The following is a 72,089-nucleotide window of genomic DNA, read 5'->3' as shown; positions in this document are numbered from 1 at the left end:
CCGCCAGGCCTCAGTAATTCAGGGGAGCGTGAGGGACGTGCGCGCGTATCTCAAGCTTTGTGGTAGGGCTAGCGCGCGTTCCGCAGACCGGCGCGGCTCCCATCCCCTCACAGGAGCCAGAACCCACGCGCTCTGGGGCGCGCTGGCGGCTTAGGGACCAGGAGCTGGTTTCTCCACCGCACTCTCTCTGCCTCAGCGCCGGGGAGGCTGTCTGGGACCGGGGACTTAAGCCCCTCTCCCTAGCCGCCCCGATTACCACAATTTCCCCCCGCGATCCTTTGCTCTTTTGGAGTGCTTTCAACCAGTCTCCGAGTTACTGCTGGTCCCCAGACGCAGGGCGCTCTCGCTCGGATTGGGGTATTACTTTCCCACCGGTCGCCAGTGGTGGCTCCCTCCCCCTTTTGTTTATCTTCTGATATCAGTCCGCAGTTCCCATCCCGCTTTACCTGCTCACTGGCGTCTTCTGCCCCTGTAGAGATCCAGACGTGTATAATTCTGATCTCAGGCTGATTTCATGGGTGATCAGAGTTCTTTGGTAGGTAATCAGCTCACTTTGGGGTACTGGCTGAAAAGACGCCTCTTCCTACTACCCCGCCATCTTGTCCCCTCAGTAAAGTTGTTTTTAAGAAACATAAATTCCTTTCAAGGAGCTCTTTTAAGTCTTTGTCTTTATAAATGCTGGCAAAAATTCATTTATATCTTATGTCAAGCAGAGAGAGTCAATTAACGTGTGGTTTTGCTTATTTGTGGAGCATAAGGAATAACACAAAGGATATGAGGAGATGGAGAGGAGAAGGGAGTTGGGGGAAATTGGAGGGGGAGATAACCATGAGAGACTATGGACTCTTGAGAAACAATCTGAGGGTTTTGGAAAGAAGAGAGGTGGGAAGTTGGCTAAGCCTGGTGATGGGTATTAAGGAGGGCAGGTATTGCATGGAGCACTGGGTGTGATACATAAACAATAAATTCTGGAACACTGAAAAAAATTGGAAAAATGTTTTTTTTTTAATTTCTCTTATTTCTGCCAACATTTCTGAAGGCCAAGACCTAAAAGTGCTCCTTGAAAGGAACTTATGTTTCTTAAAAACAACATTATTACAGAATGCTTCACATGGTATAAGCTGAACATACTGAATGTACACAACCTAATGCTTTGGGGGATAAGTATACACTCATAGAACAATGACCACTTTCAAAGGCATATACAAAGTTTCAGTATTATAAGATAAATAGGGTCGAGATTTCAATTATAAACAATTGTGATTACAGCTGGTAGTACTGTATTGTATGCTGAAATTCTGTTATGAGGATAGATCTTATGTTCAATGTTCTTATACAACAACAGCAACAGTAAAATAATACTAATTAATAACAATGATGAAGGAGGCAGGAGGAAACATTAGGAGGGGAATGGTATGTTTATTTATCAATCCTTTATCCATAAAGGCCCATGTTCTCTTGCATGTCTTCCTATCTTTCTCTTAGATGCTGGCTCCACACAGACAAAGGATTCATATGGACCTTCCTTGGCTCCATCTGCACCATCTTCTCTGTGAGTAATGGATGACATCAGAATAGCCCACTTGCCCAACTGAGGGTCATTAAAAAATCAGGTGTATCAGAAGGGTGACAGACTCAGTAAGCAATCATTCCAGTTGGCCCAGGATGGATGAGGGGCTCCCAGGAGGTGGGAATTCCCACTGTAAAACCAGGAATCAGGTGTTTCCTGAGATGTAGCCTTCCACTGCTAAAATTTTGAATTCTCATGCAAACTGAATTTAAGTCACTGAAGTTATAGGACAAACATGGGCCTGATTTAGGAGGTGTTTGTTCTGCTTTTCTAGGACTCTTATGAAACACAAAAGCTTCTTCCCTGCCACATTAGCAGCTGGGTGAGCTAGGATTTTCCAAATGTAGAGTGTAGTTAAAATGCCTGTGGGTTTTCTTCAGATTAATTTGGTTTTCTTTCTGATGACATTCTGGATTGTGAAAAAGAACCTCTCCTCACTCAACAGCGACATATCCACCCTCCAGAACACAAGGTGAGGATGGGTCACAGGGGCACACCATGCCCCAGACAGAACATTGTCCTCATGCCTCCAGGGCTCTGGTGTCCCTTCATAGGACTCCTGAGGGGACAGGAAGAGAGAAGGGCAGCAACCCTCCTTGGAAGCCAGCTCAGATTCTGTGGTTTGTTGCTGACACCCATACCAAAAACATTCCATCTGTGCACAACCTCAACAAACTACTTCAGCTACAGAGAGAATTGACTTTGTTCTGATAAGTAGAGACTTCTATCAGGAATCTATGGAAAAAGATCCTGTGAACATTCATATCATCATAACACACTCAAGAAATAACATAACAGTTATTTTCAAGAAATAACGTAACAGCACACCCTACCATGCCCACACCTTCATGCAAGCTCTGCCCTCTGTTTTCCTCTTCTCTTGAACCTGGTGGACTCAGCTTCATCATCCTCATATCACATCCTCTAAGAGTTTGAAGATGTCCTCTGGTTTCCTCAACTTTACACAGGGTCAATGGCCTCTATTCCGTGCAAAGCATACCCTGGCTCAGTTCATGGAGAGGATGAGGACAGGAACAGCCCTGGATGGAAAGAAGTACCTCACTTTGCAAATGTTATAAGTGATCATTTGTTCTTGTCTTTCCACCAGAATTTAAGGTCTGTAAGAACAGAGGTCTTTTTCTTTGTTCTTTTGAATGCCCTAACACCAGCCTAGAGCCAGGTGCATAGAACATTCTCAGTAAAATCAGCTGAACGAAATTAGGGATCTTCATGAATCATCATGATCTTCTTGAGACTCACATTCTTGAGTGTCAACATTATCCCCAGTCCTAGTCAAATGTCATCCTGGACCCAAATAGTATTTCTCTTTAGGGAATCATTGACAACAAAGGTCAAAGTTGATTCCAGCTCAGTCAGAAGCATCATGGAGTGAACATGAAACCAGCCCTGGTTGTGTTGCACTGGATGCATCCTGACCTCCTTCCTCCTCCTACCCAGGATGCTAACATTTAAAGCCACAGATCAGCTGCTCATCTTGGGCTGCACATGGTGTCTGGGCATCCTGCAGGTTGGTCCAGCTGCCCATGTCATGGCTTACCTCTTCACTATCATTAACAGCCTGCAGGGCATCTACATCTTCCTGGTGTACTGCATCCTCAGTCAGTAGGTACTACTTTCCAGTTCCTACCCAGGACCCTTCCTATGCTCACTCCCTTCAGTGAGCTGACCCAGGCATTTTCTGACTCTACAGGTCCAGGAACAATACAATAAATGGTTCAAAGGGATCAGAAAAACAAAAGCTGTCTACGGCCATACCACCCTGAACGTGCCCGATGTCGTCTGATCTCAGAAGCTAAGCAGGGTCGGGCCTGGTTAGTACTTGGATGGGAGAAAAACAAAAGCTGAGTCTGAGAAGTACATGCTCTCAAGTGGGACCATGTCTGATGTCTCCAAACACAGTGTGGTAAGATTATGCAGTGTTACCAAAACACTTCACTAACAAGTCCTCTTAAGAAGCTCACGTCTGCCTCACTGGACAACCTGGGTATATAGCAGGCAATGCTCTTGGATGGTTCACTCTTAGTTTACCCTTGGACATACATGAGGTCACTTATCTGTCTTCAAATGATGTCTTCCTATACTTACACTTGCTAAGGTTCTATGCTCACATTGACCCTTGCGAAAGACTGCCCTCTTTCCCCAAAATTGTAGAGCATCCACTTTGTGTGACATGTTGCATATGGTTTCTAATTGTACTTGGTTAGGAGATACAAAAGACAGATACTTATAAGCAGAGAAGGAGGCTTGGTCAGCTAAATAATTAGGAATTAATGATCTGGGGCAGTAATGCACAAACTGCACAGTCACCGCCCATTCTTTATTCCAGGTCACTCTGGAAAGAAAGTTAGACTCAGGGTTTATGTCAATTATGCGAGGTCTTCAGCCTCCCTCACTTTTCCCCTAATTCAGTGCCTCCCCACCCTCCCTGGAAAATCATCTGCCCATCTCTGCACCACTTGCTTGTCCTCCTTCTAAAACTGTTCCTTCCCAAATGCTCTACTCATCAAAATCTCATCCTTCAAACTCTCCTCTTCTCAGCAGATGTTCTTACTGACTTCTTCATATAGAAAACATGAGTCAGCAGTAAGAAACAAGATCAATTTTGAACTCTCAAAAACACCAGCCATTTGGCATTTTGTTCATTGTCTCCTCATTCCACCTTGTCACCACAGATAGACAAAATATGCTTCCTACCTTTTATGGCTAATCCCTCCACCTGCACTTCTCCTGACGTCTCAGTAAGTTGACATTACTGATCGCACACTTTCTCGCTAATATATTTGGTCTCATGTCCTCAATACCATCCTTTCCACTGGCATTGCAACATGTTAAATCTCTGAGTCTGAAGTATTAATGTTATATGTTTGGTCCTCCCTCTTCTTCCTCCAGATGTTCAAACCTAGATTTTACCTCCATCATTCTACCAAAAAAGCTATCTCTTAGGCCTCCAATGTTCTCCACTTTTAAATATCTTTTGGTCCTCTTAAGTTTCTTGGTAGGAGTTGGTAATCTTGGGAGGACTGGATGCTGTTTGCCTCCTCTATTTTGAAATACTCCTCTTGTGTGTCTGATTTCTATGACTCAACATTCCCTGGAAAACTTGCTAACTTTCTACCTGAGCTTTCTTCATCTTCTATATATTTCAACTATGCTACCAGACTTCATTCTAAAAACACTTCTTTTCTCATAGATTTTATGATGTATGTACATTAATGTTTAAGAAAATTAGTGAGTACATTTCAAAGTGTACATCATGCCTGTGTATTGGAGAAGGCAGTCATGGGATATGGGGGAGATTCTTCCTATCTTGCTGTATATATACACTATAACACTATTTAAAAAGAGAATATTCACATATTTTTGATTGAAAAATAAAAAGAAAATTCTTAGTTGCTGCAAAGCACAAGAAAGAAATTCACATGATGTGGATAACTATCTACTTATCATGTTAAATTGTTCACATCTAGAAGGGCCTTCTCCAGATTATGGGGGCAATGCACTTTTCTTGGTATGTTTATATTTTCCATCGATTCCATTTACTATAGCACCAAGAACGATAAGATACCTGGGAAGAAACCTAACCAAAGAGGTAAAGGATCTGTACTCGGGGAACTATGGAACACTCATGAAAGAAATTGAAGAAGACACAAATAGATGGAAGACCATTCCATGCTCTTGGATCGGAAGAATAAACATTGTTAAACTGTCTATACTGTCTAAAGAAATCTTTTTCCCTAGAAACCATCAATCCTCCACAAGACATAGACTTTCTTTGGATCTAGGTAAAGAAGAGGCATGAACAACATCCAGTCACCCGCAATATAGCAATATGATCTCACTTCACTATGTGGAAGTCCCTGGCTGTTTCCTGGAGCAGACAGTATACAGTACTGTTCCCAACATGCAAATACTCCCCAAAAACAAGTCCTTCCCTGCAAAAATAACCCTACAAAACAAAGTCCCAAGCAGAAATCCCAGACTGATCTTCTAGCACACTCTTAGGATGTTTTAGCAGCTGGGAAATTCAGTTTGTATTGGGCTGAATTCAAATATTCAGCTGTTCGCTCAGCTATTTGCTGCTTATTACACTGTAGACAAACTATTTTATATCATATGTCTTAACTTCCTCATTTCAAAGCCCTCTCACTATTCTCCCTGACTCTTTCCAGCACAGCTTCCAATTCCTCCCACGTAGCTCCTCCATGACCCTCTTCTCACTATCAGGCCCTCACATTCTTTCATCAGGACCCTTCAACCATTCTGGCTCATCCCTCTGACCCACAAAAGTCTCCCCAATTCTCTGACTCTCTCCAATTCCTTTCCAGCCCATTCTTCCAATTTCTCATATATCCCACATGCAGAATTCCTACTTCCCAGCTTCATATACTTCCTAACACCCAAGCCTTAGATTACTGACCATGTTCCTGGACCTGGCCGCCCAATACTGAAATTTATTTATTTATTTATTTATTTCAGTATAACAGTATTCATTGTTTTTGCATCACACCCAGTGCTCCATGCAATCCATGCCCTCTCCAATACCCACCACCTGGTTCCCCCAACCTCCCACCCCCACCCCTTCAAAACCCTCAGATTATTTTTCAGAGTCCATAGTCTCTCATGGTTACCTCCCCTTCCAATTTCCCTCAACTCCCTTCTCCTCTCCATCTCCCCTTGTCCTCCATGCCATTTGTTATGCTCCACAAATAAGTGAAACCATATGGTAATTGACTCTCTCTGCTTGACTTATCTCACTCAGCATAATCTCTTCTGAAATTTCAGTTTCACTTACTGCAGATCAATGGTCTTGGATCTCCAGGTACAGGAAGCAAGGGGTTCTGGTACCCAGTCTCCTATAGTCACAAACTTCCAGTTCCCTGATTCTAAGGTTTCCAACTTCCAGGAATCAACCACAAAGGGCTGAGACCCAGCTAAGGAATTTCTTCTTCATCCAAGGGAATGCATGCCATCTTCTCTGCTCTTAAAAGCCTCAAAGCCCAAAGAGCCCAAAGGGCATGATGACCTAAGTGTATTTGTTGAAGCACTGGAAGGCAGAAAAGCACAATCCACTCAAGTGAACCATCAACAGGAAATGAAAAGCTCTTTTGATTTTAAGGAATGTCAGTTCATGGACACAAAGACCAAATCACTTCTACCTATGTTGACATGGAAAAATTTCCATATACAAGTGGTTAGGTATTCATAATGCAATACTGTATAATTTTAAAACCTTAGAATTATTCACAGTTTAATGTTTATGCAGATACGATTTTATCTAACTTTTCATAATTAAGTTATAGATTCTAGTCTGGCAGAACAAAATATAATTTGTTGATATTAGAGAATACTTATGCAAGGGAGGTTAGGTCAAGGTGAAGATCAATCAGATATCTCTTGTGTTTGTGGTAGTATGTTTTTAACAATATGTATGCATGTTTTTACTTGTTATCAAAAACAATGTTTTAGGGCACATGGGTGGGTAAGTTGGTTAAACAATTGCCTTTGGCTCAGATGATGATCCTGGAGTAAGGATTGAGTGCCACCTGGGGCTCCCTGTTCAACAGGGAGGCTGCTTCTCCTCTGACCTTCCCTCCCTATGTGCTCTCTCTCTCTCTCTCTCATTCTTTTTCTATTTCAAAAAAAATTGTTTAATAAATTTTTAGGGGCACATAGGTGGTGCAGTGGGTTAAGCCTCTGCCTTTGGCTCAGGTCATGAACTCAGGGTCTTGGGATTGAGCCCCACATCGGGCTCTCTTCTCAGCAGGGAGCCTGCTTCCCCCCCCCACTACCTAACTCCTATCTCTCTCGGTCAAATAAATAAATAAAATCTTTAATAAATAAATAAATTTTAAAATGTTTTAAATAAGGTGCCCTCTCCTGATAAAGACAAGAATGACATTGCTAAAAAGCAAAATATAAGCAACAGCAATAAGACAATAAAAGAAATAAAAGGTATCCAAATTGGCAATGAAGAAGTCAAACTCTCTCTCCTCGCAGATGATATGATTTTTACATGGAAAACCCAAAAGACTCCACCCTCAAACTACTGGAACTCATACAGCAATTCAGTAGTGTGGCAGGATACAAAGTCAACGTAAAGAAATCAGTGGCTTTTTTATACACTAACTATGAAAATACAGAAAGGGAAATTAGAGAATCGATTCCATTTACTATAGCACCAAGAACGATAAGATACCTGGGAAGAAACCTAACCAAAGAGGTAAAGGATCTGTACTCGGGGAACTATGGAACACTCATGAAAGAAATTGAAGAAGACACAAATAGATGGAAGACCATTCCATGCTCTTGGATCGGAAGAATAAACATTGTTAAACTGTCTATACTGTCTAAAGCAATCTATACTTTTAACGCCATTCCAATAAAAATTCCACTGCTATTTTTCAAAGAGCTGGAGCAAATAATCCTAAAATTTGTATGGAATCAGAAGAGACCCCGAACCACTAAGGAAATGTTGAAAAACAAAAATACAACTGGGGGAGTCACGTTACCTGATTTCAAGCTTTACTACAAAGCTATGATCACCAAGACAGCATGGTACTGGCATAAAAACAGAAACATAGACCAGTGGAACAGAGTAGAGCCCAATATGGACCCTCAACTCTATGGTCAATTAACCTTCAACAAAGCAGGAAAAAATATACAGTGGAAAAAAGACAGTCTCTTCAATAAATGGTGCTGGGAAAATTGGAAAGCTATATGTAGAAGGATGAAACTCAACCATTCTCTTACACCGTACACTAAGATAAACTCAAAATGGATAAAAGACCTCAACATGAGACAGGAATCCATCAGAATCCTAGAGGAGAACATAGGCAGTAACCTCTTTGGTATCAGCCACAACAAGTTCTTTCAAGATATGTCTCCAAAGGCAAAAGAAACAAAAGCGAAAATGAACTTTTGGGACTTCATCAAGATCAAGAGCTTCTGCACAGCAAAAGAAACAGTCAAAAAAGCAAAGAGGCAACCCACGGAATGGGAGAAGATATTTGCAAATGACAGTACAGACAAAAGGTTGATATCCAGGATCTATAAAGAACATCTCAAACTCAACACACAAAACAGATAATCATATCAAAAAAAAAAAAGACAGAAGATATGAACAGACACTTCTCCAATGAAGACATACAAATGGCTATCAGACACATGAAAAAATGCTCATCATCACTAGCCATTAGTGAGAGTCAAATTAAAACCACATTGAGATACCACCTTATACCAGTTATAATGGCCAAAATTAGCAAGACAGGAAACAACGTGTGTTGGAGAGGATGTGGAGGAAGATGAACCTTCTTATACTGTTGGTGGGAATGCAAGTTGGTGCAGCCTCTTTGGAGAACAGTGTGAAGATTCCTCAAGAAATTAAAAATAGAGCTTCCCTATGACCCTGCAATTGCACTCCTAGGTATTTACCCCAAAGATACAGATGTAGTGAAAAGAAAGGCCATCTCTACCCCAATGTTTATAGCAGCAATGGCCACGGTCGCCAAATTATGGAAAGAACCAAGATGCCCTTCAACGGACGAATGAGTAAGGAAGATGTGGTCCATATACATTCTGGAGTATTATGCCTCCATCAGAAAGGACGAATGCCCAACTTTGGTAGCAACATGGACGGGACTGGAAGAGATTATGCTGAGTGAAATAAGTCAAGCAGAGCGAGTCAATTATCATATGGTTTCACTTATTTGTGGAGCATAACAAATAGCATGGAGGACATGGGGAGTTAGAGAGGAGAAGGGAGTTGGGGGAAATTGGAAGGGTAGATGAACCATGAGAGACTATGGACTCTGAAAAACAATCTGAGGGTTTTGAAGGGGCGGGGGGGTGGGAGGTTGGGGTACCAGGTGGTGGGTATTATAGAGGGCACGGATTGCATGGAGCACTGGGTGTGGTGCCAAAATAATGAATACTGGTATGCTGAAAATAAATAAAAAATAAATTTAAAAAAATTTAAAAATTAAAATAAAATTAATTAATTAAATTTAAAAATAAAATAAAATTTAAAACTAAAACTTCTAAGTACCTGAGAACCATCCTACAAGAAATGCATGTGGTTTCTCAAGAAGAAAACTGTCAAGGGTAAAATAAGAAATCATAACCTACAGAAAGAGTTATGTTGGTGGGGTGGAGAGGTCTTAATATTTTTAAGAAGCTATTATTTCCAGGGATGCTTGGATGGCTCAGTTGGTTAAGCCACTGGCTTTGGCTCAGATCATGACCCCAGGGTCTTGGGATCAAGTCCCGGCTCAGTGGGGAGCCTGCTTCTCTTGCTGCCCCTGCCTGCCTCTCTGCCTGCTTGTGTGTTCTCTCTCTCTCTCTCTCTCTCTCTCTCTCTCTGGCAAATAAATAATTTTTTTAAATTTTTAAAAAGAAGGTATTATTTCCAAACCATGAGAGACTGGACCTGAGAAAAAAACTGAGGGTTTAGGATGGGAGGAGGAATGGGGACTTGGGAGGGCCTGGTGGTGGGTATTAAGGAGGGCATGTATTGCATGGAGCACTGGGTGTGGTGCATAAACAGTGAATCTTGGAACCCTGAAAAAAATAAAATTAAATTTAAAAAAAAGAAAAAATTAAACTACAAAAAAATACTGAGGCATATTTACTCTTAGTTATAATTTTTCAGTTCCACAAAGACTATGAATTCTGTGGTGCCTGAGTGGCTCAGTTGGTTAAGCATCTGCCTTCAGCTCAGGTCATGATCCCAGGTTCCTGGGATCCAGCCCCATGTCCGGTTTCCTGCTCAGTGGGAGTCTGCTTGTCCCTCTCCTTCTGCTCTTCCTCCCTCTGCTCCTGCTCTCTTCTTGTGTGCTCTCTCTCACACATAAATAAATGGATAAAATCGTTTTAAAAAGAAAAAAAGAAGTTATTATTTCCAAACTCATCAGTCAACGCAATCACAATTAAAATTCCAAGACATTTTTGTGGAATTTAGTAAACTAGCCATAAAGTGTATATAGAAGAAAAAATGTGACAGAAGTGACAGTTCACTTGAAGTATAGGTGAAGAGGTACTCACAATGGCCTATTCCTACTCTCTACTTTTTCTTGACCAAACATTAATCAGGCCTCTCTCTTTCCTACAGGCCCCTGAATTCTGCTTACCCTCAAATCTAAGCAAGTACCAAAAAAGTGGAACATGCCCTCCCCATCAACCTTTTCTGGGAATTGGCTGACCACAGCAAGACCCTCTCTTTGTCACAACACACTGATAATTTCCCCTTATTTGTCGAGCTTCCCCTCCAAAAATGCTGTTTATTCTGTCTGCTTCCTCCTTTGCCCTATAAAATAAAAACATTTTCTGTATTTTGAGATGCTCATCGACTTCTGAGATCAGAAACTTCTCCATGCTGCAATAGTCCTTCTAAGTAACTTGTCTCTTTATTCAAGCCCAGATTGAAATTTATTGGACATAAAACACAGAAATTGCCTCATAACATCTATAAAAACAAAACCATGGCATTTCTTAATGTGTGATATTGTTCCAGGAACAGAAGTTGAGTCTATGAATCAAAATAAAGGACACGTCACATATAGCAATGTAACGTTTCATAAAAATGACATTCTAAATCAGTGTGTGAAGCATTGCATGTGAAGTCAGGGAAGTCACAGATTTTCTCAGTAAATGGTGTCAGGACAACAGCCTATTCATTTAAGACAAATTATTTACTGAACAAATTCCAGGTATATTAAAATATTCTAGAATACTACAAAATGAGGGGCAATCTCCTAGACAAGATTAAAGCAAAATGCATACAGTCAATTGAAAATATGGACCAAAATGAAATTTTAAGTTTATAGGGATACCACCCTCAAGCTCATCTTTATTATGATTGTAATAGGATTGATATTTACCCTGTTCTTTATCCATGTGAGCATGGACATGCAGAATCATCAAGTGGCATGGGTTTTCCAAGATACTCCCCCCAAAGCCATACAGTGAACAGGGTGTACAAGTCATCCAGGACCCACCACAGCAGGTGACTATTCGACTGATGCATCTTCAGTGTCTGTCCCACCTGCCAACTTGTTTGCAGAGTCCCATCCCTGGGGAAGTCCTGAGATAGGCCAGACTATTAGCCATCAGAGTCCAGTTTGGAAGGAGCAGCTGGATTGTATCTGATTACAATCTGTTCTTCTGGTTCCTAGGGCTCCTGTTAAGAACAAGACAAGGGTGAATCAAGAGGGACTATGACATGTGGTATGGTGAGTGCTGTGAAGTGTGTAAACCTAGCGATTCACAGACCTGTACCCCTGGGGATAAAAATATACTATATGTTTATAAAAAATAATTAAAATATAATTTTTTTTAAAAAAAGAGAGAGAGACTATGACTAGGGGTATCTGGCTGGCTAAGTCAGTCGAGCATGTGACACTTGATCTTGGGCTGGTCACTTCAACCACCACATTGGGTAAAAAAATAAATAAATAAACTGTGTGAAGAGGCATTTCATATGGAACATCACTATTTCCTTGCATACTCTTTAGTATTGTTGTGAAATAAAAATAACAATTGTATTAATAATTCTCCATATTAATTGCCTGTGTATACACTTCTAAACAAGTTTAGTTTTGTAATTCTTTGTAATTCTTCTTTCCCTTTTGGTTATGTTTCTTCTGTATCTACTGAAATGTATATTTTATGTTTGTTGAATCTAATAACAATAAATTAAACTTGGATTTAAAAAGAGAGATTACTTTAAAAATAAGATTTTTCAAAAAAGAATATAATTTTGATTTATGAACATATTTTAATTAAAATTTTGTATTTGAAAGGAGAAATTTGGCCTTATTTTCTCTGATAAAACTCCATCTGTTGCTATTGTGTTTGTTGTTCTTTATTTTTTTTTTCAATTTATTTATTTTCAGAAAAACATTATTCATTATTTTTTCACCACACCCAGTGCTCCATGCAAGCTGTGCCCTCTATAATATCCACCACCTGGTACCCCAACCTCCCACACCCCCCGCCACTTCAAACCCCTCAGATTGTTTTTTCAGAGTCCATAGTCTTTCATGGTTCACCTCCCATTCCAATTTACCCAAATTCCCTACTCCTCTCTAACGCCCCTTGTCCTCCATGCTATTTGTTATGCTCCACAAATAAGTGAAACCATATGATAATTGAGTCTCTCTGCTTGACTTATTTCACTCAGCATAATCTCTTCATTCTTTTATCCCTGTGAAAATGGATGTTCTTGCTCTAGGGTAATATTTATCCCTTGACTTTTCAAATTAGAAAGTTTCAGTATTCCCTTATTTACCAGAATAACCTTAGAGGCCTAAAATTGTTGGTGGTTTCCCTTCCAATTTAGCTGCCCCTCAAATTCAAGTGAATATTTTCTCTTCTTCCTTTACCCTTCTCCAAAGATAAAGCAGGTGACAAGGTTTTAGGGGGGAGAAATATTTATGTTGACAGAAGACACCATATTCAGAGTCTGAATGCATGTGATACAATAAAAAAATTTGAATTATTTAACACCGTACACAAAGATCAACTCAAAATGGATAAAAGACCTCAACGTGAGACAAGAATCCATCAGAATCTTAGAGGAGAACATAGGCAGTAATCTCTTTGATATCAGCCACAGCAACTTCTTTCAAGATACGTCTCCAGGGGCGCCTGGGTGGCTCAGTGGGTTAAGCCGCTGCCTTCGGCTCAGGTCATGATCTCAGTGTCCTGGGATCGAGTCCCGCATCGGGCTCTCTGCTCAGCAGGGAGCCTGCTTCCTCCTCTCTCTCTCTCTGCCTGCCTCTCTGCCTACTTGTGATCTCTCTCTGTCAAATAAATAAATAAAATCTTTTAAAAAAAAAAAAAAAGATACGTCTCCAAAGGCAAAGGAAACAAAAGTGAAAATAAACTTCTGGGACTTCATCAAAATCAAAAGCTTCTGCACAGCAAAGGAAACCGTCAAAAAAACAAAGAGGCAACCCACGGAATGGGAGAAGATATTTGCAAATGACAGTACAGACAAAAGGTTGATATCCAGGATCTATAATGAACTCCTCAAACTCAACCCACACGAAACAGACAAACACATCAAAAAATGGGCAGAAGATATGAACAGACACTTCTCCAATCAAGACATACAAATGGCTATCAGACACATGAAAAAATGCTCATCATCATTAGCCCTCAGGGAGATTCAAATTAAAACCACATTGAGATATCACCTTACACCAGTTAGAATGGCCAAAATTAACAAAACAGGAAACAACATGTGTTGGAGAGGATGTGGAGAAAGGGGAACCCTCTTCCACTGTTGGTGGGAATGCAAGTTGGTGCAGCCTCTTTGGAGAACAGTGTGGAGATTCCTCAAGAAATTAAAAATAGAGCTTCCCTATGACCCTGCAATTGCACTCCTAGGTATTTACCCCAAAGACACAGATGTCGTGAAAAGAAGGGCCATCTGTACCCCAATGTTTATAGCAGCAATGGCCACAGTCGCCAAACTATGGAAAGAACCAAGGTGCCCTTCAACGGATGAATGGATAAGGAAGATGTGGTCCATATACACCATGGAGTATTATGCCTCCATCAGAAGGGATGAATACCCAACTTTTGTAGCAACATGGACGGGACTGGAAGAGATTATGCTGAGTGAAATCAGTCAAGCAGAGAGAGTCAATTATCATATGGTTTCACTTATTTGTGGAGCATAACAAATAGCATGGAGGACAAGGGGCGTTAGAGAGGAGTAGGGAATTTGGGTAAATTGGAGGGGGAGGGCAACCATGGGATACTGTGGACTCTGAGAAACAGTCTGAGGGGTTTGAAGTGGCGGGGGGGCGTGGGAGGTTGGGATACCAGGTGGTGGGTATTATAGAGGGCACGGCTTGCATGGAGCACTGGGTGTGGTGAAAAAATAATGAATAATGTTTTTCTGAAAATAAATAAATTTTAAAAAAAGATATATACATATAGTTACATATATACACACATATGTATTCTTAATGCCTTAAAGTCAGTAAGAAAAATAAAGTGGGGGTGCCTGGGTGGCTCAGTGGGTTAAGCCTCTGCCTTTGGTTTAGGTCATGGTCTCAGGTTCCTGGGATCTAGCCCTGTGTTGGGTTCTCTGCTCAGCAGGGAGCCTGTTCCCTCCACCTGCCTGCCTCTCTGCCTACTCGTGATCTCTCCCTGTCAAATAAATAAAATCTTTAAAAAGAAGAAGAAGATAAAAATACAGTGAATAAAATAAGGCATGCAAAATATAGGAGTATATAATTCACAGAGATAACTGTGAAAATATAAAGACATATAAAAATTGCAACACTGTTAATGAGATACTAATTCATATATTAAGATAAATAAAAACATTTGATACTACATAATTTTAAGATTACAAGACATCTGTAGACCCTAAGCCTCTAATAATTAAATAGAAACTTAGAATTGTTAAGTTGAAATGTCTTTTACAGATCATCTAGACCGGTTGTGTCATTCTATCAATAAAAGAACCTGTCCATCCTTCGGAGAGACTGGCTTATATTCTTGAAGTCTTTGATTTTTTTTCCTGTCCACAATATATAATGGACATGCCTTCCTGACAATTTTAAGTTCCTGTGTCTTTCTCCTATTAATTTCCTTCTAAATGAGATAAATGATTAACAAGAGCCTAAGGGTCACTTAAGCCACAGATCAACAAAATTATTCATGTTAAAAATGAAAGGATGAATACCCAACTTTTGTAGCAACATGGACGGGACTGGAAGAGATTATGCTGAGTGAAATAAGTCAAGCAGAGAGAGTCAATTATCATATGGTTTCACTTATTTGTGGAGCATAACAAATAGCATGGAGGACAAGGGGCGTTAGAGAGGAGTAGGGAATTTGGGTAAATTGGAATGGGAGGTGAACCATGAGAGACTATGGACTCTGAAAAACAATCTGAGGGGTTTGAAGTGCGGGGGTGTGGGAGGTTGGGGTACCAGGTGGTGGATATTATAGAGGGCACGGCTTGCATGGAGCACTGGGTGTGGTGAAAAAATAATGAATAATGTTTTTCTGAAAATAAATAAATTGAAAAAAGAGATACTAAAAAAAATAATTAAAAAATGAAAAATTTAAAAAGATATGATAGCAGTGGTGTTGATGGCATGTGGAAAATTGATCCTCTCCTATAGCACCTGGGTAATTTGATACAATCTCATTACATAGAAGAGTTGCAGAATTTATTACAATGTAAAATATATCTGTTCTGTAACCCAGTATAGAGGCCACCTAGTCTAAGAAAATTTAAAAATGTTCTCCTTATGGTATTGTTGAGACATTCACTGCAGCATCATTTTAGAGATAGGAAACAGGAGGCCATCTAAATGTGCATTTAAAAAGAGAAAAGCAAAATAAATTTTCTAATCTACATGTATACAACAGCTGCTGAAAAGAAAGACGTGGATCTATATACAGTGACATGTAAAACCTCTCCAAATATTGCTGACTAAAGAGTAAGTTGAAAACAAAGTACATAGTAGGGAAAACTTTATTTTAAAAACATAACTTCAGCTAAATTATATATAAACAATTTCATACAAAACAAAAAACACCACTCTAAAACATACAGGGAAGGAAGATAGAACAAGGACCTTGGGACCAAAAAACTCTGCTGTGGCGAGTCCCACAAGCTTTTGTTTGGCTTCATCTATCCCAGGCTTGGAACCGAAGAGGCTGGCAGCCCAGAAATGCCAACAGGTGCAGACAACAAAAAGATGTTTCTGAGAAAAGCCAGTTCTCCCTATCCAAAGGACCAGGAAAGGGAGCACCTGGAAAAACAGAAAGTATTTCAGCAGTAACTGCCTTATTCCAACCAAACAGCAGAGAAACTGACCCCATGCTTCTTTTCCTCAGCAAAGATCAAGTTTGGAAGCGCAGACCTCTACCCTTGCCCACCTGTTCCTTCCCATCCCTTGGGTTTGTGGAGATGGGACTTCCATTGTGTCAGATGAGGCCATGTGGGGAGCAGTAACAAGGCATCCCTACAATCCCACATCAGGGTGATGTACACAGAGGCTTGGCATGGAGGGAGAACTTTCAACTCCACCAGGAACAAGTTACCCCTCCAACACAGGAGCGTCAGCAGGCTGAGAGGGAATTCATTCCCACCCTTACTTGCCAGCAACAACATGGCCACTCTTCCCCCAACTCCCAGCATAATGTCAGAAGAGTCTTCCAAAACAGAAGAGTTTAATAAAATCCACTTTGAAAACACAATACTATAAAGACCAAGGATACAATTTAAGAAATCAGTGTCTTACCAAGAACCAGGAATACCTCAACTTGAGATGACACAAATGTTAGAATTACCAGACAAATATCTTACAGCAACTATCATAAAATATGTTCTAGTGAGTAATTACAAGCAAACTTTTCTGAAAGAAATGAAAAAATAGAAAGTCTTATAAAAGAAAAGAGAACTTTGATAAACAAACAGATTACAAAGACCTAATGGAAATATAGACTCTGAGAAACAATCTGAGGGGTTTGAAGTGGCGGGGGTGGGTGGGAGGTTGGGGTACCAGGTGGTGGGTATTATAGAGGGCATGTCTTGCATGGAGCACTGGGTGTGGTGAAAAAATAATGAATACTGTTTTTCTGAAAATAAATAAATTAATAATAATTTTAAAAAAATATATAGACCTGAAAAATACAAAAAGTGAAATGAAAACTCTATTAGGCTTATTAGGCTTACTAGCAGAATGGGGACAAAAGAATGGAAATATCAGTGAACCTGAAGACAAAACAATATAATTTATGCAATCTGAATAAGACAAAATAAACTACAAAAAAATTATCAGCATCTCAGGGACCTACAGGGCTACCCCCAAAAATCTAACATTTCTGCAGTTTAATTCCATGAAAGACTCTTAATTCTAGAGAACAAGCTGAGGGTTACTGGAGGGGTGGTGGGTGGGAAATGGGGTAACTATGTCATAAGCACTGAGTGTTATATGCAACTGCTAAATTATTGAACTGTACATCTGAAGCAAATTATGTACTATATGTTGGCTAATTGAGTTTAAACTTTTTTAAAAAATGAATTCCCCTAGTGATTTTCATTGCTGCCAGAAGAAAAAGTAATAAACATTCAATTTGTTTTAGCAGGAAAAAAATGAATTCCAGAGGGAGATAGAGAATATGGAACTGAAAAAATCTTTGGAGGGAAAAAATGGTTAAAATTTCTCAGATTTCCAAAAGACAAAAACATAGATTCAAGAAGTTGAGGTAACTCCAAGCAGAATCAACTTAAACAAATCCGGGCCAAGATACAGTATAATCAAACTTCTGATAACTAAAGACCAAGAAAAAAAAACTGAAAGCAATGAGAGATTATGATACCTCATCCCTATGGGAACAAACATTTCAGGTATCAGCTCATCTCTCATCAGAAATTATGGAGGGAACGTATTGCTAGAGCACTGGGTGTGATGCATAAACAATCAATCTTGGAACACTGAAAAAAATAAAATTAAATTTTAAAAAATGAAATCATGGATGCCAGTGGGATGTAGCACAACATCTTCATGGCATAAATGAATGGATGGATAAAGAAAATGTAGTGTCCATATATACATACATATATATATATATATACACACACACATATATATACACAATGGAATTTTATATATACATATATGAATATTATTCATCCATGTACAAAATATATAAGTCATGGGGTTGTAAAGTACAACATGGTAACTACAATTAATAATATCATTTTGCATATCTGAAAGTTTTTAACAGAAAAGATCTTAAAAGTTCTCATCACTTAAGGAGGGCACATACTACATGGAGCACTGGGTGTGGTGCATAAACAACGAATCTTGGAACACTGAAAAAATAAAACAAATTTTTTTAAAAAGTTCTCATCACACACACACATACAAAATTTGCAACTATGTATAGTAATGAATGTCAAGAAGATATATTGTGGTGATTATTTCACAATATATACAAATATGAAATCATTATGTTGTATACCTAAAACTAATATAGTGCTGTATGGCAATTATACCTTAATAAAATCATCTTTTGGGGGCACCTGGGGCGCTCAGTCAGTTAAGCATCCAATTCTTGATTTCTGCTCAGGCCATGATCTTTGGGTTTTGGAATCGGACCCCACATTGCAGGAGAGTCTGTGCTGAGCAGCGAGTCTGCTTGAGATTCTCTCCCACCCTCCCCTCTGCCCTTCCCCCCACTCACACTCTCTCTCACTCACTTTCTCTCTCTCTCTCTAAAATAAATAAGCACAGGGTGTTATATGCAACTAATATAACATTGAACATTATATCAAAAACTAATGATGTACTAAAAATTGGCTAATTGAATTTAAATAAAATTAATAAATTGAATAAATAATTTTTTTAAAAAAAACTATCTTTTAACAGATACTAAATAATGAATTCTGTTGACTCTGACCCAAAGTCTTCATGGAGTAGAAAAATGAGCAGAGTAATTCTTCATGTTGGGAAGTTCTTATAATACACAGGATCACATCTTCTTATACCACAAAGATTTAAAAACCACCTTCAAGGAGGCTTTCAGTACAAACACTACTAATGCTATGCAAATACTTTAAAAATAGAAGTGAAGTTTCTGAGAAGTTAATCACAAGACAGAGTCTCAGGAAAGAAAGGATCCAGACCAGTGGTTTCCTATGGCAGTCCCTCTGGAGCCCAAGTCAGACTTAAAACAGGAAGTCTTTGTAACACACACAGACCAAGAAGAGACGTCCTCTGTGCCTGGGCTTGCAGTTGTCTGCATCATGAGAAACAAAAATCTACTGTTGCCAGGTAGGTAGAATTATAAGAATATGACAGATAACTAAAGCTATCTTGGAACTCTCTATCCAGTTAGAGAATATTCTATGTTCTTGATAATCTGTTTTGTTTTCTCACTTTCTCTCCAAAGGACAAAGGGAAGAGATTTTAAGAAGGATGTTGGCTCATTTTTATCTAGTCTCAAAGCAGAAAATCAGTAAAACTTACTCCTGGAGCCAATCCAACAGAGATTTCTCATTTTATCAGCTATATTGGCCCAGCTTCTTCAGAGAAAGAGAATGAATATAATGCGTGTGTGTTTGTGTGTGTGTGTGAGTGTGAGAGAGAGAGGGGGGGGTGAAGGAGAGAAAGATTCATTCATTCATTGTGGAGGTTGGGAAATTGATATTCTGTAGGGCAGACCAGCAGACTGACTTGATGTTACATCTCAAGTCTGAAGTCATTCTGAAAGCAGAATTTCCTCCTCCTGAGAGGAGGGCAGTCTTTTTTCTCCTGAGGTCTTCAACTGATTAGATGAGTTCCACCCACATTATGGAGGATAATCTGCTTTACTCTGAGTCTACTGATTTAATTATTAATCCCATCTAAAAGACACCTGCCCAGCAGGTGTTTGACCAAATATCTGGGTCCAGCCAAATTGATACATGAAATTAACCCTCCTACTGCCTATAGTATTTTGTTTTCACAAGGGTACATAACCAAAGTCTCTGAAAACTCTAGTGAACTAAGAAAAACATCATGCTCCAGTCCATGGGCTTTGTGTGGGTCATGGAATTGTTTAAAGGGCAATAACGGTGCATAATAGGAAGGACAGCTTAATGCTGATTGGTCTTTATTTCCCTCAATGGTTAGGATAATACCTGTTACATAGCAAGTTAAGCACTCCTTATATATTGTCCTTGATGTTGGTTGTAATTTGTTCCCTTGTTTTTGTGAAAATAGTCACATTTCTTATCATCTGCTGTGTGGAACATGATTATTTTTAATGCTGGAAACATTTTAGAAAATAGTATGAAGGCACTGACATATGGAAAGACTTTTCATAGAGTTCACTGCCTCCCATGAATGGAATGAAACTCTAATAGGTGGGCAGGTGATTGCCTTTAGAGTAGTCCCTTCACACTAGTAATGGCTTTGATACCATGAAGCCTGTCCCGTGACTCATCACTCAGGACAAGCCTAGGGGATAAAGGGAAAGGCTGTGTCCTCAATGCACTGTAGGATGGCCAGGAGCTCACTTGTTATGAACCGTAGAAGCCATGGGCACTGCACCTGGAGAGGCCACTTAACGAGGAAACGGTGGCTCTACTGCTGGCACCTTAGTTCTTACCGCTTACTTATCTCAGCTTCCCCTCTTGTGTTTCCTGGGCTTCCTGCCTCGCCAATACTACTGTAAGCTGGACTCAGACTTGGGGCTGGCTGACTCCCAAACCCATGCTCCTCTTGTGTGCCCCAAAATATGTGGGTTAAACAGGGGGTAATAATCCTCTAAGAGAAATCCTCAAGGTAGATTTCTGCCATTGTCAGAGAACAAAGGACCTGGCTATGGGCAGAGCACACCAGTCTGTGGACTTTGTGCTTCAAGATTTATCCCCTCCATCAGGAGAGGCCATAATTTCTAAGTTGTGTCCCTGACATCAGCTGTCTGTGTATATTCTGTCCCCTTACCTGTAACACTGAGACTCCATGAGGATGGTGTCCGTGACTAACTCCTCTCTAGGGAGAGGCAGGTAATAGGGCTAGTCCTATATAAGGTACAAGAGTCTTATGGATGCTGCTGGAAAGCTTTAGCTGCATGGTGAGATCCACATCCCTAGGAGGCAATGACCATGCCACTAGGAGTTGAAATTGGAACTCCACTCTCCTTCCTTTGTTCTCTCACTGTTCTTTTTTTTTCTGCTGTAGGAATTTTGATGCTGCTGCTGTTGACACTGGGAGCTGCAGCCCAGTACAGTAGAGGTGAGTCTGCAGACTTAGTGACATAAGCTAAGGAGCGCATATGCTGGGTCTGGGTTCTACACCAACAAGGGGAAAAAGAGGCTTATTCTCCAAGTGAAGCTCCAAGATGGTCTTCTGGAGATAAGAGAAGCTACTTCCTCCTCTCCAAATGTCCAGTCTTTGGTCTTTTCCTCTTTTGATGGCAGCCATTTCTTCCCTACCTTCCCCTGCTCTACTCATGGACTCTTAGCTGGCAGCTGACTTCATCCAATTCTGTGAAACTTCCGGCTGTGGTCTCCATCCCCACTGTTAGTTCCCCCACACCTGTGCTCCCTGGTGCCCTAAGAACTCTCCATGGGCCAATACCACCACCTATCGCTGTTCCCTGGTATTCAGTTCTTCATCTGGGGAGATCTTCATCAGCCTGTTTGATGGTATAGGGGCATGGGGTGGTTGAGAGCCAGGGAAACAGAGAGGAGAGATGGTGGAGCATTCTAAGCCCTCAGCCTCACTGAGAGTAGCACCCAGCACTTCATCTAGGAAAAGAGGGAGGTGACAGGGCAGGGGAAGTATGAGGGAAGTGGAAGGTTTTCATGATCAGTAGGTAGAGCGTTGAGAGCTTACACAGCAGAGCTGAGCTATGTGGGATCAAAGTCCAGCTCACTGCTGATTACATCTGACATGTAGGAAATTATTTCTCCTCTCTGCCTCAGCTTGCTTGTCTGTAAATTGGGGACAATCATTGTACCTACCCCCCATAGATGGAATAAGATTTAAAATTCACAAGTATAAAGAACAGGTAAAGACTAGTTCAAAGCAGACTGTCAAACACAAGTTATTATTATGGTCACTGCTATTATTGTTGTGATTATTCTCATAGCACAAAGAAAGGGGAGAGAAGTGGAAGCAACTGGAGAGAAGAAATACCCACAGCCTGAAACTCAGGGCTTCCTCCTGGCATGAGCTCACCAGGAACTCCTGCCCCCTCAGGATCTGGCTTCCTAATGAAAATTTCCTCCAACAATGCACAAATTTCCCTTTTTCCCACATCCTCACCAAAAGTTGTTATTTTTTGTCTTTTTTATAACAGCCATTCTGACAGGTGTGAAGTGATATCTCATTGTGGTTTTGATGTGCATTTTCCTGATGATTAGTGGTGTTGTGTACATTTTCATGTACCTCTTGGTTGTTTAGAGGTCATCTTTGGAAAAAATATATATTCAGGTCCTCCGCCCATCTTTAAATTGGTTAAAAATAATAGTATTTGGGAGGTTGCTATTGAGCTATATGAATTCTTTATATATTTTGGATGTTAATCCTTTATGTGATAATATGATTTGCAAATAATTTCTCCCAAATTGTCAATAGGCTTTTCATTTTGTTGATGCTTCCCCTTATTGTACAGAAGTTTTTAGTTTGATATGGTCCCACTAGTATATTTTTGCTTTTATTGTCTTTGCTTTTAGTGTTGAGTCCAAAAAATCACTGCCTACACCAATGTCAAAAAGCTCACTCCCAGGTTTCTTCTGTGAATTTCATGATTTCAGGGTAGCATCATTTTTAAATTATTAAATTAAGGCTCAAAGAGATCAAGTGACTTATCCAAAGTCTTACAACTAATAAAATGATAGAAGCATGTCCAGGTATAAAACTAAGGTGATTTTAAGTATTGGTGAGGAAGTGGAGAAAAAGGAAACCTCATGCACTGTTAGTAGGAATGTAAATTGGTGCAGCCACTGTGGAAAACAGTATGGAGGTTCCTCAGAAAATTAAAAATGGAAACACCATATGGTCCAGTAATTTCACTACTGGGTATTTACTCAAAGAAAACAAAAACACTAATTCAAAAAGATATATGCACCAACATTTATTGCAACATTATTTACAATGGCCAAGATATGGAGGAAACTCAAGTGTTCATCCAAAATTGAAATGGTAAATAAGATGTGGCATCCATCTGCAATGGAATATTACTCACCCATTAAAAAGAGATCTTGCCATCTGCAACAACATGAATGGACCTAGAAGGCATACTGTCAAGTGCAATAAGTCAGTCTGAAAGAGACAAATCCTGTATGATTGCACATATATGTTGAATATAAAATGTAAAATAAAACCAGACTCTTAAATACAGAGAGCAACCTGATGATTGCCAGGGGGAAGTGGCAGGGAGATGGGCAAAATAGATAAATGGGATTAAGAGTTACAAACTTCCAGCTATAAAATAAATAAGTTATAGAGACAAGGATCACAGCATGGGGAATATGGTCAATAATACTATAATAATATTGTTTGGTGACAAGCGATGACTACATTCACCATGGTGAGCACCGAGAAATGTTTAGAACTGTTAAATCATTGTGTTGTACATCTGAAACTAATATAACACTCTTACTTCAGTGAAAATGTATCTTAAAAAAGAAAGAAAACATTTCTAAAGTCTTTTATATTTGAGTATATTCGACACACAATGTTACATTAGTTTCAGATGTACAACATAATGATTAGACAAATTTATACATTATGCCATGTTTACCACAAGTGTAGCTACAATCTGCCCCCATAAATCAACAGATTGCTGTTATATTCCTTATTTTGTGTCTTTTCTTCCCATGATTTATTCATTTCATAATTGATAGCCTGCATTTCCCACTCCCCTTCACCCAAACCCTGGCCCCACTCTTCTTTGGCAACCTAGAATTTGCTTTCTGTATTTATAGGTCTGATTCTGCTTTTTGTTTTTTTGTATGTTTTATTCATTTGGGTTTTCTTTTTTATATATCATTTATGAGTGATATCATATGGTATTTTTCTTTCTCAATCTTATTTCACTTAACATAATACTCTCTAGGTCCATTCATATTGTCTCCAGCAAATGGCATAATCTCATCCACTTTATGGCTCTGTAACATTCCATTGTGTATATACCACATGTCCCTTATCAACTCATCTGTTGACAGATACTCAGGCTGCTACATATATTGGCTATTGTAATAATGCTGTAATAAACAACAATTAAAAATAAGCTAAAGAGCCCTATGCAAGAAAATGAGATAGTATTGTTTAGCACTGTTTAAATCAATTATTTTCCCCCTGAAATATATTTAAGTATACTTTTTAAGTATACTTACACTTTTTAAGTATACTTATTTTTAAGTATTTTTAAGTATACTTTTTTTTAGGTCACTTTTTCTTTTTTTTTTCCAATTTATTTATTTTCAGAAAAACAGTATTCATTATTTTTTCACCACACCCAGTGCTCCATGCAAGCTGTGCCCTCTATAATACCCACCACCTAGTACCCCAACCTCCCACCCCCCTCCGCCACTTCAAACCCCTCAGACTGTTTTTCAGAGTCCATAGTCTCTCATGGTTCACATCCCCTTCCAATTTACCCAAATTCCCTACTCCTCTCTAACGCCCCTTATCCTCCATGCTATTGGTTATGCTCCACAAATGAGTGAAACCATATGATAATTGACTCTCTCTGCTTGACTGATTTCACTCAGCATAATCTCTTCCAGTCCCGTCCATGTTGCTACAAAAGTTGGATATTCGTCCTTTCTGATGGAGGCATAATACTCCATAGTGTATATAGACCACATCTTCCTTATCCATTCATCCGTTGAAGGGCATCTTGGTTCTTTCCATAGTTTGGCGACTGTGGCCATTGCTGCTATAAACATTGGGGTACAGATGGCTCTTCTTTTCACGACATCTGTATCTTTGGGGTAAATACCCAGGAGTGCAATTGCAGGGTCGTAGGGAAGCTCTATTTTTAATTTCTTGAGGAATCTCCACACTGTTCTCCAAAGAGGCTGCACCAACTTGCATTCCCACCAACAGTGTAAGAGGGTTCCCCTTTCTCCACATCCTCTCCAACACATGTTGTTTCCTGTTTTGTTAATTTTGGCCATTCTAACTGGTGTAAGGTGATATCTCAATGTGGTTTTAATTTGAATCTCCCTGAGGGCTAATGATGATGAGCATTTTTTCATGTGTCTGATAGCCATTTGTATTTCTTGATTGGAGAAGTGTCTGTTCATATCTTCTGCCCATTTTTTGATGTGTTTGTCTGTTTCGTGTGGGTTGAGTTTGAGGAGTTCATTATAGATCCTGGATATCAACCTTTTGTCTGTACTGTCATTTGCAAATATCTTCTCCCATTCCGTGGGTTGCCTCTTTGTTTTTTTGACTGTTTCCTTTGCTGTGCAGAAGCTTTTGATTTTGATGAAGTCCCAGAAGTTTATTTTCGCTTTTGTTTCCTTTGCCTTTGGAGACGTATCTTGAAAGAAGTTGCTGTGGCTGATATCGAAGAGATTACTGCCTATGTTCTCCTCTAAGATTCTGATGCATTCCTGTCTCACGTTGAGGTCTTTTATCCATTTTGAGTTGATCTTTGTGTACGGTGTAAGAGAATGGTCGAGTTTCATTCTTCTACATATAGCTGTCCAGTTTTCCCAGCACCATTTATTGAAGTGACTGTCTTTTTTCCACTGTATATTTTTTCCTGTTTTGTCAAAGATTAATTGACCATAGAGTTGAGGGTCCATATCAGGGCTCTCTACTCTGTTCCACTGGTCTATGTGTCTGTTTTAATGCCAGTACCATGCTGTCTTGGTGATCACAGCTTTGTAATAAAGCTTGAAATCAGGTAAGGTGATGCCGCCAGCTTTATTTTTGTTTTACACATTTCCTTAGCGATTCGGGGTCTCTTCTGATTCCATACAAATTTTAGGCTTATTTGTTCCAGCTCTTTGAAGAATGCCGGTGGAATTTTGATCGGAATGGCATTAAAAGTGTAGATTGCTCTAGGCAGTATAGACATTTTAACAATGTTTATTCTTCCGATCCAAGAGCATGGAATGGTCTTCCATCTTTTTGTGTCTTCTTCAATTTCTTTCATGAGCGTTCTATAGTTCCTCAAGCATAGATCCTTTACCTCTTTAGTTAGGTTTATTCCCAGGTATCTTATGGTTCTTGGTGCTATAGTAAATGGAATCGATTCTCTAATTTCCCTTTCTGTATTTTCATTGTTAGTGTATAAGAAAGCTACTGATTTCTGCACATTGACTTTGTATCCTGCCACGCTGCTGAATTGCTTTATGAGTTCTAGTAGTTTGGGGGTGGAGTCTTTTGAGTTTTCCATATAAAGAATCATGTCATCTGCGAAGAGAGAGAGTTTGACTTCTTCATTACCAATTTGGATACCTTTTATTTCTCTCTGTTGTCTGATTGCTGTTGCTAGGACTTCTAATACTATGTTGAACAAGAGTGGTGAAAGTGGGCATCCTTGTCTTGTTCCTGATCTCAATGGGAAGGCTGCAAGCTTTTTCCCATTGAGGATGATATTTGCTGTGGGTCTTTCATAGATTGATTTGATGAGGTTCAGGAATGTTCCCTCTATCCCTATATACTTTGAAGCGTTTTAATCAGGAACGGATGCTGGATTTTGTCAAATGGTTTTTCTGCATCAATTGAGAGGATCATGTGGTTCTTCTCTCTTCTCATATTAATTTGTTGTATCACATTGATTGATTTGTGAATGTTGAACCATCATTGTAGCCCAGGGATTAATCCCACCTGGTCATAGTGGATAATCTTTTTAATGTGCTGTTGGATCCTGTTGGCTAGGATCTAGTTCAGAATTATAGCATCCATATTCATCAGTGATATTGGTCTGAAATTCTCCTTTTTGGTAGGGTCCTTGCCTGGTTTGGGGATCAGGGTAATGCTGGCTTCATAGAAAGAGTCTGGAAGTTTTCCTTCTGCTTCAATTTTTTGAAACAGCTTCAGGAGAATAGGTGTTATTTCTTCTTGGAAGGTTTGGTAGAATTCCCCAAGGAATCCGTCAGGTCCTGGGCTCTTGTTTTTTGGGAGATATTTGATCACTGCTTCAATCTCGTTATTAGATATCGGTCTATTCAGGTTGTCGATTTCTTCCGGGTTCAATTTTGGTAGTTTATAGTTTTCCAGGAATGCATCCATTTCATCTAGGTTGCTAAGCTTATTGGCATACAACTGTTCGTAATAACTTCTGATGATTGTTTCTACTTCCTTGGTGTTAGTTGTGATCTCTCCCTTTACATTCATAATTTTATGAATTTGGGCTTTCTCTCTTTTCTTTCGGATTAGTGTAGCCAGTGGCTTATTGATCTTATTGATTCTTTCAAAAAACCAACTTCTAGTTTCATTGATACGTTCTACTGTATCTCTGGTTTCTCCCGCATTGATCTCAGCTCTAATCTTGATGATTTCCCTTCTTATGTGTGGAGTTGGTTTGATTTGTTGTTGATCCTCCAGTTCTTTAAGGTGTAGAGACAGCTGGTGTGTTCTGGATTTTTCAATTTTTTTGAGCAAGGCTTGGAGGGCTATATATTTTCCCCTTAGGACCGCCTTTGCTGTATCCCATAGGTTTTGGACCGAAGTGTCTTCATTCTCATTGGTTTCCATGAATTGTTTCAGTTCTTCTTTGATCTCCTGGTTGATCCAAGCATTCTTAAGCAAGGTGGCCTTTAGCTTCCAGGTGTTTGAGTTCCTTAGGAACTTTTCCTTGTGATTGAGCTCCAGTTTCAAAGCATTGTGATCTGAGAATATGCAGGGAATCATCTCAGTCTTTTGGTATCGGCTGAGTCCTGATTTGTGACCCACTATGTGGTCTATTCTGGAGAAGGTTCCGTGTGCACTTGAGAAGAATGAGTATTCTGCTGTTTTAGCGTGGAATGTTCTGTATATATCTATGAGGTCCATCTGGTCCAATGTGTCATTCAATGCTCTTGTTTCTTTATTGATTTTCTGCTTCGATGATCTGTCTAATTCTGAAAGAGGGGTGTTAAGATCACCTACGATTAGTGTATTCATATCAATATGACTCTTTATCTTGATTAACAGTTTTCTTAAGTAACTGGCTGCTCCCATATTGGGAGCATAGATATTTACAATTGTTAGATCATCTTGGTGGATAGTCCCTTTAAAGGTTATGTAGTGTCCTTCTGTATCTCTGACTACAGTCTTTAGTTTGAAGTCTAATTTATCTGATATGAGAATCGCTACCCCAGCCTTCTTTTGAGTCCCATTGGCATGAAAGATGCTTCTCCACCCCTTCACTTTCAGTCTGCGTGTATCTTTAGGTTCAAAATGGGTCTCTTGTAGACAGCATATGGATGGGTCCTGTCGTTTTATCCAATCTGCAACCCTGTGCCGTTTTATGGGTGCATTTAGGCCATTCACATTGAGAGTGATTATTGATAGATACGTTTTTATTGACATCGAGTTACCTTTGAAGTCTTTCTTTCTGTAGACTGTCTCTATATTTCTGTTCAATGCTATTCTTGGGATTTTTCCTCTTTTATAGCACCCCCCTTAATATTTCCTGCAGTATCGGCTTGGTGGTTGCATAGTCTTTTAAGCCTTGCCGGTCTTGGAAACTCTTTATCTCTCCATCCATTTTGAATGTCAGTCTTGCTGGATAAAGTATTCTTGGCTGCATGTTCTTCTCATTTAGTGCCCTGAATATATCTTGCCAGCCTCTTCTGGCTTGCCAGGTCTCTGTGGACAGGTCTGACGTTATTCTGATGGGCTTCCCTCTGTAAGTAAGGAGCCTCTTTGCCCTGGCGGCTTTCAAGAGATTATACCTACAATTATAATTCCTCAATTTGACTATCAGGTGTCGTGATGTTTTTTTGGAGTGTATAATCTTGGGTGGAGACCGTTCAGCCTCTAGTACATGAACGCTGGTTTCATTCGCGAGATTCGGAAAGTTTTCATGAAGGACTTGTTCCACGACATCTTCTAGACTTCTTTCTTTCTCCTCCCCTTCAGGAATTCCAATAATTCTGACGTTGGAACGCTTCATGGCATCACTTATTTCCCTAATTCTGCTTTCGTGGGATCTAAGCTGTTTGTTCCAGGCTTCCTCCTGATCCTTTCTCTCTATCTGTTTGTCTTCCAGATCACTAATTCTATCTTCTGTCTCAGTTACCCTAGCTTTGAGAGAGTTTAGATTGGATTGGAACTCATTGAGAGCATTGTGGACCTCCTCCCTGGTAGCTTTAAGCTCCGCCCTAACATTGTGAACATCCTGTCTGGTCGCTTTCAGTTCGGCCCTAATCAATTCTGTTTGGTCATCCATGGCTTTCTCCAACCTAGCTATTGCCTGGATAATTGTTAGCCTGAATTCTCTTTCCGACATATTGTCTATGTTGATAGCCGTTAGTTCTATTGCAGAAGGTCCATCCTCTGTATTTTTCTTCTGTTGGGCATTCCTCCTCCTAGTCATTTTGGTGGGAGAAGACTGAACAGATGTAGCTGGATGTATCCACTCTGGTGCAGTCAAGGTGCACCCTGGAACACTTCCTGTTCTCTGTCTCAGAGAGAAGCCTCAGTCTGGGTGCAGAAGCTGAATAAATTCCCCCTTGGACGCTGGCAGTGCAGGTTCCAAGTTAAAGATCCTGGGGGCTCAGGATCTTTTGCTCGTCCCCAAAGCCAAGGCAGTGGCGGCTGTCTGGGAGCTCCTGACCGCCAGAGAGGTTCCAAGCAGCGATCGCACACTGAGATTTTGCCGCCGGCCCGGGCTGGGAGTGCCCGGCTTGCGCGCACCTCTTTTCAGAGGCGGCTGTGGGTCGGGCGCGCGTCTGGGGCACTGAGAACGGGGCGCTGGTCCGTAAGCCGCAGGCTGGGCTTTTGCGCGCCTCTGTCCGGGGAAGCGTTTCGCGCGCGCGCAGCTTAGACTTTGAAACAATGGCGCGGGTCAAGAAGCGCCCCCGGGCCTTAGAAACCCAGGAGAGCTGGAGGGACGTGCGCGCGCATCTCAAGCTTTGTGGTAGGACTAGCGCGCGTTCTGCAGACCGGCGCAGCTCCCATCCCCTCACAGGAGCCGGAACCCACGCGCTCTGAGGCGCGCTGGCGGCTTAGGGACCAGGAGCCGGTTTCTCCGCCACACTCTCTCTGCCTCCGCGCCGGGGAGGCTGTCTGGGACCGGGGACTTAAGCCCCTGTCCCTAGCCGCCCCGATTCCCACAATTTCCCCCCGAGATCCTTTGCTCTTTTGGAGTGCTTTCAACCAGTCTCCAAGTTAATGCTGGTCCCCAGACGCAGGGCACTCTCGCTCGTATCGGGGTATTACTTTCCCACCGGTCGCCTCTGGTGGCTCCCTCCCCCTTTTGTTTATCTTCCGATATCAGTCGCCATTCCCATCCCCCTTTACCTGCTCACTGGCGTCTTCTGCCCCTGTAGAGATCCAGACGTGTATAATTCTGATCTCAGGCTGATTTCATGGGTGATCAGAGTTCTTTGGTAGGTAATCAGCTCACTTTGGGGTACCAGCTGAATAGACGCCTCTTCCTAGTACCCCGCCATCTTTAGGTCACCAAGTATACTTATTTTAGTATTTTTAAATATACTTATTTTTAAGTATTTTTAAAGCATCTTTAAGTATTTTTTAAGTATTTTTAAGGATACTTAAGTAAACTTTCAGGGTACCTGGGTGGTTCAGTCAGTTAAACACCTGACTCTTGATTTCAGCTCAAGTTGTGATCTGAGGGTCCTAAGATGGAACCCCAAGGTAGAGGGAGACAAGCTGACTGCTTAGCAGGGAATCAGCTTGTCTCCCTCTCCCTTTGCCCCTCCCCTTGGGCGCGCTCTCTCTCCCCAATAAACATTCTTTTAAAAATATTTTCAAAATCCAAGAATTAAATTACTACGTATTTGCTTAAGAAATGATACAAAACCATGAGAGACTATGGACTCTGTAAAACAATCTGAGGGGTCTGAAGGGGCGGAGGGTGGGAGGTTGGGGGAACCAGGTGGTGGGTATTGGAGAGGGCACGAATTGCATGGAGCACTAGGTGTGGTGAAAAAACAATGAATACTGTTACGCTGAAAATAAATTTAAAAAAAATTTTTAAAGAAAAAAAAGAAATGATACAAAATTAGAAGGTATGCTTTTTAAAATCTTGATATACCTGAATATCTTTTCAGACATTTAAATAAAGGTGACATAATTTTAACTTAAAAAGAAATAACTCAGTCAGAGATACCTAATTATCATATGATTTCACTCAAATGTGAAACATAAGCAATAGGGCAGAAGATGATAGGAGAAGGGAGGGAAAACTAATGGGAAGAAATCATTGAGGGAGACAAACCATATGAGACTCTTGACTCCAGGAAGCAAACTACGGGTTGCAGAAAGGGAAGTGGGCAGACAGATGGGGTAACTGGGTGATGGGAATTAAAGAGGGCATGTGATATGATAAAAAAAAATAGTAATAATAATGATAAACAAATAAATACTAATAATGGACTGGTGAAATAACCTTAACTTTAAAACAACAGTTGTTAAAATATACTGAGAAAGAAAGAGAGAAGGAAGGAAGAAAGAAAGAAAGAGAAAGAAAGAAAGAAATTTCATTCTCATAAAGAAAATCAACTATTTTTCTCAAATCAGAAAAAACAAAAAATTGGGTCATCTGAGTGGCTCAGTCGTTAAACATATGCCTTCAGCTCAGGTCTTGATCCCAGGGTTCTGGGATCGAGCCCCGCATCAGGCTCCCCGCTTAGTGAGAAGTCTGCTTCTCCCTCTCCTGACTGCTGCTGACCTTGCCTGTGCTCTCTCCCTCTCTTTCTCTCTCTGTCAAATAAACAAAATAAAAATCTTTAAGGAAACAAAAATTGCTTTTCTTTTAAGATGAAAATAAATACAACTTGCGTAATGGAAGCTGAAACTAAAGTTTGCTTCAAAAAACATTTTATAGTGACACTGAAGAGGTTTTTATTCAACAAAATAGAATCATAAAAGGAAATTCTAATACTTAAAATGGTTAAGATGGAAAATTTTGTTGTGTGCATTTGGCCACAATAATAGGAAAAAGCAAGAAAATATACAGTTTTTACACCAAGAAATATTTTCATGTACTCAAAATAGTCTTAGATGCATATCTATTGATAAGTAAAGGAAAATTTTCTAATTTTTTCAAAAGAAAAGAAAAAAATACCCTAAAACTTACTAGTAGTCTGTGTAGTGGACTTATACACAGTTTTCTTTGTTTTCATTTTTTTTATATTTTCTTTGTCCTTCTAAGTATCCATGCGTCATTTAATATTTGGGAGAAAGTTAATTTACCATGGAATAAAAGGTAGTGTTGGTACTCCCGCCCAGCCCCTCTATGCCTGAGAGGCACCCCTAATGGATCCCCTGCATTTGTGCATGTGTGACCCATGGAGGCTCATGGCTGGGTGAGCATGGCGATGAGCCCTGCTGATGGTGCGCCTGGATCCCAGCTCCTTCCTGGGAGCACGCCTGTCAGGTTGAGGATTTCTCATATGATGTCTTCCCCTCCTGCACTTGTCATTCCCACCTGTCCTCCACTCGACTCCATGCCACCCAACAACCTCGAAGGCAAGTGTCCAGCTATTGCCATCATCTGAGAAGAGAGGGGGGCAGTCCCATTGCCCAGATGGGGGTGAACATGAATTCATCATGTGTGTGTCTTCCCACATCCTGTCATGTCCGGGTGCTGACACCCACAGCCTGGCCTGGGGCCTTAGAAGGGACATCCACGAGGTCAGGTAGGACACTCTGCTCTGGGGGACCCAGTTGCCTGCCCTGACTCTACATGATGCCATGAGTTCTTTCAGGCTCTAAAGTCTTGTTTCCCTGTTTGGAAGGTACAGGACCAAACATTCTGTCCCTGCATTTTGATGCATTCTTGACTTGCTAGTTCTCATTCAACTGTTATTTTTAGCCAGGGATGAGTCAGAGCCCCTGCTCTCTGGGTCCCTGAGATACTCAGTTACTCTGGCTCATGAAACTCTTTCCTCTCATGTGTAGAGAAGAGGGAGAGGTAAGAGACCAGACGAACCCCCCTCCCCCAGTGACTCAGCTGTGAGAACCTGCATGCTGCTTCCTCATTTCATATGTGTGATGGGCTCTGATAAGAGAAACTTCCTCCAGGGTTGGAGGTAGCAAGACTCCTCCAGAGACATCCTTGGGCTCCTTGAAAATGCCTGACATTGGGAGCTTGGGACAGTGGATAATGAGGACTCTGTTGGGATCTTGGGCCACTGTTGAGTAATGGGAAGTGGAAGCTGCCAATGGGCAGTGGCCAGACCACCTGGCTTTACTCTCAGGTAGGAAAGAGTGTTACTCTAGACAGACTCCAGCTGTGACTCCCTTCACTGACGAAGCATCGAGAGTGGTCTTCAGTGCCACCATCACCCTGACTGGAGCCCACCCCCAGAACCCCAATAGTGCAAGAAGAGACTTAGTGCCTAAGTCCACGCCACATTTGCAGAAGGGTATGCTGACCTCCTTCCAGCCCCTATGATGGCACAGCAGAGTATCTGAATCTAGGTGACCTCAGGCCCCGCCAGAGAGTAGAGATGAGCAAAGAAATGAGCAGGCTTTCTGGAGAAGCTGTCTCCAGCTCAGACCTGCCCCAGGAATGCCACCTGCAAGCTGAGTTCTCTCCAGTACCTATGGCTGAGTCAGGCTGGAGGCCAGGGTCTCTGCCTTATGGGAACTGATTCCTTTGGGACATGATCCTTTATCTTGTATTCTAGACATCAACATGTGTGAACGACCATTGAGAAAGTCCTGTGCAGCCTACGCCGACTGCCGGAGCATGGACGACAGGTACTGCATGTGTGGCCCAAGACAGGAGCTCATTTCTGAGACAGCATTCAGGAATGAGAGTGAGAACATGTGTCAAGGTAAGAAAGATTTTTCACCTTCTATATCCCCATCCATGAGGTTTGGGGTCACTAAGCTCACTTTTCCAGGCATCAGAGAGCTGTTCTCGGCACCTATTTGAGTTCTATCCCTCTCCAAACCCCAAGGCTCTGATACCTCCACAAAGGGCCACTCACACAATTTTGGAACATCTTCCCTTCCCACATAGCACTTTATTTTCAGAAAACAAAGAGGTGGCATTCAGGATACTTCACAAGCTCACAGCACATTATGCTTCAGTGCAATATCTGTCTTCTTCTGCTTCATCAGTGGTGGCCAGGATGAGACCTTCCCTGCCCACAGCCCCCTGTCCCAGAATTCACACAGACTTGGTCACACCAGAATGGATCCAGAAACCCTGTCTAGAATTGTAGGAAGGGGGGATATTCGAGGGTGGGCACACCTTTCCTGGCCAGCGTTCCCCTAGCCAACAACCCTACCTGGAAAAGACACCTCCTGACATAGTGAACTGGCTTCTTGGCCTTCTGGCTTTAATTCCCCCTGCAAGCTCTGCCCTGAACCTCCCCAATAATTTAGTTTATAGGCCTGTAAGTAACTCAGGTGACTGGGACCTGGAAGATGTTGTATGGGGGTGGGCAGAGTGATGTGGACCACCCTACACACACTCTGAGATTGAGGTGAATGGAAGAATCTTCCATCTGGACCAGATGGAAAGAGAGGGGATGACTGCAGAGTCCTGACCCTCTTCCAAGGAGGCCAACCCAGGCCCCGTTTAACCTAGACCACTCAGAGACAGAAGATGGAGGGTGAGTCCCATTTGGCAGTGCCCACAGGTCTATATCACTGGTGCAAGTCCAAGGGCCAAGAATACAGAAGCATCTGCCACCTCTCGCCCATCAGCACCTGCTCCATTCTCCAGCCACCTTGCCCTCATCCACCACTGACCTTGCTCAAATGCAGATTCTCACCACCATCTTTTAGTCCAGAGATTCCTTCATGGGGATCAGAAAAGAAAACTTCACTGCCCCATAGCTGCCTGACTAAATGTCAACCCCACTGTCTACCACAGCCCTGGTGGCCACTGTCCAGGTGACCCTGCCTGTCCAGCATCACCTTCATTCTCTTGATTATTGCCCTCAAGCCCCTTAAAAGTCCTGGCTCAGGTGTGGGTTTTGCTCATCTCCATGGAACTGGAGTCTCAGAGTTAATGTGGATGGGAGCATGCTTTCTCCCAGGACAGCTGGGATTCCAAGAATTAGGCAGCAGTGAGATTCCACCTGGGAAATGTCAGGACAAAGGCCAATGCTGGGAGCCATGACAGTTCCTGATTGGGTACATAGCATTTCCCCTGCACTTAGTTTCCAGGAAGGCCCATCCTGGATTTCTTCAAATCCTCAGGTTTGGTGGCTGTGATGTCCCCACCCCTCTAGGAGTCACCCAGGAAATCTGAGGGCACCAGGCCTGACAGACTGAGAGGGCTTGGACCAGTTTCATCCACATCTGGACAACAGAACATCTAGCCACACTCTTGTCTCATAAAATAATCCATGTGAAATAGAAAAGGCACACATTCACCATGGAAGAGAAAGCAGGCCTTCTCCAAGTAGATTTCTGCTATTGCCAGATAACAAAGAACCTATATAAGGGCAAGACACATGGGTTGGAAGAGTTTCTCCTTCAAGATTTTCTCCCCTCCTTTGGAAGAGGTTTCAATTTCTATGTTGTGTCACTGACATCAGCTGTCCATGTATACTCTGTCCCCTTACCTGTAGCACCTGGGGTTCCATGAAGGTTATGTTTGTGGTTATCCTTGACTGACTTCTTGGGGAGTCCAGGGAGATTCAGGGGATGCAGACAGTCTTGGCACAGTGTGCAGTAGAGGAGGCTCATGGATCCTGCTGGAAAGCCATGGGCTGCAGAAGGCAATGGCCATGCAGTCATAGGTTGAAACTGGGATTGACTCTCATTTCTGTGTCGTCTTCTTTTCTGTCCCAGGGATCTTGGTGCTGCTGCTGTTGACACTGGGGCCTGCACAGAAACTGAAAGGTGAGTCTGCCCAGCCTACCCCACTGGGGACATAAGCTGGGGAGTGAATTCTGGGGTCTGGGCTTTCTCACCATCAATGGGTAGGGAAGGGGGCTTATTCCACAAGTGATGCTCACAGATGCTTTCCGGGTATACAAGAAGCTGATTCCTCCTCCCTAAATGTCCAGAGTTCTCTGAGCTCTTCCAGTAACAGCCATCCCTTCCCTACACCCCACCCCTTGCTCTATCCCTGGACCCTCAGCTGGTATCTGGCTCCCTCCATTTCTTGAACCCTCTGACTGTGGTCTTCGTCCCCTCAGTCTCTGCCCCCACAGACTGTGCCCAGTGGTGCCCTCCAAAATCCACGTGTGTCAATGCCACTGCCTGTCGCTGCTCCCCAGGATTCATTTCATCGTCTGGGGTGATCTTCACCAGCCTGTCGGAGAGTTGTGATGGTACAGGGCCTTGGGGTGGTGGGGGGGCAAGGACCCCAGGGGTTGGGAGATGATGAGGCGTTCCCAAGCCCTCAGCATTAGTGAGAAGAGCACCCAGCATTTCATCAAGGAAAAGAGAGAGGTGACAGGGGACAGGGCAGGAGGAGTACAAAGGAAGTGGACAATCTGGTTTTCATGATCAGTAGGTAGAGTGTTGAGAGTTTACACAGCAGAGCTGAGCTGCGTGGGTTCAAAGTCCAGCTCACTGCCAATTACATCTGACATGTAGGAAATTATTTCCCCTCTCTATGCTCCAGTTTGCTTGTCGATAAATTGGGGATTTAAAATTCACATGTGTGAAGAACAGGTAAAGACTAGTACAAGGCACACTGTCAAACACAAGCTATTATCATGGTCACTGCTGTTATTACTGTGTTTATACTCATAACACAAGGAAAGGGGAGAGTAATGGAAGAAGCAGGAGGAAGCAACCTGGAAGCTCAGGGTCTCCTTCTAGCATAAGCTCACTGGGAACTCCTTCCCCTTCATGGTCATGGTTTCCCACCTCACTCCTCACAGGAGCCTCATGAGGCAGGCAGAGCTAACACGGTTTGTTTTTTGGGTGGTGTGTGTGTGTGTGTGTGTGTGTGATTTATTATGTTACATTAGTCACCATATGGTATATCATTAGTTTTTGATGTAGTGTTCCATGAGCTGGCATAGTTTTTTTTTTTGTTTTTTTTTTTTTTAGATTGCTCTAGGCAGTATAAACATTTTTTTTCCCCAATTTATTTATTTTCAGAAAAACAGTATTCATTATTTTTTCACCACACCCAGTGCTCCATGCAAGCTGTGCCCTCTATAATACCCACCACCTGGTACCCCAACCTCCCACCCCCCCGCCACTTCAAACCCCTCAGACTGTTTTTCAGAGTCCATAGTCTCTCATGGTTCACCTCCCCTTCCAATTTACCCAAATTCCCTACTACTCTCTAACGCCCCTTGTCCTCCATGCTATTGGTTATGCTCCACAAGTGAGTGAAACCATATGATAATTGACTCTCTCTGCTTGACTGATTTCACTCAGCATAATCTCTTCCAGTCCCGTCCATGTTGCTACAAAAGTTGGATATTCGTCCTTTCTGATGGAGGCATAATACTCCATAGTGTATATGGACCACATCTTCCTTATCCATTCATCCGTTGAAGGGCATCTTGGTTCTTTCCATAGTTTGGCGACTGTGGCCATTGCTGCTATAAACATTGGGGTACAGATGGCCCTTCTTTTCACGACATCTGTATCTTTGGGGTAAATACCCAGGAGTGCAATTGCAGGGTCGTAGGGAAGCTCTATTTTTAATTTCTTGAGGAATCTCCACACTGTTCTCCAAAGAGGCTGCACCAACTTGCATTCCCACCAACAGTGTAAGAGGGTTCCCCTTTCTCCACATCCTCTCCAACACATGTTGTTTCCTGTTTTGTTAATTTTGGCCATTCTAACTGGTGTAAGGTGATATCTCAATGTGGTTTTAATTTGAATCTCCCTGAGGGCTAATGATGATGAGCATTTTTTCATGTGTCTGATAGCCATTTGTATTTCTTGATTGGAGAAGTGTCTGTTCATATCTTCTGCCCATTTTTTGATGTGTTTGTCTGTTTCGTGTGGGTTGAGTTTGAGGAGTTCATTATAGATCCTGGATATCAACCTTTTGTCTGTACTGTCATTTGCAAATATCTTCTCCCATTCTGTGGGTTGCCTCTTTGTTTTTTTGACTGTTTCCTTTGCTGTGCAGAAGCTTTTGATTTTGATGAAGTCCCAGAAGTTTATTTTCGCTTTTGTTTCCTTTGCCTTTGGAGACGTATCTTGAAAGAAGTTGCTGTGGCCGATATCGAAGAGATTACTGCCTATATTCTCCTCTAAGATTCTGATAGATTCCTGTCTCACGTTGAGGTCTTTTATCCATTTTGAGTTGATCTTTGTGTACGGTGTAAGAGAATGGTCGAGTTTCATTCTTCTACATATAGCTGTCCAGTTTTCCCAGCACCATTTATTGAAGAGACTGTCTTTTTTCCACTGTATATTTTTTCCTGTTTTGTCGAAGATTAATTGACCATAGAGTTGAGGGTCCATATCAGGGCTCTCTACTCTGTTCCACTGGTCTATGTGTCTGTTTTTATGCCAGTACTATGCTGTCTTGGTGATCACAGCTTTGTAATAAAGCTTGAAATCAGGTAAGGTGATGCCGCCAGCTTTATTTTTGTTTTTCAACGTTTCCTTAGCGATTCGGGGTCTCTTCTGATTCCATACAAATTTTAGGATTATTTGCTCCAGCTCTTTGAAGAATGCCGGTGGAATTTTGATCGGAATGGCATTAAAAGTATAGATTGCTCTAGGCAGTATAGACATTTTAACGATGTTTATTCTTCCGATCCAAGAGCATGGAATGGTCTTCCATCTTTTTGTGTCTTCTTCAATTTCTTTCATGAGTGTTCTATAGTTCCTCAAGTATAGATCCTTTACCTCTTTAGTTAGGTTTATTCCCAGGTATCTTATGGTTCTTGGTGCTATAGTAAATGGAATCGATTCTCTAATTTCCCTTTCTGTATTTTCATTGTTAGTGTATAAGAAAGCCACTGATTTCTGCACATTGATTTTGTATCCTGCCACGCTGCTGAATTGCTGTATGAGTTCTAGTAGTTTGGGGGGTGGAGTCTTTTGGGTTTTCCATATAAAGAATCATGTCATCTGCGAAGAGAGAGAGTTTGACTTCTTCATTACCAATTTGGATACCTTTTATTTCTCTCTGTTGTCTGATTGCTGTTGCTAGGACTTCTAATACTATGTTGAACAAGAGTGGTGAAAGTGGGCATCCTTGTCTTGTTCCTGATCTCAACGGGAAGGCTGCAAGCTTTTTCCCATTGAGGATGATATTTGCTGTGGGTCTTTCATAGATAGATTTGATGAGGTTCAGGAATGTTCCCTCTATCCCTATACTTTGAAGCGTTTTAATCAGGAACGGATGTTGGATTTTGTCAAATGCTTTTTCTGCATCAATTGAGAGGACCATGTGGTTCTTCTCTCTTCTCCTATTAATTTGTTGTATCACATTGATTGATTTACGAATGTTGAACCATCCTTGTAGCCCAGGGATGAATCCCACCTGATCATGGTGGATAATCTTTTTAATGTGTTGTTGGATCCTGTTGGCTAGGATCTTGTTGAGAATCTTAGCATCCATATTCATCAGTGATATTGGTCTGAAATTCTCCTTTTTGGTATGGTCCTTGCCTGGTTTGGGGATCAGGGTAATGCTGGCTTCATAGAAAGAGTCTGGAAGTTTTCCTTCTGCTTCAATTTTTTGAAACAGCTTCAGGAGAATAGGGGTTATTTCTTCTTGGAAGGTTTGGTAGAATTCCCCAGGGAATCCGTCAGGTCCTGGGCTCTTGTTTTTTGGGAGATTTTTGATCACTACTAACACCAAGGAAGTAGAAACAATCATCAGAAGTTACTACGAACAGTTATATGCCAATAAGCTTAGCAACCTAGATGAAATGGATGCATTCCTGGAAAAATATAAACTACCAAAATTGAACCAGGAAGAAATCGACAACCTGAATAGACCAATATCTAATAACGAGATTGAAGCTGGCATAGTTTTTATTTCCCACCTATATTCCTCTGTTCTTAGTCCTGTTTTGTTTGTTTCTTTTAATATTCCACATATAAGTGAAATCATATGTCATTTGTCCTTCTCTCTCTGGCTTATCTCACTCAGCATAATGCCCTCAAGATCCATCTGTGTTGTTGCAAATGGCCATATTGCCTTCCCTTTTATGGCTGAATGATAGTCCCCTGTGCACCTACACCACTTTCCATCATCCACTCAGGCGCTGATAGAAACATGTTGTTTCCCTACCTTGCCTGTCATAAATGCTGTGATGAACTTGCCTGTTATAAATGCTGTGATGCAGATATCTTTCCAAGTTAGTGTTTTTGTTTCCTTCAAATAAATACCCAGGAATGGAATTGTTGGATCATACAGTAGTTCTGTTTTTAATTTTTTTGAGGAATCTCCAGATTTTTTTCCCACAGTGGTTGCACTAATTTGCATTCCCTTCAATAGGGAGCACGGTTCTCTTTTGCCCACATCCTCACCAATATTTGAAATTCCTTATCTTTTTTTTATAATATCCATTCCAACAGGTGTAAGATGATACCACCTTATGGCTTGGATTCGCATTTCCATGATGATGAGTACTTTTTCATGTACCTGTTGGCCATTTGGATGTCTTCTATGGAAAATGTCTATTCAGATCTCTACCCATTTTTTAAATTGGATTGTTTAGGTTTTTTCTATTGTGTTGAATGAGTCCTTTATATTTTTTTGGATGTTAATCACTTTTCAGATATATGATTTGTGAATATTTTCTCTTAAATTATAGATTGCCTTTTTATTTTATTGATAGTTTCCTTTGTTTTATAAAAGCTTTCTGATGTGGCATATTTCCTCTTCTTTGTTTTCTGGAGTCAAATCCAAAAAATATGTGTTGAGATCGATTTCAAAGACTTTATCTCCTGTGTTTTTTTCTATGAATTTTATGGATTCATTTTCTTATCATAATTGGGATCAAAGAGATTAGCTTTTCCAAATCAAGATTAATAAGATTGTAGAACCTAGATCAACATCTAAAACAGAAGAGTTTTTATTCTTAAACAATGCAAGATAAAAAAAAGAAATTTACATGACTTAAGTATGGCCAACATGGTATATCATATGCTATGGGCATTTCACCACAATAAGAAAATTAGTGGAGAAAAGGGGAAATAAACAATTTTCATACGAAGAAATATTCTTCATCTACTCAAAATCATCTTAGATGCATATTTATTGATAATAAAGCACAATGTTCCTAGCATGTTTGAAAAGCTGAGGAAAAGAAAATCCTCAATCTTCAAGTAGTCGATATATAGTGGACTTGTAGGTGGATTTTCTTTGTTCTCATTTTTTTAATAATTTATTTTTTTTTCAGGGTAACAGTATTCATTGTTTTTGCACCACACCCAGTGCTCCATGCAATCCGTGCCCTCTATAATACCCACAACCTGATTCCCCCAATCTCCCACCCCCCGCCTCTTCAAACCCCTCAGATTGTTTTTCAGAGTCCATAGTCTCTCATGGTTCACCTCCCCTTCCAATTTCCCTCAACTCCCTTCTCCTCTCTAACTCCCCTTGTCCTCTATGCTATTTGTTATGCTCCACAAATAAGTGAAACCATATGATAATTGACTCTCTCTGCTTGACTTATTTCACTCAGCATAATCTCTTCCAGTCCCGTCCATGTTGCTACAAAAGTTGGGTATTCATCCTTTCTGATGGAGGCATAATACTCCATAGTGTGTATGTTCTCATTTTTCATATTTTCTAAGATCCATGAGTCATTTAGTACTTGGGGGAAAGATGCTATCATATTTTTAAAAAGAGATGTTGTGACTATTAGCCAGCTTTGGTGCATTTGCATGTGTGTATTTTGGAGACTTATGGCTATGTGAGTATGACAAGGAGATCCTACCACTAATGTAACTGGATCTCAGTTCCTTTCTGGAAGCATGTGTGTATGGTTGAGGAGTTTCCTGTCCTCATGCCTTCCACACCTTGCACCACCTTCTCAGTCAACCCCCACTTACCTCCACACCAGTCTGCAACACTGAAGATAGTTCTCTTGCCATTGTCACCATCTGAGAAGAGAGGAGGGCAGTTCCATTGCCCAGGTGGGGGTGAACACGAATGCATCAGGTGTGTGTCTTCCAACATCCTGTCATGTCCTGGTGCTGACACCCACAGCCGGGTATGGGGTCTTAGAAGGAATGTCCATAGGTGCAGAGAAGAAACTTTGAATGTTTTGGAATGTATAGGACCAAATATTTTGTGCTTGCATTTTGATTCATTCTTGTGTCCATGGTTTTTATAAAACTGTTGCTATTTTTAGCTGATAGTGTCCATCCCTAGCTTCCTGAGCTACTCAAAGAGGACCTGGCTAACAGATATCTTTCCAGTCATTTAAAAAATAGGGAGAAATAAGATGCCAGAAGACATCATCAATGACTCAGCTGTGAGGAATTTTGTGCAGCTCCATTTCACATTCCCAATCTCTCTGACAAGAGGGGACCTCCTTCAGAAGCAGAGATAGTATAACTTCCACAGAAATATCCTTGGGGATCATAAAAGTACCTAACATTGGGAGCCTGAGGCAGAGGGTGATGAGGACTCTGGGGGGGGGGGGATCTTGGGCCATCGTGAGTAATGGGAGGTGGAAGCTGCCAATGGGCAGTGGCCAGACCACTTGGCTTTACCCTCAGGTAGGAAAGAGTGTTACTCTGCACAGACTCTAGCCGTGACTCCCTTCACTGATTCAGCATCGAAAGTAGCCTTCAGTGCCACTGTCACACTAACTGGAGCCCACCCCCAGAGCCCCAGTAGTGCAAGCAGAGACTCAGTGCCTCAGTCCACCCCACAAAATCTGCAGAAGGGTATGCTGACCTCCTTCCAGCCCCTATGATGGCACAGCAGAGTATCTGAATCTAGGTGCCCTCAGGCTCAGCCAGAGAGCACAGATGAGTGGAGCAGTGAGCAGGCTTTCTGGAGAAGCTGTCTCCAGCTCAGACCTGCCCCAGGAATGCCACCTGCAATCTGAGTTCTCTCCAGCACCTATGGCTGAGTCAGGCTGGAGGCCAGGGTCTCTTCCCTATGGGAACTCACATCTTTGGGAGGTGACCCTTTGCCCTATGTTTTCCAGACATCAACGAGTGTGGTCCCTCCTCAATAGCGTCCTGTGGGAAATTCGCAGACTGCTGGAACACAGTGGGGAGCTACTACTGCACATGCATTCCAGGTTACAAGCTTGCTTCTGGGGCAAGAACATTCAGGAATGAGAGTGAGAACACATGTCAAGGTAAGAATTCACTTGTGTCTTCCATCTACTCCTCCATGAGGTTTGGAGTCACTCAGCTCACTTTCTCCAGGCATCTGAGAACCATCCTCAGCACCTACCCAGAGATCTGTACCTCTTTGAACCCCAAGGCTCAGAACTCTCTGTAGAGGGTCACTTATGGAAGTTCAAAGAATCCCCCTTGCTCCTTGGCATTTTACTTTTGTAAAATTTTTTAAAAAGGATGGCACTCAAGATATTTCAGGAGCTCACAGCAGTTTCTAGTGGAAAATCCCTCCACTTCACCATCATCAGTGACTGTGAGGATGAGACCTTTTCCACCAGAACCCACTTGGGCTTGGCCATGCCAGGAAAGCTCTCAGATCTTTTGGGCCATGTTGGACCCAGGGAACCCATCCAGAAACACTACAAGGGGAAGATGGGAAGGCCAACCCTGTTGCCTGGGTCTGTTCTCTCCCTGGCCAACAATTTCAGCATCCTGAACCCCCTTCTCAGCTGCTCGGCCTCTGTCCGTCTCCCTGCACAAGGCTGACCCTGACTCTCCCAAATAAATTCAGTTCACAATCCTGAGAGAAGACCAGATGACCAGGACCCAGAAGGATGTTGTGTGGAGTCTAAGCAGAATAACACGGAGGCACCCCCATACACACGTGGAGAATTGGGTGATGAGAAGGGGCTCCCATCTAGACCAAATAGCAGTGGGAGACATCGGGGACGACCAGGTGAGCAGTTGCCCTGAGGGAATTAAAACAAAACCTGTCTGAGGGGTTTGAAGTGGCAGGGGGGTGGGAGGTTGGGGTACCAGGTGGTGGGTATTATAGAGGGCACGGCTTGCATGGAGCACTGGGTGTGGTGAAAAAATAATGAATACTGTTTTTCTGAAAACAAATAAATTGGAAAAAAATAGGGAGAAATAAGATGCCAGAAGACATCACCAATGACTCAGCTGTGAGGAATTTTGTGCAGCTCCATTTCACATTCCCAATGTCTCTGACAAGAGGGGACCTCCTTCAGAAGCAGAGATAGTATAACTTCCACAGAAATATCCTTGGGGATCATAAAAGTACCTGACATTGGGAGCCTGAGGCAGAGGGTGATGAGGACTCTGGGGGGGATCTTGGGCCATCGTGAGTAATGGGAGGTGGAAGCTGCCAATGGGCAGTGGCCAGACCACTTGGCTTTACCCTCAGGTAGGAAAGAGTGTTACTCTGCACAGACTCTAGCCGTGACTCCCTTCACTGATTCAGCATCGAAAGTAGCCTTCAGTGCCACTGTCACACTAACTGGAGCCCACCCTCAGAGCCCCAGTAGTGCAAGCAGAGACTCAGTGCCTCAGTCCACCCCACAAAATCTGCAGAAGGGTATGCTGACCTCCTTCCAGCCCCTATGATGGCACAGCAGAGTATCTGAATCTAGGTGCCCTCAGGCTCAGCCAGAGAGCACAGATGAGTGGAGCAGTGAGCAGGCTTTCTGGAGAAGCTGTCTCCAGCTCAGACCTGCCCCAGGAATGCCACCTGCAATCTGAGTTCTCTCCAGCACCTATGGCTGAGTCAGGCTGGAGGCCAGGGTCTCTGCCCTATGGGAACTCACATCTTTGGGAGGTGACCCTTTGCCCTATGTTTTCCAGACATCAACGAGTGTGGTCCCTCCTCAATAGCGTCCTGTGGGAAATTCGCAGACTGCTGGAACACAGTGGGGAGCTACTACTGCACATGCATTCCAGGTTACAAGCTTGCTTCTGGGGCAAGAACATTCAGGAATGAGAGTGAGAACACATGTCAAGGTAAGAATTCACTTGTGTCTTCCATCTACTCCTCCATGAGGTTTGGAGTCACTCAGCTCACTTTCTCCAGGCATCTGAGAACCATCCTCAGCACCTACCCAGAGATCTGTACCTCTTTGAACCCCAAGGCTCAGAACTCTCTGTAGAGGGTCACTTATGGAAGTTCAAAGAATCCCCCTTGCTCCTTGGCATTTTACTTTTGTAAAATTTTTTAAAAAGGATGGCACTCAAGATATTTCAGGAGCTCACAGCAGTTTCTAGTGGAAAATCCCTCCACTTCACCATCATCAGTGACTGTGAGGATGAGACCTTTTCCACCAGAACCCACTTGGGCTTGGCCATGCCAGGAAAGCTCTCAGATCTTTTGGGCCATGTTGGACCCAGGGAACCCATCCAGAAACACTACAAGGGGAAGATGGGAAGGCCAACCCTGTTGCCTGGGTCTGTTCTCTCCCTGGCCAACAATTTCAGCATCCTGAACCCCCTTCTCAGCTGCTCGGCCTCTGTCCGTCTCCCTGCACAAGGCTGACCCTGACTCTCCCAAATAAATTCAGTTCACAATCCTGAGAGAAGACCAGATGACCAGGACCCAGAAGGATGTTGTGTGGAGTCTAAGCAGAATAACACGGAGGCACCCCCATACACACGTGGAGAATTGGGTGATGAGAAGGGGCTCCCATCTAGACCAAATAGCAGTGGGAGACATCGGGGACGACCAGGTGAGCAGTTGCCCTGAGGGAATTAAAACAAAACCTGTCTGAGGGGTTTGAAGTGGCGGGGGGGGTGGGAGGTTGGGGTACCAGGTGGTGGGTATTATAGAGGGCACGGCTTGCATGGAGCACTGGGTGTGGTGAAAAAATAATGAATACTGTTTTTCTGAAAATAAATAAATTGGAAAAAAAAACTGTCACTGGGAGCCAGACAGCGTCCTGGCTTGGGAAATGTGGTATATTCCCTCAATGTGGTTCCCAAAAAGACCGACTCTGGTCTTTGTCCAAATGCTCAGGCTGAGACACAGATTGCCATTATGTCCCCATCCTGGCTGAAAGCTGCCCAGGGAAGCTGAGAGAACTGGAGCTGAAGACAGGGAGAATTCAGGCCAATTCCATCCATATCTGGGAAGCTGAGCATCTGGGCACCACATTCACCCAAAGCACACCTCGGTGTGAATAAGAAAAGGCACCCACTTACCAGGGAGGAGTCAGTGGGGCCTTCCTGATGCTTCTATGCCCAAACTAGGGTCCCTGAATAACTAAATGACCACCTGGGAAAGTACCTGGTCTGACCTGATCCCAGGCCCCTTATCCTAACACACACACACACACACACACACATGCTTTCACACCTAATGAACTGCTGTTGTCCCCTGCAGGCATCTTTTTCCCAACCTGGACTCCACCCCATGGAATCAAGAGCCGGGTGAGTGGCCCCAGCAGGGACTAGGGGAGAGGAAATCCTTCCTCAAAGTTCCCCACCCCTCCTGGTTGCCATTTTCCCCAAGATTCCCACATAGAGGCTCTCTGACTACCTCATCTTCCCTCTCCCCAGAGACTCTCCCACTTCTTTAAAAGATTCGAAGATCTAGGCAGAAATTTCATACCAGCCTTTGTCCAGGACACCATCCAGGTAAGGTCAGAATCCCGGGGAGACAAGTTGGAGGCATCTCATGAAGGCCCAGTAGAGCCTTGGTGTGGAAAGAGGCCCCCCAACACAATGGGGACCTCCCTGAGGCACTGCTTCTCCTGGGGTGGGTGGGAAGAGCAGACATCCAGGTATTTGTACTCACTGTTAGACACCCACCTGCACCTACTAACAACCTTTCATCTTACTTTTCTGGAAATTGGATTTATGTCATCCTTGGCATTCATGAAAAGGATTGGCTGTGAGTGGCTGGATTCCAGGGACAATCCCAGGAAATCCCAAACAGTGCCACCTTTTCCCCCAGATAGTCTCTAGGACCTTTACTTTGAGGCTACGTGGACAGCCTATTCATTCAGTCTTTCTGGCCCATTATGCACTACTTCTGTGTCTGCTTTCCCCCAGGATGTCGTACAGGGTGTGGATGAGCTGCTGCAGACCCCTGAAGACCTGGAGGCCCTGCCCCGCTCAAAGCAACACTGTGTGGCCACGAACCTACTCGCTGGCCTGGAGAATGTGCTGAGTAACCTAAGCCAGGCCCTGCCCAATGGGACATTGACCTTCAATGCATCTGCAGGCACAGGTAAGTACTGGGGTCTGCCCCAGGCTCTGCTCTGCCTGTTCTCCCACATTTGTTCCCCAGCCTCAATGGAATGTGTGACCATGCTTGTATCTCAGTATTATACTCATAAACAAAATAAGAGGTAAAAAGAAATGAATAAATTATGCTAAGTAAAATAAGTCAGAGAAGGACAAATTCTGGGTGCTCTCACTTATATGTGGAATCTTAAAAAAATAAATAAATAAAACACAAACTGGAGCTCATAGGCACAGACTGGTGGTTGCCATAGATGGGGGTTAGAGGGGTGCTTGTGAGGTGTGTGGGGATAGGTCAGTAGGCTAAATGGGTGAGGGGGTCAAAGATATAAAATAAATAAGTGATGGTATGTAAGGTACCTTGTGACTATAGTAAATAATACTATGTTACCTATTCCAAAGTTGCTACAAGAGTAAATCTTGATCAAAAAGTTGAAAATAGAGCTACCCTATGACCCAGCAATCACACTACTGGGTACTTACCCTAAACATACAAATGTAGTGATCCGAATGGGCACATGCACCCAAACGTTTATAGCAGCAATGTCCACAATAACCAAACTATGGAAAGAGTCTAGATGTCCATCAACAGATGAATGGATAAAGAAGATGTGGTGTATATATATGCGATGGAATACTATGCAGCCATGAAAAGAAATGGAATCTTGCCATTTGAAATGACATGAAAGGAACTAGAGGGTGTTATGCTGAGTGAAATGTCAATCAGATAAAGGTATTTATCATATAATCTCTGTGATATGAGAAATTTGAGAGGCAGAGTGGGGAAATAATGGAGGGTAGGGAAGGAAAAATTTAAACAAGATTCAGGAAGGAGGCAAACCATAAGAGACTCTTAATCTCACAAAAGAAACTGAGAGTTGTTGGGGGTGAAAGCGTAGGGATAGGGTGGCTTGGTTATGGACATTAGGGAGGGTCTGTGCTATGGTGAGTGCTGTGAAATGTGTAAGCCTGATGAATCACAGACCTGTACACCTGGGGCAAATAATATATTATATGTTAATAAAAAAAATTTAAATCTTGGAAGTTCTCATCTCAGGAAAAATAATTTTTAACTGTGGTGCCAGAAATTAACTAGGCTTCCTATGGTGATCATTTTGCAATATAAATAAATAATTAATCATTATGTTGTAAACATGAAACTAATGTCAATTGTATCTCAACAAAACAAAAAATGAATATCTATGCTCAAATAATCAACAAAGCAGGAAAAAATATCCAGTGGGGAAAAGACAGTCTCTTCAATAAATGGTGCTGGGATGGGACACCTGGGAGGCTCAGTGGGTTAAGCTGCTGCCTTCGGCTTGGGTCATGATCTCAGGGTCCTGGGATCGAGTCCTGCATCGGGCTTTCTGCTCAGCGGGAAGCCTGCTTCCCTCTCTCTCTCTCTCTCTCTCTGCCTACTTGTGATCTCTCTCTGTCAAATAAATTAGCAAAAATCTTTGAGGAAAAAATGGTGCTGGGAAAATTAGATACTTATGTATAGAAGAATGAAACTCGACCATTCTCTTACACAATTCACAAAGTTAAACTCAAAATGAATGAAAGACCTCAACATGAGGGAGAAATCTATCAAAATCCCAGAGGAGAACATAGGCAGTAACCTCTTTGACATCGGCCACAGCAACTTCTTTCATGACATGTCTCTAAAGGCAAAGGAAACCAAAGCAAAAAACTTTTGGGAATTCATCAAGATCAAAAGCTTCTACACAGCTAACAGAACAGCCAACAAAACAAAGAGGCAACCCACAGAATGGGAGAAGATATTCACAAATAACACTACAGAGAAAGTGCTGGTATTCAAGATCTATAAAGATCTCCTCCAACTCAACACACACAAAACCAATAATCATCTCAAAAAATGGACAGAAGATATGAACAGACACTTCTCCAAAGAAGACATACAAATGGCTATCAGACACATGTAAAAATCTTCATCATCATTAGCCATCAGGGATATTCCTTTTTTTTTAATTTTTTTATTTATTTTCAGCGTAACAGTATTCATTGTTTTTGCACCACACCCAGTGCTCCATGCAATCCGTGCCCTCTCTAATACCCACCACCTGGTACACCAACCTCTCACCCCCCGCCCCTTAAAAACCCTCAGATTGTTTTTCAGAGTCCACAGTCTCTCATGGTTCACCTCCCCTTCCAATTTCCCTCAACTCCCTTCCCCTCTCTAACTCCGCATGTCCTCCATGTTATTTGTTATGCTCCACAAATAAGTGAAACCATATGATAATTGACTCTCTCTGTTTGACTTATTTCACTCAGCATAATCTCTTCTAGTCCCATCCCTGTTGCTGCAGAAGTTGGGTATTCATCCTTTCTGATGGAGACATAATACTCCATAGTGTATATGGACCACATCTTCCTTATCCATTCATCCGTTGAAGGGCATCTTGGTTCTTTCCACAGGTTGGCAACTGTGGCCATTGCTGCTATAAACATTGGGGTACAGATGGCCCTTCTTTTCACAACATCTGTGTCTTTGGGGTAAATACCCAGGAGTGCAATTGCAGGGTCATAGGGAAGCTCTATTTTTAATTTCTTGAGGAATCTCCACACTGTTCTCCAAAGTGGCTGGACCAACTTGCATTCCCACCAACAGTGTAAGAGGGTTCCCCTTTCTCCACATCCTCTCCAACACATGTTGTTTCCTGTCTTGCTCATTGAGATACCACCTTACATCAGGGATATTCAAATCAAAACCTCATTGGGATACCACTATACCCCAGTTAGAACAGCCAAAATTTTCAGAACAGGAAACAACAACTGTTAGACAGAATGTGGAGAAGGGGGAACCCTCTTACACTATTGGTGGGAATGCAAGTTGGTGCACTACTTTGGAAAACAGTGTGGATATTCCTAAGAAATTAAAAAATTGAGGACAAGGGACGTTAGAGAGGAGAAGGGAATTTGGGTAAATTGGAAGGGGAGGTGAACCATGAGAGACTATGGACTCTGAAAACAATCTGAGGGGTTTGAAGTGGCGGGGGGTGGGAGGTTTGGGGTACCAGGTGGTGGGTATTATAGAGGGCACGGCTTGCATGGAGCACTGGGTGTGGTGAAAAAATAATGAATACTGTTTTTCTGAAAATAAATAAATTGGAAAAAAATTGAGCTACCCTATGACACTGCAATTGCACTACTGGGTATATACCCCAAATACAGATGTAGTAAAAAGAACATCTGTACTCCAATGTTCATAGCAGCAGTGGCCATGGTCACCAAACTGTGGAAAAAACCGTGATGCCCTTCAACAGACAAATAGATATTTAAGATATGGTCCATATATACAATGGAATATTATGCCCCCATCAGAAAGGATGAATACCCAACTTTTGTATCAAACATCAGGACTGGAGATTATACTGAGTATAATAAGTCAAGCAGAGAGAGTCAATTAAGTGAAGTCAATTAAGTGAAGTCATATGGCTTCATTTAACTTGTGGAGCAATAAGGAATAACATGGAAGACATTAGGAGAATGAGAGGAAAAGTGAATTGGGGGAAATCAGAGGGGGAGATGAAATATAAGAGACTATGGACTCTGAGAAACAAACTGAGGGTTTTGGAAGGGAGGGGGTGAGGGGTTGGGTGACACTGGTGGTAGGTATTAAGGAGGGCTCGTATTGCATGAAGCACTGGTGTGGTGCATAAGCAATGAATCTTGGAACACTGAAAAAAATTAAAAATAAAAGAAGAAATGAATAAAACTATAAATAATATACATGTTAATAAAAAAATAAATTATGAACAGAGGAATTGATGATAAATAAGAATTTAAGATAAGATAGAAATGGCTTCCCAAGAAAATAATTTATTTAATTATGAATAATATGAATTTAATATTATCTGATATTTAAGTGTTTTATTTGTTTTATTTCAGGTAAAATTCATGTACCATAAAATTCTTTTTAAGCAAAAATCCATTTTAAGCAAAGCATACTATGCAGTGGCATTTATTTTTCTAAGATTGATTGATTGATTGATTGATTTTATAAAGAGAGAGAGTAAGAGCAGAGTGGAAGGGCTGAGATAGAGGGAGAGAGAAACCTCAAGCAAACTCCCGCTGAGCACAAGCCCAAGGCGGGGCTCGATCCCATGACCTTGACATCATCACCTGAACAAAACCAAGAGTCCAATGCTCATCCCACTGAGCCACGCAGGTGCCCCCATTCAGTGACATTTAATATATTCACAGAGTTGCAATCATTGCCTCTATTTCTAAAATATTTTCATTACCCATGCAGTAAATATTGTACCCCTGCACAGGAGTCATTCCTCATTCCTCCCCTCCCCCAGCCCCTAGACATCACTGGTTTGTTTTCTGTCTCTATGGATGTGCCTATTCTGGACATTTCATATGGAGAGATCATACACTGTGTTGCTTAATATGTGTCTTCTTCCACCTAGCAACATGTTTTCAAGGCTTATCCATGTTGTAGCATCTATAGGTGTTTTGTTATTCTTATGGCTGTATAATATTCCATTGCATATGGATGCAGCACCTTTTATTCCACCCTTCATCCACTGATGGACATTTAGCTTATTGCCACCTTCTGATTGTTGAAAATAATCCTATGAATATTGGTTCACATGTTTTTAATTTTTATTTATTTTTTATTTATTTTCAACACAACAGTATTCATTATTTTTTCAGCACACCCAGTGCTCCATGCAATCCATGCCCTCTATAATACCCACCACCTGGTACCCCAACTTCCCACTCCCCCGCCACTTCAAACCCCTCAGATTGTTTTTCAGAGTCCATAGTCTCTCATGATTCACCTCCTCTTCCAATTACCCCCAACTCTTTATTTATTTTTTGATGGGATAACTGGGCGATGGGCATTAGAGAGGGTACTTGATGTAATGAGAACTGGGTATTACACACAACTTATGAATCACCAAATTCTACTGCTGAAACTAACACAGTGTATGTTAATTGAATTTTAATTTAAAATAAAATAAAATAAATTCTGAAAAAAACTCTTAATTTTTATTTATTTTTAAAATTTCTTTTCAGTGTACTGGAATTCATTGTTTATGTACCATACCCAGTGTTCAATGCAATATGTGCCCTCCATAATACCCACCACCAGGCTCACCCAACCTCCCATCCCAGATCCCGCCAAAACCCTCAGATTGTTTTTCAGAATCCATAGTCTCTCAGGGTTTGTCTCCCCCTCCAATTTCCCCCAACTCCCTTCTCTTCCCCATTCCCTCCATGTTATTTATTATGCTCCACAAATAAGTGAAACCATATGATAATTGACTCTCTCTGCTTGACTTATTTCACTCAGCATGATCTCTTCCAGGCCCATCCATGTTGCTACAAAAGTTGGGTAATTCCTCCTTTCTGATGGAGGCATAATACTCCATAGTGTATATGGACCACATCTTCCTTATCCATTCGTCTGTTGAAGGGCATCTTGGTTCTTTCCACAGTTTGGCAACCGTGGCCATTGCTGCTATGAACATTGGGGTACAATGGCCCTTCTTTTCACTACATCTCTATCTTTGGGGTAAATACCCAGTTAAAAAAATTTTTAATGTAGGTCTTTGACCTGTTTTGAACTAATTTTTGTGTATTGTATGAGATAGGTTTCCAGCTTCCTTCTTTTGTGTGTGGATAACCTGATGTGTCAGGACCACTTGTTACAGACACTTTTCTTTTTCCACTGAAGGGTCTTGGCACCAGTTTTTGGAAATTAATTAACCATAGATGTATGGGTTTGTTTCTGGACTTTAAACTCTATTTTACTGATCTGTATGCCAATCCTTATGCCAATGCCCTCCTGTTCTGATTATTGTAGGTTGGTAGTCAGTTTTGGAAATTAGGAGATTAAGTGCTTCAACTTTTTTTTTATTAAATTGATTTATTTTCAGAAAAACAGTATTCATTATTTTTTTCACCACACCCAGTGCTCCATGCACTTTTTTTTTCATCTTCAATATAGAATTTGGGTATTTGCAATGCCCTGTGAATTTTAGGTTGAGCTTTTCCATTTCCGCAAGAACTTAAATATCTAAAATTGCTTTGGAATCCTGATAGGGATTGCACTGATTCTGTAAATCTCTGCAGGGACCATTGCCATCATAACTATTTTGAGTCTCCCATCCATAAACACATTTAACAGTTTTCTACAAACAAGTCTTGAGCACCCTTGAATAAAATTATTCCATATTCTTTTGGCATCTATGTTCCTAAAAGTTTGGTCTATAGTTGTTGTTTTTTTCTTGTGATATCATCACCTAGTTTTGCTTGCAGGGTAATGGTGGCCTCATAGAATTATTTAGGTAGTATTTCTTCCTATTATTATTTTACTTTATTGTATTTTACTTTATGGAGGAGTTTACAGAGGATTAGTCTTTTAAATGGATGATATCATACTTAAATGGAATTCAGCAACAAAATCATCTGAGCTTTTTGTTCAGGGAAGGGTTTTGTTTGTTTGTTTCTTTCTTTCTTTCTTTTCAGCTTAACAGCATTCATTGCTTTTGCACCACACCCAGTGCTCCATGCAATCCGTGCCCTCTCTAATACCCACCACCTGGTTCCCCCAACCTCCCACCCTCAGCCCCTTCAAAACCCTCAAATTGTTTCAGAGTCCATAGTCTCTCATGGTTCACCTCCCCTTCCAAGGTTTTTGATAAACAACTCAATGCCTCTACCTACTGCAGGTCTGTCCTGATTTTCTGTTTCTTCTAAAGTCAGTTTTCCTAATGATATGTTATGATATGTTGGCTAACTAAACTTAATTTTTAAAAAGTCAGTTTGGGGGAGCCAGGTGGTGAATATTAAGGAGGGTACATATTACATGGAGCACTGGGTGTGGTGCAAAAACAATGAATACTGTTACACTAAAAAGAAATTTTTTTAAAGTCAGTTTTAGTAGTTTTTGTGACTGTTTAGGCATTTTCTCATTTCTTCTAGGTTATCTAATCTATCGTTGAATAATTGCTGATAATATTCTCTTATAACCCTTGACAAATTCAAATTTTACACATATATAAAATTATTATGTATACCAAATATGTGCAATATTGTTATTATGTGTGTCAAATAATGCTATTATTAATATATAATATATATTAGATCTAGAACATTCATATGTTATATTATGTGCATATATTATATGTGCATTCTATAAATTATATAATATTCAACATATTTTATACTATGACTTTTATATTTATAAAATATATTTTATAATTTTATAGTATTTTATACTATGACTTCTATATGTATTTATATTACCTATAAAGTATTTATATTATAGATTTAGGTAATATATAAAATATTTTTATACGTACATCATATATACACACATAGAATGGTATTATATCAACCACTACTGTCACAAATACTAATCTAACTCCCTTACACAACTCTGGAATCTCATAGACCTGTCCCTGAAGGTGCGGGAGCAAGGAGATAAAACTGTCATCTTGAGTCAGAATCAGGTGACGATGATGCTGAACTGGGATGTGGTGCATGAATCTGAGGACTCAGGTAATGGCTGAAATGGGAGGAAGATGCCCAAGGGTGTGACAAACAGGAAACTGAAAATTAAAAGGAAATGGGGGTGTAGTGGAGCCACAAAGAGTACATCTGAGGAGGAAGGGGCCCTATTGGCACCCCAAGGTATCAATATTGGCCTCATCCTGCAGGTCCTTCTGTGGTCGGTCTCGTCTCCATTCCGGGGATGGGCAAGTTGCTGGTGGAGGCCCCCCTAGTCCTGGAGCCTGAGAAACAGGCAGTTCTGCATGGGGCACACAAGGGCGTGTTGCCAGAAGTCTCCTCGGTTCTGCTCTCAGATGTCATCTCTGCCTTTATGAACAACAGGGACACCCAGAACCTCAGCTCCCCCATCACCTTCATCTTCTCTCACCATGTGAGTGTTAATGAGATAGGCTGTAGGTGTGGAATGAGCCTAGGTCCTGGGCACAGCCTTGCTGCCTAGCTCAGTCTTGAGGTTTCAGGGGGTTGCCCCATGGATGCATCGTGCCTCAGGAAAGTCCTTTGCAGGCCAGCTTTGGATAAGCATTTCTGAACACCAGAACCACCAATTCCTACCTACATTCTCTTCCTGCAGTCAGTGACCCCTGGGCCAAAGCAAAAGGTGTTCTGCGTCTTCTGGGAGCACAGTCTGGATGGATATGGGCATTGGTCCACCACAGGATGCAGGATAGTGACCACTGAAGACACCAGTACCACCTGCCAGTGCACCCATCTCAGCAGCTTTGCTGTCCTCATGGCCCACTATTATGTGCAGGTGAGAGCCCTGGAAGGGGCTGCATTCCATGCCTATTGCTCTGTAACATGTTTCCTCATATGTAGGGGCTTTAAATAAACAGAAACTTGTATCTGTGGTTTCTTTGGGGCATCTTGGGCATGGTGGGCCTGAGTTGTCTATTCTTAGTCTTATAAGCCTGAAATTGACCAGAGTTGCATTGTCCTCGGTGGCTCAGGGTCCTCCTGGGAGCTCCCTGGTCACTGGCAAGGATTCAGTTCTCTGCAGTTATAGGGCTGGGGTTCCACTTTCTGGGTAGCTGTGAGCAGGGGACTTGCTCAGCTCTTTGGGGCTGCATGCATTCCTCCTCCAGCAGCTCTCACACAGCGTCTCAGCATTTCTATTCAGAGATAAGCAGGAGGAGCTCCCTTACCACAATTGCTCTCAAACTTCAACTCATTTTTCTCCAAGAGCCCAGAGCTTTTAAGAGCTAACTTGATTAGACCAGGCCCACTCACAATAAACTCCCTCTCAGAGACATAGGATCTGAATTCCATCAGCATAATCCCTTCACAGCAGCACCTAAAATGGCATTTAACTGAAAATCCAGAAGAAAGTGTGTGTACACCTATTATTGACAAATTAGATTTCTGCTTATCACAGGGGTCTTCAGGACAGGAAGTCTGTAGAAAGTGGCTCTTAGGAGCTGTAGAAAGAAAGATTTGGTGATAGCAGAGGCCAAGGGGCCAAGAAAGCCAGTGAATACAGATGAGTTAGGAACTATGTTTGCCTGCTCCCTTAGCCAGGTGAGTTACTTTCTCTGGATCACCACATCAAAGACTTCCTTACCTGATATGTAAAGTAAAATAAACCCTTGTGAGTTCCTGGGTTCTGTCTTTTTTTTAAGATTTTAAGATTTTATTTCCTTTTTTTAATTTATTTTTTATTTTCAGCATAATAGTATTCATTATTTTTTTTCCAATTTATTTATTTTCAGAAAAACAGTATTCATTATTTTTTCACCACACCCAGTGCTCCATGCAAGCCGTGCCCTCTATAATACCCACCATCTGGTACCCCAACCTCCCACCCCCCGCCACTTCAAACCCCTCAGATTGTTTTTCAGAGTCCATAGAATCTCATGGTTCACCTCCCCTTCCAATTTACCCAAAAGCACAGACCCTCCCCAATGTCCATAACCCTACCCCCCTTCTCCCAACCCCCTCCCCCCAGCAACCCACAGTTTGTTTCGTGAGATTAAGAGTCACTTATGGTTTGTCTCCCTCCCTATCCCATCTTGTTTCATGGATTCTTCTCCTACCCACTTAAGCCCCCATGTTGCATCACCACTTCCTCATATCAGGGATATCATATGATAGTTGTCTTTCTCCGCTTGACCATATACTTGAGAGCTAAGCATGATATGCTCTAGTTCCATCCATGTTGTCGCAAATGGCAAGATTTCGTTTCTTTTGATGGCTGATCTTTTCACCACACCCAGTGCTCCATGCAATGCGTGCCCTCTATAATACCCACCACCTGGTACCCCGACCTCCCACCCCCTGCCCCTTCAAGACCCTCAGACTGTTTTTCAGGGACCATAGTCTCTCATGGTTCACCTCCCCTTCCAATTTCCCCCAACTCCCTTCTCCTCTCTAACTCCCCATGTCCTCCATGCTCTTTGTTATGCTCCACAAGTTAGTGAAGATTTTATTTCTTTATTTGACAGATCTTTGTCAGGCAGAGAGAGGAGGAAGCAGGCTCACTGCTGAGCAGAGAACCCAATGTGGGGCTCGATCCCAGAACCCTTTTTAAAGCAGAGACTTTAACCCACTGAGCCACTCAGGTGCCCCCCTGGGTTCTGTCTTAAGTAAGCATTCTTATTCCTCAATTCTTCCAAGGTCTGAGTTAATCAATTCATATTTCCATAAAATTCTAGCATTCTAAACCTGTAGGAATTTATCCAATAACATAACATATTTACCTACCTCCTTCTTTCCTCATTTGGCTACAGCAAAAATTAAAATTATATTTAAAATTTTTAGATGGAAGATTTAGGGAAATGTGACTGTAATGTCCTTTTTCCTTCTCTTTGCTGGATCCCAGGAGAAGGATACCTGGCTGGCTGTGATCACGTACCTGGGGCTGAGCCTCTCTCTGCTCTGCCTCCTCCTGGCAGCCCTCACCTTCCTACTGTGCAAAACCATCCAGAACACCAACACTTCCCTCCACCTGCAGCTCTCAATCTGCCTCTTCTTGGCCCACCTGCTCTTCCTCTTGGCCATTGACCGAACTGAGATCAAGGTACTGACACTGTTACAGAGGAGCTCCTGCTGACCCAGGGGTTCTCAGTTCATGGAGCCATGCTGCACTGACATCTTAATAAAATGACATTGGGTTCTGGGGAGGTTAGAGGGTAAGTAGTCTATTTCACATGGACTAATTAACTGGAAGACAAACCCTCTTCTGAGAACTTGACCATATACTTGAGAGTTCCTTCATGGCAAAGTATGGGACAGGTCTTGGGGTCACCTTCCTCCTTCATGATCCTTCCTGGTGACACCATTCTCCTCCCCCAGGTGCTGTGTGCCATCATTGCAGGTGCCCTACACTATCTCTACCTGGCTTCCTTCACCTGGATGCTGCTGGAGGGTCTGAATCTCTTCCTCACTGCACGTAACCTGACGGTGGTCAACTACTCCAGTGTGAGCAGTATCATGAAGAAGTTCATGTTCCCTGTGGGCTATGGAGTCCCAGCTATAATTGTGGTCATTTCTGCTGCATCTAGGCCTCACCTGTATGGAACACCCACCCGGTAAACACAAATTCCCACATCCTCATCTTCTCCAGCATGACTATGGCCATCATAGAGCCAACAGATATTTAATTCCACCAGAACATGATAGACAGAGAAGTCAGTGACCACTCCAAGGACATCTACCTGGTGGAAGATCGTGTTCCTTGAACTGCTCTTTTTTTTTTTTTTTTTTTTTAGTTTGGGAGTATAATCTTTTTTTTTTAATTTCTTTTCAGTGTCCCAGAATTCATTGTTTATGCACCACATGCGGTGCTCCATGCAGTATGTGCTCTCCATAATACCCAGCACCAGGATCATTCTTAAGTCATTAAGATATAATTGTTTTAAATGTTAACTATAAAATGTGCTAATAATTATCTATTTAAATAATATCATGCATTATGTTATTAACTATACACTAATATAATATTAATGATGTTTAATAATTACAAATTGATCTAGTTAAGATAAATGAGGTGACTTTTTAATCTTTCAGATATAATTATTTTAAATATTAAGTGTATATTACATAAATAACTAAATTATATTAATGACTGTAGTCTCTAATATAAATAGCATTTTGTGCATTAGTAAATACATATTAATACAGTACTCATTGTGTTAACTGAGGGGACAGTTTTAAATCTAGAAAGAAAAACTGAAATGACGAGATGGCACTGATTTGTGTAAACTCCTCTATCCTAATTTTAAAGGAAACAGAGGGTCATTTGGATGACAAAATAACTGTAACAAGAGCCAAGATTTAGAAATCACTTCTGATACACAATCACTGTTCTAAATATTTTTCATATGTCAGCTCAAATCATCCCCCCAACAACCTGTGCAGTAGAAACTGGTATAGGGCCACAAGACAGATGAGGAACTGAGGCACAAGGAGATTAACTAACATGGTTGAGGTCACACAGCTGGTTGGTGGCAGAACTGGGGCCACATCCAGTCTGGCACTCACACTGTGTGCCTATCCTGATGACACGAGAGCTCAGCTCCATCAGCGAACCCTGGCCATCTGGCCTCCCTAGGGAGTTAAGCATAAAGGTCAGCAAACTTTTTCCATAAATGGCCAGGTAATCAATATCTCCAGTTTTGTGGGTCCTATGATCTCTGCAGCAATTACTCAGCTCTGTCCTCAGAGCATAAACAAGGCCATAGACACTTTGGGAGGAATGAGTGTGTGTTCCAGTAAAACCCAGTTTCAAGAGGAAGTGGCAGCTGCCTGCTTTGCCAACACCTACCTTCAAAGCTACACTTTGGTGCTTCCCACTGGGTCCATCTGACCCTTTCTCCTTCTTTACACCTCCCATCTCACTGGGGATAAAGTCCAGCTCTGTCCTTGCTCTCAGTGTAACCTTGAGATGCCTCATCTCTGAGTGTGTGAGTACCTGTCTCCATAATTATGTAACACACATGAGCCTTAAGGCTGGAGCAGGCTCACTGTTTTGTCCAATTTGGGATTTTTCACTCACTTCTTGCATGGTCCAAAATTTTCACCTGTCTATACTCATTCATCACTCATATTTCACCTTAAATACAATTCAGTTCTTTCAGAGACACACTTCCTGACTATCTGGATCTCCTATACCCCAGACTAAGTTATGGATCCAGCTACATATCCTCATAGCTCTTCATACTTGATTATAAAATTAATTACCTTGATTTTGTCTACTAATTGTTGACTTTCCCACCTCGCTGATGTCTCCCTGAGGACTGAGACCACCCCACTCTAATCCCAGCCAATCTTAGATCCAAGCACAGACCCTGACACAGAAGAGACACTCAATACTTACCTAAAAAACCCATAAATTAATTTATGTCAATACTGCTATTTTCTTTTTTAAAATTATATTTATTTTTGCTAGTATGTCTGGGTGCCAAGACAGAGGAAGAAGTTTTGAAAGGAACTTATCTTTTTTTAAAGACCACTTAATTAAGGTGTGACTGACATGTAAAACACTGTATGTAATTAGTGTACACAACCTGTTAAGTTTGGGGCTAATACTCATGAAACTATTGCCACCATCAAAGGCATATACAAAGTTGTAGTTCTGCAAAATAAGTAAGTTTAGGAGATCTATATTACATAGTGGCTTTCCCTAACAATAGTTAAGTATTGCATACTTAACATTGACTAGGAGGGTATGTTAAATGTTTACACACACACAAAAGCAATAATAATAATGATGAAGAAGGCAGGAGGGAACATTGGGGGTGCTTATTTATAAATCTTTTATCCAAGAAATCCAATATTTTCTTGAATCTCTTCCCATCTTTCTCTTAGATGCTGGCTCCACACAGACAAAGGATTCATATGGACCTTCCTTGGCCCTGTCTGCACCATCTTCTCTGTGAGTAATGGATGACATCAGAGAAGCCCACTTGCCCAGCTGAGGGTCAAAGACCAGGTGTATCAGGAAGGTGAAAGGCAGGGTGAGCAATCATTCCAGTCGGCCCAGGACGGATGAGGGGCTCCCAGGAGGTGGGAATTCCCACTGTAAAACCAGGAATCAGGTGTTTCCTGAGACGTAGCACTTTCAGTGATAAAATTTGGAATTCCCATGCAAACTGAATTGAAGTGGTCACTGAAGTTACAGGATAAACATGGGCCTGATTTAGGGGGTGTTTGTTCTGCTTCTCTAGGACTGTTATGAAACACAAAGGCTTCTTCCCTTCCACATTAGCAGCTGGATGAGCTAGGACGAAGGTTTTCTAAATGTGTAGTTAAATGCCTATGGGTTTTCTGCAGATTAATTTGGCTTTCTTTCTGATGACCGTCTGGATTGTGAAAAACAAGCTCTCCTCACTTAACAGCGACGTGTCCACCCTCCAGAACACAAGGTGAGAATGGGTCACAGGGTCACAACATGCCTCAGACAGAACATTGTCCTCACGCCTCCAAGGCTCTGGTGTCCCTTCACAGGACTCCTGAGGGTACAGGAAGATAAAAGGGCAGCAACCCTCCTTGGCAGCCAGCTCAGATTCTGTGGTTTGCTGCTGGCTCCCATACCAAAAACATTCCATCTGTGCATACCCTCAACAACAAACTACTTCAGCTGCAGAGAGAAATGACTTTGTTCTGACAAGCAGAGATTGCTATCAGAGATCTATGAAAAATATCCTGTGAAAATTCATATCTTTATAACACACTCAGGAAATCACATAACAGTTTTCAGAACCAGCACACCCCACCATGCTCACGCCTTCATGCATGCTCTGCCCTCTGCTTTCCCCCTTCTCTTGCACCTGGTGAACTTGGTTTCATCTTCCACATATCACATCCTCTAAGAGTTTGGGAATGTCCTCTGGTTTCCTCAATTTTACACAGAGTCAATGGCCTCAATTCCAGGCAAAGCATACCCTGGCTCAGTTCATGGAGAGGGTCAGCCCTTGATAGAAAGAAGTACCTCACTTTGCAAATGTTATAAGTGATCATTTCTTCTTGTCTTTCCACCAGATTTTAAGGTTTGTAAGAACAGAGGTCTTGTTCTTTGTCCTTTTGAATGCCCTAGCCCCAGCCTAGAGCCAGGTGCATAGAATAATCTCGATAATGTCAGTTGAACAAAATTAGGGATCTTCATGAAACATCAGGATCTTTTCAAAACTCACATTTTTTAGTGTCACCATTATCCTCAGTCTGAGTCAAATGCCATCCTAGACCCAAATAGTATTTCTCTTTAGGGAATCATTGACAATAAAGGTCAAAGTTGATCACAATTCAGTCAGAAGCATCATGGAGTGGACATGAAACCAGCCCTGGTTGTGTTGCTCTGGATGCATCCTGACCTCCTTCCTCCTCCTACCCAGGATGCTAACATTTAAAGCCACAGCTCAGCTGCTCATCTTGGGCTGCACATGGTGTCTGGGCATCCTTCAGGTGGGTCCAGCTGCCCATGTCATGGCTTACCTCTTCACTATCATCAACGGCCTGCAGGGCGTCTTCATCTTCCTGGTATACTGCATCCTGAGCCAGCAGGTACTACTGCTCATTCCCGCCCAGGACCCTTCCTATGCTCACTCCCTTCAGTGAGCTAACCCAAGCATGTTTCGTCTCTACAGGTCCGGGAACAATACAAGAAATGGTTCAAAGGGGTCAGAAAAACCAAAGCTGAGTCTGAGAAGTACACTCTTTCAAGTGGGACCATGTCTGATGACTCCAAACAGAGTGTGGTAAGATTATCCAGTGTTACCAAAGCACTTCACTAACCAGTCCTCTTGAGAAGCTCATGCCTACTTCACTGATAACCTGGGTATACATCAGGAGATGCTCTATGATGACTTACACTTGGTTTTCACCTGAACTCACTTGAAGACACTTCCCTATCTTGAAAGGAGGTCTTCCTATACTTTCACTCACTTTCTATGCTCATGTTGACCCTTGCACATGACTGTTCTCTTTCCCCACAATGTAGAGCATCACTTAGGGTGACATGGGTGCATCCCCTTTTTAATTTTTTTTATTTTTTTTTAATTTTGTATATTAATTTATTTATTTTCAGCATAACAGTATTCATTATTTTTTCACCACACCCAGTACTCCATGAAATCTGTGCTCTCTATAATACCCACCACCTGGTACCCCAACATCCCACCCCCCCTCCACTTCAAACCCCTCAGATTGTTTTTCAGAGTCCATAGTCTCTCATGATTCACCTCCCCTTCCAATTTCCCACACTCCCTTCTCCTCTCTAACTCCCCATGCCTTCCATTCTATTTGTTATGCTCCACAAATAAGCGAAACCATATGATAATTGACTCTCTCTGCTTGACTTATATCACTCAGCATAATCTCTTAGAGTCCCGTCCATGTTGCTACAAAACTTGGGGATTCATCCTTTCTGATGGAGGCATAATACTCCATAGTGTATATTAAATGTACTTAGGAACAAGATACAAAATAATTATAAGCAGAGAATAATGTTGTTATCGACCAAGTAATCAGGAATAAAGATCTGTACCCCTCGTGCACACACTGCACGTAGTCACTGCACATCCTTTATCCGTCATCATTCCACACCAGCCCTGTATATGACAAACAACAAATATGTGTAAATATAGTCACAAAAGTCAAGTGAAATAAATACTAGGATGGATTGGAAACTTTTTTCAAAGTCTGCTTTCAAACCTAGTATTTCCAAATACACAAACCCTGCAAACCTCACTAGAGAGTCACAGAAGGCAGAGGAGAGATCCTGGCAATGTGAATTGTACCAAGAATTTGTATGTTCAGATTTACAACACCATTTCTCTTCTTAGACTTCTTCCAATAATATTTTGTCGTTTTCTGTGCACACCATGCACCTTCTAATACAAAATCATGTTTATACCTTCCTTCTTAGGAGAATTATAATGAACAGCTAAGCCTGAAGAACTTCTCTCTTAGAAAATGAAGAAAATGTTGGCTGCCATCCTTTGGACAGAGTATAAAAGATGCTTTTTCATGTTTATCACAAATAACTCTTCTTGGCACCACTTGTAAGAGAAAATAAGCAGTAAATATTTGATATTCAGTTGCTGGAGACTTTTGGTTTTCTGGTGCATACAGCATGTTCATCTCACTCCCAGTGTAATTAGGAGCTATGACCCAATACCTAGTAGAAACCTCTTCTACAAAAGTTCTTCCTAAGGTTAATGATATATAACAAGGAAAAACAGCCTCAAAGGACTTTCCTGAAATGACATAAGAGGGAAACTAATATTCACACACCTGCATGTAGTATAAACAACTAATCCCAGTTGCTAAAGACTTTCCTGGTTTTAGTACTGGAAATATTATATCCCAGGAAACACTTTGGTTACAGTAAAGTAGATCAGATGGTCCCCATAAATACATACAATGCCTTAACTTCTTCACTTTCCATTTCTAAAGACTTACTAATTATTCATTCCAAAAATATGTGCTGGGAATAGATCAAGGAGATACAATTCCTGATTTCACAGACTTTTTTTTTTCAATTTATTTATTTTCAGAAAAACAGTATTCATTATTTTTTCACCACACCCAGTGCTCCATGAAAGCCGTGCCCTCTATAATACCCACCACCTGGTTCCTCCAACCTCCCACCCACCGCCCCTTCAAGCCCCTCAGATTGTTTTTCAGAGTCCATAGTCTCTCATGGTTCACCTCCCCTTTCAATTTCCCCCAACTACCCTCTCCTCTCTATCGCCCCATGTCCTCCATGCTATTTGTTATGCTCCACAAATAAGTGAAACCATATGATAATTGACTCTCTCTGCTTGACTTATTTCACTCAGCATAATCTCTTCCAGTCCCGTCCATGTTGCTACAAAAGTTGGGTATTTCCATTCTGATAGAGGCATAATACTCCATACTGTATATGGACCACATCTTCCTTATCCATTCGTCCATTGAAGGGCATCCTGGTTCTTTCCACAGTTTGGCGACCGTGGCCATTGCTGCTATAAACATTGGGGTACAGATGGCCCTTCTTTTCATGACATCTGTATCTTTGGGGTAAATACCCAGGAGTGCAATTGCACTTCTGGGTATTAGGGAATAGGGAATAGGGAAGTTCTATTTTTCATTTCTTCAGGAATCTCCACACTGTTCTCCAAAGAGGCTACACCAACTTGCATTCCCACCAACAGTGGAAGAGGGTTCCCCTTTCTCCACATCCCCTCCAACACATGTTGTTTCCTGTCTTGCTAATTTTGGCCATTCTGACTGGTGTAAGGTAATATCTCAATGTGGTTTTAATTTTAATCTCCCTGAGGGCTAGTGATGATGAAAAATTTTTATGTGCCTGATAGCCATTTGTATGTCCTCATTGGAGAAGTGTCTGTTCATATCTTCTGCCCATTTTTTGATATGATTGTCTGTTTTGTGTTTGTTGAGTTTGAGGAGTTCCTTATAGATCCTGGATCGCAACCTTTTGTCTGTACTGTCATTTGCAAATATCTTCTCCCATTCCATGGGTTGCCTCTTTGTTTTCTTGACTGTTTCCTTTGCTGTGCAGAAGCCTTTGATTTTGATGAAGTCCCCAAAGTTTATTTTAGCTTTTGTTTCCTTTGCCCTTGGAGACATATCTTGAAAGAAGTTGCTGTGACTGATATCGAAGAGATTACTGCAACAATTCAGCAATGTGGCAGGATACAAAGTCAATGTACAGGAATCAGTGGCTTTCCTATACACTAACAATGAAAATACAGAAAGGGAAATTAGAGAATTGATTCCATTTACTATAGCACCGGGATCTATAAGATACCTGGGAATAAACCTAACCAAAGAGGTAAAGAATCTGTACTTGAGGAACTACAGAACACTCATGAAAGAAATTGAAGAAGACACAAATAGATGGAAGACCGTTCCATGCTCTTGGATTGGAAGAATAAACATTGTTAAAGTGTCTATACTGCTTAGAGCAATCTATACTTTTAATGCCATTCCGAACAAAATTCCACCGGTATTCTTCAAAGAGCTGGAGCAAATAATCCAAAAATTTGTATGGAATCAGAAGAGACCCCAAATCACTAAGGAAATGTTGAAAAACAAAAATAAAGCTGGGGGCATCACGTTACCTGATTTCAAGCTTTATTACAAAGCTGTGATCACCAAGACAGCATGGTACTGGCCTAAAAACAGACACATAGACCAGTGGAACAGAGTAGATAGCCCAGATATGGACCCTCAACTCTATGGTCAATTAATCTTTGACAAAACAGGAAAAAATATACAGTGGGAAAAAAAGTCTCTTCAATAAATGGTGCTGGGAAAACTGGGCAGCTATATGTTGAAGAATGAAACTTGACCATTCTCTTACACCGTACACAAAGATAAACTCAAAATGGATAAAAGACCTCAATGTGAGACAGGAATCCATCAGAATCCTAGAATCCATTCATTTTTATTATCAATTCTTTCATTTCCCTTTGGTTTATTCTCAGAGTATTAATCTAATCTGTCTTCCAGATATCAGCAACAAATTTTATAATTGTTCTGCAAGTTTATTTTAGTCAGTTTACTTTTCTACAAGTTCACTTACTTTATGCCAACAAGTGATTGTCATTAAAGAGAGAAATTTTTTAATTAATTTACTTATTTTCAGAAAAACAGTATTCATTATTTTTTTCACCACACCCAGTGCCCCATGCAATCCATGCCCTCTATAATACCCACCACCTGGTACTCCAACCTCCCACCCCCCCGCCACTTCAAACCCCTCATATTGTTTTTCAGAGTCCATAGTCTCTCATGATTCACCTCCCCTTCCAATTTTTCTCCACTCCCTTTTCCTCTCCATCTCCCCCTGTCCTCCATCTATTTCCTATGCTCCACAAATAAGTGAAACCATATGATAATGGACTCTTTCTGCTTGACTTATTTCACTCAGCATAATCTCTTCCAGTCCCGTCCATGTTGCTACAAAAGTTGGGTATTCATCCTTTCTGATGGACGCATAATACTCCATTGTGTATGTGGACCACATCTTCCTTATCCATTCATCCGTTGAAGGGCATCTTGGTTCTTTCCAAAGTTTGGCGACCGTGGCCATTGCTGCTATAAACATTGGGGTACAGATGGCCCTTCTTTTCACGACATCTGTGTCTTTGGGGTAAATACCCAGGAGTGCAATGGCAGGGTCATAGGGAAGTTCTATTTTTAATTAAAGAAAGAAATTTAATACTATTTTAGTTTCAACTAATAAAAAATGTCCAAGCACCATTTATTTCAAAAACTTGCATTCTTAACAATCTGAGGGGTTTGAAGTGGCGGGGGGGGGGTGGGAGGTTGGGTTACCAGGTGATGGGTATTATAGAGGGCACGGCTTGCTAGGAGCACTGGGTGTGGTGAAAAAATAATGAATACTGTTTTTCTGAAAATAAATAAATTGAAAAACAATTTTAAAAAAACTTTCTGGCAGAAGATATGAACAGACACTTCTCCAATCAAGACATACAAATGGCTATCAGACACATGAAAAAATGCTCATCATCATTAGCCCTCAGGGAGATTCAAATTAAAACCACATTGAGATATCACCTTACACCAGTTAGAATGGCCAAAATTAACAGAACAGGAAACAACATGTGTTGGAGAGGATGTGGAGAAAGGGGAACCCTCTTCCACTGTTGGTGGGAATGCAAGTTGGTGCAGCCTCTTTGGAGAACAGTGTGGAGATTCCTCAAGAAATTAAAAATAGAGCTTCCCTACGACCCTGCAATTGCACTCCTGGGTATTTACCCCAAAGATACAGATGTCGTGAAAAGAAGGGCCATCTGTACCCCAATGTTTATAGCAGCAATGGCCACAGTCGCCAAACTATGGAAAGAACCAAGATGCCCTTCAACGGATGAATGGATAAGGAAGATGTGGTCCATATACACTATGGAGTATTATGCCTCCATCAGAAAGGATGAATACCCAACTTTTGTAGCAACATGGACGGGACTGGAAGAGATTATGCTGAGTGAAATAAGTCAAGCAGAGAGAGTAAATTATCATATGGTTTCACTTATTCATTATTTTTTCACCACACCCAGTGCTCCATGCAAGCCTTCTTAAGCAAGGCGGTCTTTAGCTTCCAGGTGTTTGAGTTCCTTCGGAACTTTTCCTTGTGATTGAGCTCCAGTTTCAAAGCATTGTGATCTGAGAATATGCAGGGAATAATCTCAGTCTTTTGGTATCGGTTGAGTCCTGATTTGTGACCCAGTATGTGGTCTATTCTGGAGAAGGTTCCGTGTGCACTTGAGAAGAATGAGTATTCTGTTGTTTTATGGTGGAATGTTCTGTATATATCTATGAGGTCCATCTGGTCCAATGTCTCATTCAATGTTCTTGTTTATTGATTTTCTGCTTCAATTATCTGTCTATTTCTGAGAGAGGCATGTTAAGATCTCCTATTATTAATGTATTCATATCAATATGACTCTTTATCTTGATTAACAGTTTTCTTATGTAATTTGCTGCTCCCATATTGGGGGCATAGATATTTACAATTGTTAGATCATCTTGGTGGATAGTCCCTTTAAGAATGATGTAGTGTCCTTCTGTATATCTGACTACAGTCTTTCGTTTAAAATCTAATTTATCTGATATGAGAATCACTACACCAGCCTTCTTTGGAGGCCCATTGGCATGAAAGATGCTTCTCCATCCCTTCACTTTCAGTCAGGGTGTATCTTTAGGTTCAAAATGGGTCTCTTGTAGACAACATATGGATGGGTCCTGTCGTTTTATCCAATCTGCAACCCTGTGTCATTTTATGGGCGCATTTAGGCCATTCACATTGAGAGTGATTATTGATAGATATGTTTTTATTGACATCGAGTTACCATTGAAGTCTTTTCTTTCTGTATATTGTCTCTTTATTTCTGTTCATTGCTATTCTTAGTATTTTTCTTCTTTTATAGAACCCCCCTTAATATTTCCTGTAGTGTCAGCTTGGTGGTTGCGTAGTTTTTAAGCCTTGCCGGTCTTGGAAACTCTTTATCTCTCCATGCATTTTGAATGTCAGTCTTGCTGGATAAAGTATTCTTGGCTGCATGTTCTTCTCATTTAGTGCCCTGAATATATCTTGCCAGTCCTTTCTGGCTTGCCAGGTCTCTGTGGACAGGTCTGACATTATTCCGATGGTCTTTTCTCTGTAAGTAAGGAGCCTCTTTGTCCTAGCTGCTTTCAAGAGATTATATCTACAATTATGATTCCTCAATTTGACTGTCAGGTGTCTTGATGTTTTCCTGGAATCTATAATCTTGGGTGGAGACCGTTCAGCCTCTAGGACATGAACACTGGTTCCATTTGAGAGATTGGGAAAATTTTCATGAAGAACTTGTTCCACTATATCTTCTAGACTACTTTCTTTCTCCTCCCTTTCAGGGATTCCAATAATTCTGACATTGGAACGTTGCACTGCATCATTTATTTCCCTGATTCTGTTTTCGTGGTTTCTAAGCTGTTTGTTCAAGGTTTCCTCCTGATCCTTTCTCTCTATCTGCTTGTCCTCCAGACCACTAATTCTATCTTCTGTCTCAGTTACCCTAGCTTTGAGAGAAATTAGATTCAATTGGAACTCATTGAGAGCATTGTGAAGCTCATATCTGCTAGCTTTCAGCTCTTCCCTAACATTGAAAACATAATCTCTCGTCGCTTTCAGTTCAGCCCTAATCAATTCCATTAGGTCATTCATGGCTTATTCCAACCTCGCTACTGCCTGGATAACTGTTAGCCTGAATTCTCTCTCCGACATATTGTCTATGTTGATAGCCGTTAGCTCAGTTGCAGAAGGCCCATCCTCTGTATTTTTTTCTGTTGGGCATTCCCCCTCCTAGTCATTTTGGTGAGAGATGGCTGAACGAATGTAGCTGGATGTATCGACTGTGGTGCAGTCAAGGTGCACCCTGTAATTCTTTTTTTTTTCCAATTTATTTATTTTCAGAAAAACAGTATTCATTATTTTTTCACCACACCCAGTGCTCCATGCAAGCCGTGCCCTCTATAATACCCACCACCTGGTACCCCAACCTCCCACCCCCCTGCCACTTCAAACCCCTCAGACTGTTTTTCAGAGTCCATAGTCTCTCATGGTTCACCTCCCCTTCCAATTTACCCAAATTCCCTACTCCTCTCTAACGCCCCTTGTCCTCCATGCTATTTGTTATGCTCCACAAATAAGTGAAACCATATGATAATTGACTCTCTCTGCTTGACTTATTTCACTCAGCATAATATCTTCCAGTCCCGTCCATGTTGCTACAAAAGTTGGGGATTCATCCTTTCTGATGGAAGCACCCTGTAATTCTTTTGAGCAATTAGGGTTCCCCACCCAAACGAGAGAAAAAAGAAAAGAAAAGAAAAAAAGAGAGAGAGAGAGGAAATACAGGGAAGATAAAAGAGAAGGTTCAGCCCAAATAGGGCCCAAGGTAAGGTTTATGATGTATACAAACAAAAACAAACAAAAATACTGATAAAAGTATATGACATGAGGAAAAAAATTATATATATACACAAATAAAAAAGAACCCCAAGTGTAAGATTTACATACTATCAGGAAAAACTCAAAAACACAGAAACAGTGGTGGAAGAAAAAGATGGGAGAGTGGTTATAAATTCTCAGTGTGGGCGAGGAAGTTTGTTTTGATTCTTTCTGGATATATCTTGATATCTTTGTTAAAGGACTCAACTTACCTAAGATAAACGGGGATTAAAAATTGGTGAGGGAGGGACAAGATGGCAGTAAAGTAGGAGGAGGCGCCTTTTCAACCTGTACCCTAAAGTGAGCTGATTACTTACCAAATAACTCCGATCACCCATGAAATCAGCCTGAGATCAGAATTATACACGTCTGGATCTCTACAGGGGCAGAAGATGCCAGTGGGCAGGTAAAGCGGGGTGGGAATGGCAGACTGATATCAGAAGATAAACAAAAGGGGGAGGGAGCCACCAGAGGCGACCGGTTGGAAAGTAATACCCCAATCCGAGAGTGTCCTGCGTCTGGGGACCAGCATTAACTTGGAGACTGGTTGAAAGCACTCAAAAAGAACAAAGGATCATGGAAGTGAAATTGTGGGAATCGGGGCAGCTAGGGACAGGGGCTTAAGTCCCCAGTCCCAGGACAGCCTCCCCTGTCACTGAGGCAGAGAAAGTGCGGCGGAGAAACCAGGTCTTGGTCCCTAAGCTGCCAGCGCGCCCGAGAAAGCATGGGGTCTGGCTTCTGCGAGGGGCTGGAAGCCTCGCCAGAAGATAGAACACGCAAGCCCTGCTATACAGCCTGAGATGCACGTGCCCCTCATTCTACCCTGAAAGAGATGCACAAAGGCCCGGCCGGCACTCTGTGACCCACGCCATTGTTTCAGAGCCTAAGATGAGCGCCCCAAACTCTCCCCTGAGAGAGGTGCATGAAGGCCCAGCCTGGTGCTTTCCGACCTGCGCCCCGTACTCAGAGCCTGAATCACGTGTGCGACCCACAGCCTCCCCTGAAATTGGTGCACGGAAGCCAGGTCCTCTTAGGCCCAAAAAGACCACACACTCCCAGTCCAGGCCAGCAAGAAAATCTCAGTGTGTGAGTGCTGCTTGGAACCTCTCCAGTGTTCTGGAGCTGCCCAGACAGCCGCTGCTGCCATGGTTTTGGGTACAAGCAAAAGATCCTGCATCCCCAGGGACCACGATTGGGAACCTGCTCTGCCAGCGGCCAAGGGGGAACTTATTTGGGCTCTGCAGCCAGACTGAGGCTTCTCTCTGAGAGGGAGGTCAGGATTCAGTTTGTTTTCCTCTAAAACTACAAAAACCATCAAAAGCGTTCAAGGTGAGAGGGAAAAAAATGTGAACAAACATAAAAACCGCCAGAGAACAAAAGCATGAAAAAAAAGTTTCCTCAGAGCCCACCCCCTTGAGGGGGGCGGGGGGACTTAACTCAGGGAACATCATTGACTGAAAACCCACGTGGCAGGCCCCTCCCCCAGAAAACCAACCAAGAAAGGAAAAAAAAAAAAAGACTACAAGAGAACAACCACCACCACTTCTTCATAGGACAACTTTTATTTTTAACTCATTCCCACTATTCTGGTTCATTTTCTTTTATATAGATAATTTTTAACCTATTTACCATCACACTGAGC

General features: G+C 41.8%; 1 protein-coding gene across 3 annotated transcripts; it reads left to right on the top strand.

Moving 5' to 3' along the window:
- Positions 1-19,208: 19,208 nt before the first annotated feature.
- Positions 19,209-64,024, top strand: LOC122910696 (adhesion G protein-coupled receptor E2-like). 3 transcript variants are annotated; one of them, XM_044255310.1, is made up of 20 exons: positions 19,209-19,401; positions 21,295-21,348; positions 33,888-34,037; positions 36,013-36,063; positions 36,363-36,497; positions 43,272-43,427; positions 43,982-44,146; positions 46,580-46,626; positions 46,756-46,833; positions 47,251-47,428; positions 54,877-54,984; positions 55,143-55,366; positions 55,568-55,747; positions 57,812-58,009; positions 58,285-58,520; positions 60,799-60,865; positions 61,264-61,355; positions 62,322-62,490; positions 62,574-62,684; positions 63,854-64,024. In XM_044255310.1, exons 1-20 carry the CDS (start codon positions 19,266-19,268, stop codon positions 63,902-63,904), a joined length of 2,586 nt encoding a protein of 861 aa, XP_044111245.1. In that variant the 5' UTR covers positions 19,209-19,265; the 3' UTR covers positions 63,905-64,024. The 3 variants fall into 3 exon arrangements, with proteins under 3 accessions (XP_044111245.1, XP_044111246.1, XP_044111247.1); XM_044255311.1 differs by lacking the exon at positions 36,363-36,497; XM_044255312.1 differs by lacking the exon at positions 62,322-62,490.
- Positions 64,025-72,089: the final 8,065 nt, after the last annotated feature.

Source organism: Neovison vison, chromosome 6, assembly GCF_020171115.1.
Source record: "Neovison vison isolate M4711 chromosome 6, ASM_NN_V1, whole genome shotgun sequence".
NCBI lineage: Eukaryota > Metazoa > Chordata > Mammalia > Carnivora > Mustelidae > Neogale > Neogale vison.
This window is presented reverse-complemented; position numbering and strand designations above follow the sequence as displayed.

Coding starts and splice junctions, on each gene's coding strand:
- LOC122910696 (XM_044255310.1), top strand. CDS start 19,266: ATGGCAGTCCCTCTGGAGCCCAAGTCAGACTTAAAACAGGAAGTCTTT. Junction 36,064..36,362: donor GCCTGCACAGAAACTGAAAG/GTGAGTCTGCCC, acceptor TCGTCCCCTCAG/TCTCTGCCCCCACAGACTGT. Junction 55,367..55,567: donor CCTTCATCTTCTCTCACCAT/GTGAGTGTTAAT, acceptor CTCTTCCTGCAG/TCAGTGACCCCTGGGCCAAA.